At 29.0% G+C, this 60,948-nt stretch overlaps 5 protein-coding genes across 9 annotated transcripts in view; all 5 read right to left on the bottom strand.

The window, feature by feature from the left end:
• Positions 1–15,010: 15,010 nt before the first annotated feature.
• On the bottom strand, positions 15,011–19,319 carry LOC126845603 (uncharacterized). Of its 2 annotated transcripts, XM_050584351.1 has the most exons (10): positions 19,063–19,319; positions 18,822–18,965; positions 18,553–18,579; positions 17,527–17,556; positions 17,186–17,251; positions 16,314–16,386; positions 16,065–16,254; positions 15,857–15,994; positions 15,431–15,727; positions 15,011–15,361 (listed from the first exon to the last, which is right to left on the bottom strand). In XM_050584351.1, exons 2-10 carry the CDS (start codon positions 18,889–18,891, stop codon positions 15,185–15,187), a joined length of 1,068 nt encoding a protein of 355 aa, XP_050440308.1. In that variant the 5' UTR covers positions 18,892–18,965; positions 19,063–19,319; the 3' UTR covers positions 15,011–15,184. The 2 variants fall into 2 exon arrangements, with proteins under 2 accessions (XP_050440308.1, XP_050440309.1); XM_050584352.1 differs by lacking the exon at positions 17,527–17,556.
• A 4,544-nt stretch (positions 19,320–23,863) lies between these two features.
• LOC126845601 (uncharacterized) lies at positions 23,864–28,564 on the bottom strand. 2 transcript variants are annotated; one of them, XM_050584350.1, is made up of 11 exons: positions 28,379–28,564; positions 28,165–28,191; positions 27,004–27,033; positions 26,706–26,771; positions 26,126–26,155; positions 25,396–25,468; positions 25,147–25,336; positions 24,942–25,079; positions 24,651–24,786; positions 24,496–24,560; positions 23,864–24,419 (listed from the first exon to the last, which is right to left on the bottom strand). In XM_050584350.1, the coding sequence occupies exons 1-11, from the start codon at positions 28,446–28,448 to the stop codon at positions 24,243–24,245; spliced, it is 1,002 nt and encodes a 333-aa protein (XP_050440307.1). In that variant the 5' UTR covers positions 28,449–28,564; the 3' UTR covers positions 23,864–24,242. The 2 variants fall into 2 exon arrangements, with proteins under 2 accessions (XP_050440307.1, XP_050440306.1); XM_050584349.1 differs by having other exon boundaries at positions 24,496–24,786.
• Positions 28,565–33,553: 4,989 nt separating this feature from the next.
• LOC126845604 (uncharacterized) lies at positions 33,554–36,705 on the bottom strand. The gene is made up of 9 exons (XM_050584353.1): positions 36,656–36,705; positions 36,024–36,143; positions 35,798–35,824; positions 35,649–35,681; positions 34,828–34,900; positions 34,579–34,768; positions 34,374–34,511; positions 33,924–34,217; positions 33,554–33,860 (listed from the first exon to the last, which is right to left on the bottom strand). Exons 2-9 carry the CDS (start codon positions 36,091–36,093, stop codon positions 33,720–33,722), a joined length of 966 nt encoding a protein of 321 aa, XP_050440310.1. The 5' UTR covers positions 36,094–36,143; positions 36,656–36,705; the 3' UTR covers positions 33,554–33,719.
• Positions 36,706–38,892: 2,187 nt separating this feature from the next.
• On the bottom strand, positions 38,893–42,259 carry LOC126845606 (uncharacterized). 2 transcript variants are annotated; one of them, XR_007686802.1, is made up of 5 exons: positions 42,095–42,259; positions 41,597–41,744; positions 40,023–40,090; positions 39,257–39,340; positions 38,893–38,976 (listed from the first exon to the last, which is right to left on the bottom strand). XR_007686802.1 is itself a non-coding variant. In XM_050584359.1 (5 exons), the coding sequence occupies exons 1-5, from the start codon at positions 42,179–42,181 to the stop codon at positions 38,903–38,905; spliced, it is 525 nt and encodes a 174-aa protein (XP_050440316.1). In that variant the 5' UTR covers positions 42,182–42,259; the 3' UTR covers positions 38,893–38,902. The 2 variants fall into 2 exon arrangements, 1 of the variants encoding a protein (XP_050440316.1); XM_050584359.1 differs by having other exon boundaries at positions 39,257–39,404.
• An 18,441-nt stretch (positions 42,260–60,700) lies between these two features.
• Positions 60,701–60,948, bottom strand: part of LOC126845607 (uncharacterized) — a 3,096-nt gene continuing 2,848 nt past the window's right edge. For both annotated transcript variants that reach the window (XM_050584360.1, XM_050584361.1), the window contains exon 5: positions 60,701–60,858. In XM_050584360.1, the coding sequence (XP_050440317.1) occupies positions 60,791–60,858 (68 nt within the window). In that variant the 3' untranslated portion in view covers positions 60,701–60,790. The remainder of the gene's footprint in view (positions 60,859–60,948) is intronic.

Below are 60,948 nucleotides of genomic sequence, written 5' to 3'. Positions count from 1 at the left end.
ATAACAGCGTTGGTCAATTGGAAATCAACAAAAAAGCTTATGAGGATAACAAATTTAAGATACATCATGATTTTTTTAACTTGTAAATAATTTGACGTGACACTTGTACAATGTTTTTCCGAAGTTTTCAACTTTAATAAAAGATGGAATGGTAATACAAATTGAAAATAATATAATTTTAATAATTATAAATATTGTCACTTGGCTCGCCTTGTCTGCTGATAACTGTTTAGTTTTAATGATCGAACTTAGGAACTATTAAGTATGGAAATATAAAGTATGAAAATATTAAGCATGAGTCGTACACTAGACCATAGACTTGTGTCTGAAAACAGATCATTTGGCGTGTAAACAAAAATCTACTCAAAATGAATTTAGTGTGACCGCACATTCAAGCATACAATTTCATTGACATATCATAGATTAGATAAATAAAAATTAGCTAATCTATTATAATATAATCAGTTATCATTTAAATCTTAAAATTTACGACTGTAATGTCAATCAGAATATAAAACCGAATGAAAAGTGTTTTACTTTTTTTAATGTAATATTGGTTTTGTAATACCAAATATAATATAGTATTATACAGGGTGTTCCAGCATGAAAGGTAAGTAATAGGTAAATGAACATCTGGAGAGCCCCCATATAAGCCTCCCGTTTTTATTTTTTCGATAAGTCAAAAATTGAAGATTTCAACAGTTAAGTAAGAAAATAATGACTTAAAAAAAAAAAAAATTATTCCATGTTATTCAGTGCAAAAAGCTCACCTTAAAAGAGGGGTCACATCATTTTCAGTCTTTTTCAGCCCCTAACTCTTCTCTTATCACTAATATCTTATCATTTTTCTTATCACTAATATCTTATCATTTTTCTTATCTCTTGTTTCTAATTATTTATCTCTAATCTCTTATCATTTATCTCTAATCTCTCATAATTTATCTCTTACCAATTATCTCTATTCTTTTATCTCTTATCAATTATGTCTTAGCATTTATCATTTATTACTTATCATTTATTTCTGGTTTCTTATCATTTTTCTCATATCATTTTTTGAGTTAACGGCCGAAAGGGACTGAAAATGATGTGACCCCTCTTTTAAGGTGAGCTTTTTGCACTGAATAACATGGAATAATTTTTTTTTTTTTTTAAGTCATTATTTTCTTACTTAACTGTTGAAATCTTCAATTTTTGACTTATCGAAAAAATAAAAACGGGAGGCTTATATGGGGGGTCCCCCAGATGTCTAATCACCTATTACTTACCTTTCATGCTGGAACACCCTGTATAATTTTCTAACAAATTTGTAGTCTAACTTTTTGACCGCAACCTATTGTGTTGGCTCTTTTTATTTATTTTTTAGAAAGATTTACCACTTTCTACAGTCTACGCGGATCTTCGTTTTTTTTTTTTAATATAAAATCATTCCTATTTGAGTCATCAGGTCGAACAATATTTTTTAAGTTAAAAACTACACCAGGCAAACACATTAAATAAAGTCTGAACTCTAGACCTACATGTCATAGTCACATCATGCGATGCAAACATTTATTTGAATAAACTGTTGTTTACAGTGAATGTACGTTAATGTTTAAGAACTATTGACAAGGTAATAGCTTGCACTATGTACAACTTGGTAAAAAAAACATCCAACGCGACTACTGACAACTGTAATACATGTACAATATTTATATATTTTTTGTAAAAAACAACTAGAGCAAAACTACATGTCTTGGAATGTTTCTATCAATTCAGCAGTGTTCGTGTTTTACTGTTATTTTTTTTTCCGTGCTTCTAAAATGTATTCAATCATTTATATATCAAGTGTTTTTATTATTTTGTGCTCGTCAAAGTACGGAGCTTGAAATCAATGACATCACAGAGTTTGATCTAAATACGGTAAAAATTATTGTAAATAGTACTGGTAGTGATCACTCGGTTGATATTCTTAAACAAAACGTGAAACTCATTGATGAGGGTTAAACGCTGATCTAAATGATGACAAACCTTGTAATCGTTTTTCGTATATATTCTGTTTTGTTCGGGACTCGTGTGGGCGGCAATAATACAAAAACAAGTTATACCTATTCAATATCAACTGTACATCCAATTTTCAAATGTTCAGAGTTATTTTTTATTTCATATTCCCTAATGACCGTTGACCATATAAACGACGTTGCGTGCATCTTGGAGGAGATATTGAAAACAGTCGTTGACGAAATAGCAAGTAAATGTGTCGATCATAAAGGGAGTATATAAGGAATAGTAATATAAATATAATAAGGGAATATATATTTCATATATACTTCAATATTATATATTTTGTTTAGGGTGGAAACAACAGGAAATTATTAAGCTGTCATTGAGAATAGTAGTCGATTTTTGGAAAATTAATATTATAAATGTTTGGTATAAGTTTTTCTTGTGTTATGTGTGACAATGCAACTAAATCAGTTTTAAAATTACATTACAATTATTTTTGTTATTATTATATATTATTATTTATTAATCATGTATTATTAATATACTATTAGGTATAATCATTTTTGAAAATATAAGCAATTGTTAAAGTATCAAGATATAATAATGGTATAGACTATAATGTAAACTGCATATGTGTAATAAATCAATAAATTCAAGTACCCTTAAATAGTTGTGTTATAAATAAAATAGTGTTGCCAATTTTATTTATTTACGTACAACATAGATAATTAGAAAAATCAGATTTTATTTGAAAAGCAATCTTGTTTTTTTTTTAAAATAATATTATTTTATTCCAAATGTATTGTAACTTATATGCAACTTATAGTGAAGAAAATAATTTATTTATTTCTAATACTGATTAACACACCTGACATGCACGTGTTGTGTGGTATGAAGTATTTTGTATCTATAATCTAGTCCATATATTTTTTTTTACGTAGTAGCGATAAAGGTAAACATTTTCCAAGTATTGAAAAATATAGAAAAATATGTACTTAAAAGTACAAGAAAAAACAATTTTCACAAAAAAGCAATATGCTACTATATTAACCCTTTCGTTACTGACATCCTCGTATGAGGATTCGACTTTAAAAACTTTAAAAAATCACGTTTGTAGTATATCTAAGGTTTAAAATTGGGGAGTTGTCTAAAAATTGTAACTGAAAATATTTCAATAATGATCACGTTTAAAGATTATGTTAGTATTGTTATATTACTATTTTGCATAAACATCATTTTCAACATAATTTTAAATAATTTGTTTAATACAAAAGTAACATATTCTTAAAATAGCTAACTAGTTAACTTCTAGTAAGTCGACTTGCATTGGCAAACTAGTGTCTACGACATTGTCCACAACGTTATTTCCATAACCCATAATCGTTAAAAATCTTTCTTCTAGGATATGTGTATCTGGAAATCATTAGAAAAGTATTCACATTAAAATGTACGGACGTTATAATATGTTGCAACACATTAAAATTGACTATTGAAATTATTATTTAGTTTTTATATACAATATTTGGCCATTGTATTATTAAACTCTAAACAGCAATTGTTCACTGATTCAGTTTTTCATTAATTTAAGTTGAAAGTAAATTTATCTAAAAAAAATGTAAAGAATATAGTTGTAAAATGCATATTCCAATGTGAATACAAATTAGTCCAAACATTATAAAGGATATTATAACAAAATAAGTTTTTGTGAAAATTACAGAAAGAAGGTTTACATTTCGTAATTTATTCTTTCTAACACAGACAACTATACTATAACAGTAAAGTGTACTATATAGAACCGAAATGTTTTAAGAAATACATTATCAATGGTAATATTTTTCGTCAAACATCGGATGAAAATTAATAATTTCATATAGGTATTTTATAATAACTATTGAATCATTATTGTCCAACTTGCCTGGCAAACCGCTTATAATTGCACCGAGTTCTTCTAAGGTTAGTTTGTATACTTTCAGTTTTGTCTTTAAGTAACTTTCTACTCTGCTACGGGTAACATCTTCCCCTTGTCCGCCAAATTTATGAGTCCATTGTATTAAGCTATATGTACTTAAGAGTTGCTATAATCACGTCATATTTATTTTGAATACATATGATTATTAACATTATATAATTTCAATATTATAATGTAGATATTGTCACACAAAGTATTAAACGTATAATATTTACTACAGCTAATAGTTAGTAACTATAATTGTAATTGTTGAGCTGTAAAGTTTTTTAAACGAAAGCTAATAGATTTAATTAAAAAAAAATTATAACATATTTTCTAGGTTATTCTATGAATTTTTGAAGTTACTTTGTGAACCTACAATTTTTTTTGAAATATAATTTTTAACTTAAACATAACGTAAAAATGTCTCTCACTTTTTTGTATAAAGATTTACAGACTATATAGCACGTCATTGTAATCATTAAACTCATAATTACCTTTTCAGATAACTTGGGAGGAACGGCGTTTGCTATTGGAAAATAGACAAAAAAGCAAAGACAGATAACACATGTTTTAAGATACATTATAATTTTTTTCCCCGTATACACAACTTAACACTCGAAAAATATTTTGCAGAATGTTTCAATTTCTCAATGATTTTTCCTAGTAGCTGCGTTTAGGAGCGAGAATTTTAGTAAAATCTAAATAAACACACATACAAATATTGTGTTTGTTGTATCGGCTGATAATTTATATTGGCAGTAAAACTAACAATATGGCCTGTGAATCAGCGTCGTTGTTTTGCTAGAATATGGTTCAAACATAACACCAAACAGAAATTCAATAATGTACTGGTGTAATAATATAAAAGAAACATCATAAAAATAATAGACCACAAAATTTGTTGTTTTTTTCTTTGAATGTTATTCAAATTTAACTATACGAGTAAAAAAAAAAAATGTATCTGATGACCTATAATACCTACAAGTTGTTCAATCGTCCAAACGTCAATCTAAATTTTTGTCGACGAATATACCTGACCACAGCTTACATAATATATATATTTAAAAAAATAACTATACATTAAAAATACTGTTTTTAGTTTAATTTATTAAATGTATACACTATTTAGCGTTTTTGTCATTTGCCTATAAATCAGCTATACTGTTAACTAGATTACACAATTATAGAAACGTCAATTGTATATTAAGTTATCTATCAGCTACGATTTTTATGAAAGTATTTTGTCGTTACTACTATTATCATTTAAACACAATAAAAAAACATTTTGACTCACATCGCCACAATAACTTAAGACTTAATGCACGAAGTGTATTTACCGGACGAATGAAATATTATAGTTTTGACTATTTTCGTGTTTTCTTCTTATTCGATCAGCTTTTTGCTAACCAAGAAAATTCCTTTCATATGTATAGATTAGTTTATATTTTAGGTAACTGTCACTGGGTTAGGCGATTTTGGTGGTAGAATAAATTTGTATATTCTTAAGAGGACGCCACACCGGCCATTTCTAAGGAATAAAGTATAGGCAATTTTTCGAAAAATTTTAATTTAGAATTTGAACTATAATGTATACTTATTCGTACAGTAATGAGGATACATTGTTGATTACCATTTTTTTTTTGTTAGACTATCACATTCATGTTTATAGGATAAATTACAATTTTTTTCCCATCAAAACTGCTTTGCGTGGATTAATTGACAATGTTGTTGTCAGTATTATGTAAAAATTTGGTTTCTTAGTTTTGATTATAGCCTTTGTAAAATTAATCCGCACAAGGCGGTTTTTTTTTAAGAAAATAACGGGTGTGTGACGTCCTCTTAAGTCAGTGTCAAACTTTTTGCCCCAATCCCACTGTTCTGGCTTTTAGCTTCGATGCGTTCACCCGTTCCCGTTCAAAATCGAGAAATGTACACATTTTTCAGCATATTAGTCATATTAGTTCCAAGTTAGGAATATTCCTTAGATATTATAGCTTACTATCCAAGTTGAAAAACCCAGCAAGTCGATCGGATAAGTGGTTCCTGAACCAACCGGGTACGAAGATTTTATTTTCATACTTTTTATATACACGGATCAATCACAGTGCAATGTGTAATTTTTAAATTTTATTTCGGTAACTCGAAAATTAGCCCCCCTCCAAAATCAAAGTTTCTATTATAATATTATACCAAAAGATTATATTTTCACATCATCATTGTCAATGACGAATGATTATTTTGGGGGTACCCTAGTTTCGTAATAGATTCGGTATCTACAGACTGATAATAATAATAATATTTAGATATTGGTTTTGAGGTCGCCTAATTTTACATTATCTTAAAGTAACCGTTTTTTGAAAAATATGTTTATCGTAGGTATTGTTTTTTTGTACCTATTCAAAGGTTTGAACTATTTTATGTCAGAACCGTAGAACTCTGATATTTCAATAATTATAGCGAATAACTATTTTGTACATTAAGATACAATGCCATTCTATTCAAGTGTCCTAATGGAAACGTTTATTATTACTATACTTAATATTACATTTAATTTGATTGCATAGAAAATGTACAACAATAATATTTTCTTAACCGCGACTAATGAAGACGAATTAAATTAATATTTCGGAAAATATGAACACAATAATAAAAAACGTGTTCACTAAAATACAAGACACGTGTAGGTGGAAAAAAAACATTTGTTTAAGTGTTATTATTGGTCTTTATACAAAATACGTATTTGCTATAATATTTGTAATAATATGGTTCGCACCTTGCACGCAAATTCAAACGTTAAAAAAAAAAAAAAAAAATAACAGTAAAACGCTGTCCTATCGTAAAAACTTAAAAATGTGCAATGCTAACAGTTATTAATTGTCTTTTATTTACATCATCAAACGATACAAAAATTATACCTGAGGCACTCCATGGATATGCCAAATCACTTGATGTGTGTGCGAGTGGATTGTCTAAATGCCTGAAAATTATATATCCTATGCAAATAGTTCCACAAAAGAGAAGAAAACATTTTTTAATTTTTTATTACAAATTTCAGAGGTTTTGGTTTAAGCCCTAAGAAGTTATAGGCTCTTCAATATAGCACTTTTCAGTAAAATTCCAAACATTGAAGTTACTTATAAATAATAAATAAAAAAAATTTTAGTAAAGTTTGATGTATCAAAATAAAATACAAATTATTCGAAATATTGACCTTGAGACTTATTTTTACTAAGAGCTGTACAGAAATGATTTTTTCAAATTTTGTTTGCTACATTGATGAGCCTACAACTTCTTAGGGCTTAAACCAAAACTCTGAAATTTCTATATCACCATTACTTATATGTATATACTATATAAAACATCTGGTATAAGCTTTATAACGGACACTTATTTTTATTTTTACTTGGAGTTGTAAGAACTTGAATAAAACGATGTTATGCGTAGTTCTATAATACGAAATTTGAAAAATTCAAGTTCTTACAACTTCTCGTAAAAATAAGTCCCCATTACCATACTTTTACCAGATTTCCTATTTAAATATAAGTGCTGTACAAATTTCAGAATTTTTAGTTCAGACCCTAAAAAGTTGTAGGCTCTTAAATATTGTACTTTTTAATAAAATACTCAAACTTTGAAGTTATTTATACATCATAAAAAAAAAGGTGTATCGAATCAAAAGAGTGTAATTAGATGTGTAAGAACAATTCATTTTTTTTTGTTGAAATTTTGGCCTTGAGTCGACATAAAATTGTAATAAAATGTATACAATTTTGAATTTTTTGTTTTACGATTTTTAGTTACTTAAAAATTTCAAATTTTTTTTTTAAGGATATTATGAAAAAGAACACATAAATTACAATTGTAATATCTTATATATTTATATTGTATAGATAGAATCACTTTCAATTAATAAATACTGATGTGTATCTGTAGATATAAATATATATAAAATCATTGGCAATAATGTGCTTAAACTTGTATATTTTGTAGTATAAGGGTGGTACAATTAGAGCCAGAGCCATTATTTTTTTTTTTTTGGTTTTTCCAAAAACATCATAAATACCATTTTTTGCAAAAGAAAATTACCAAACAACATGTTGTATATTGCATGTAATATTCACATATTTAAGTATACATTTATACTTAAAATATTAGGGCTGGGGAGCTCACGGGTCTACATGAATTACTGAAAGTGATAAAATCACATTAAAATAAACGCATTATGGTAGATATATTATAAGTTTTGTCAACGTTTTGCTGGATTGTATATTTTACACTTTCAATTAGCACATAACCGCATTAAACAACTACTCTTGGATAAATAGTGTGTGTACCAAAATATTAAAAAAAATAAATAAATGGTAGTCAATACTTTTTTTTATGAAAAACTATGTAAACCAAATGAATAATAATACAAAAACCATAATTTTTGTTTTCATAACAATGAATTTTATCTTTATCCTAATGCTGCATTTTTTCTTGGGGATCCTAAACATTTCTACATCCATTTAAAACCTTTTGACAATATTATAGATTTTTATGATAAAAACCTATAATATTGTAAAATTTTTATCACGGCGTTTATTGTTTTAAATTATTGTATATGTATTGTTTCATACACGGTAACGTATTGGAAATACGTTTTAGGTTGTGTTATTTATTTAAAATAAGAAGAAAATATGGTGTAATGTGCTTTTATGTATGCTTGTTCAAATAGTTACCCGTTACTCATACACCAACGCACTAAATAAGAAATATATCCAAAACAAAAACCACATCTTTTACAATGACCTAGTTATATTATTTGAAGTCTCCAAAGTTAAAACGGTTTTCATTATTATTATATTTTGGGGCCATTTATTTTTTTCTCGAGCAATTGTAATTGTAAGAAAATTGCCAGTATTCCGAATTTAGTTGTACATATGTAATTTATAACATCTTGGACCAATATTAACAAACCCTTTCCTCTAGAAGGGGTAGACAATTTTTTTTTATTTATCATTTTTGAGCAAAGTTTCAGGTCTTTAGGTCTGAAGGTAGATCTAGTGAGGCGCTATAACGTGTACAATTTTCTGTAGTCAATCGTACCCACTCTAATACTTAAAATTAATTTAAAGCACAATATTGACAATACTTTTATATATCACACCATCGGTGCAAGACCTGCACAGCTCAAAAATTGGATATTTTTAGTTAAACCTACAGTATAGACCCGTAGTGTACTGCTATAATTTTGATTTACAAAATGGATTACCGCCACAAGTTACTTTGTGAACCTACAATTTTTTTTGAAATATAATTTTTAACTTAAACATAACGTAAAAATGTCTCTCACTTTTTTGTATAAAGATTTACAGACTATATAGCACGTCATTGTAATCATTAAACTCATAATTACCTTTTCAGATAACTTGGGAGGAACGGCGTTTGCTATTGGAAAATAGACAAAAAAGCAAAGACAGATAACACATGTTTTAAGATACATTATAATTTTTTTCCCCGTATACACAACTTAACACTCGAAAAATATTTTGCAGAATGTTTCAATTTCTCAATGATTTTTCCTAGTAGCTGCGTTTAGGAGCGAGAATTTTAGTAAAATCTAAATAAACACACATACAAATATTGTGTTTGTTGTATCGGCTGATAATTTATATTGGCAGTAAAACTAACAATATGGCCTGTGAATCAGCGTCGTTGTTTTGCTAGAATATGGTTCAAACATAACACCAAACAGAAATTCAATAATGTACTGGTGTAATAATATAAAAGAAACATCATAAAAATAATAGACCACAAAATTTGTTGTTTTTTTCTTTGAATGTTATTCAAATTTAACTATACGAGTAAAAAAAAAAAATGTATCTGATGACCTATAATACCTACAAGTTGTTCAATCGTCCAAACGTCAATCTAAATTTTTGTCGACGAATATACCTGACCACAGCTTACATAATATATATATTTAAAAAAATAACTATACATTAAAAATACTGTTTTTAGTTTAATTTATTAAATGTATACACTATTTAGCGTTTTTGTCATTTGCCTATAAATCAGCTATACTGTTAACTAGATTACACAATTATAGAAACGTCAATTGTATATTAAGTTATCTATCAGCTACGATTTTTATGAAAGTATTTTGTCGTTACTACTATTATCATTTAAACACAATAAAAAAACATTTTGACTCACATCGCCACAATAACTTAAGACTTAATGCACGAAGTGTATTTACCGGACGAATGAAATATTATAGTTTTGACTATTTTCGTGTTTTCTTCTTATTCGATCAGCTTTTTGCTAACCAAGAAAATTCCTTTCATATGTATAGATTAGTTTATATTTTAGGTAACTGTCACTGGGTTAGGCGATTTTGGTGGTAGAATAAATTTGTATATTCTTAAGAGGACGCCACACCGGCCATTTCTAAGGAATAAAGTATAGGCAATTTTTCGAAAAATTTTAATTTAGAATTTGAACTATAATGTATACTTATTCGTACAGTAATGAGGATACATTGTTGATTACCATTTTTTTTTTGTTAGACTATCACATTCATGTTTATAGGATAAATTACAATTTTTTTCCCATCAAAACTGCTTTGCGTGGATTAATTGACAATGTTGTTGTCAGTATTATGTAAAAATTTGGTTTCTTAGTTTTGATTATAGCCTTTGTAAAATTAATCCGCACAAGGCGGTTTTTTTTTAAGAAAATAACGGGTGTGTGACGTCCTCTTAAGTCAGTGTCAAACTTTTTGCCCCAATCCCACTGTTCTGGCTTTTAGCTTCGATGCGTTCACCCGTTCCCGTTCAAAATCGAGAAATGTACACATTTTTCAGCATATTAGTCATATTAGTTCCAAGTTAGGAATATTCCTTAGATATTATAGCTTACTATCCAAGTTGAAAAACCCAGCAAGTCGATCGGATAAGTGGTTCCTGAACCAACCGGGTACGAAGATTTTATTTTCATACTTTTTATATACACGGATCAATCACAGTGCAATGTGTAATTTTTAAATTTTATTTCGGTAACTCGAAAATTAGCCCCCCTCCAAAATCAAAGTTTCTATTATAATATTATACCAAAAGATTATATTTTCACATCATCATTGTCAATGACGAATGATTATTTTGGGGGTACCCTAGTTTCGTAATAGATTCGGTATCTACAGACTGATAATAATAATAATATTTAGATATTGGTTTTGAGGTCGCCTAATTTTACATTATCTTAAAGTAACCGTTTTTTGAAAAATATGTTTATCGTAGGTATTGTTTTTTTGTACCTATTCAAAGGTTTGAACTATTTTATGTCAGAACCGTAGAACTCTGATATTTCAATAATTATAGCGAATAACTATTTTGTACATTAAGATACAATGCCATTCTATTCAAGTGTCCTAATGGAAACGTTTATTATTACTATACTTAATATTACATTTAATTTGATTGCATAGAAAATGTACAACAATAATATTTTCTTAACCGCGACTAATGAAGACGAATTAAATTAATATTTCGGAAAATATGAACACAATAATAAAAAACGTGTTCACTAAAATACAAGACACGTGTAGGTGGAAAAAAAACATTTGTTTAAGTGTTATTATTGGTCTTTATACAAAATACGTATTTGCTATAATATTTGTAATAATATGGTTCGCACCTTGCACGCAAATTCAAACGTTAAAAAAAAAAAAAAAAATAACAGTAAAACGCTGTCCTATCGTAAAAACTTAAAAATGTGCAATGCTAACAGTTATTAATTGTCTTTTATTTACATCATCAAACGATACAAAAATTATACCTGAGGCACTCCATGGATATGCCAAATCACTTGATGTGTGTGCGAGTGGATTGTCTAAATGCCTGAAAATTATATATCCTATGCAAATAGTTCCACAAAAGAGAAGAAAACATTTTTTAATTTTTTATTACAAATTTCAGAGGTTTTGGTTTAAGCCCTAAGAAGTTATAGGCTCTTCAATATAGCACTTTTCAGTAAAATTCCAAACATTGAAGTTACTTATAAATAATAAATAAAAAAAATTTTAGTAAAGTTTGATGTATCAAAATAAAATACAAATTATTCGAAATATTGACCTTGAGACTTATTTTTACTAAGAGCTGTACAGAAATGATTTTTTCAAATTTTGTTTGCTACATTGATGAGCCTACAACTTCTTAGGGCTTAAACCAAAACTCTGAAATTTCTATATCACCATTACTTATATGTATATACTATATAAAACATCTGGTATAAGCTTTATAACGGACACTTATTTTTATTTTTACTTGGAGTTGTAAGAACTTGAATAAAACGATGTTATGCGTAGTTCTATAATACGAAATTTGAAAAATTCAAGTTCTTACAACTTCTCGTAAAAATAAGTCCCCATTACCATACTTTTACCAGATTTCCTATTTAAATATAAGTGCTGTACAAATTTCAGAATTTTTAGTTCAGACCCTAAAAAGTTGTAGGCTCTTAAATATTGTACTTTTTAATAAAATACTCAAACTTTGAAGTTATTTATACATCATAAAAAAAAAGGTGTATCGAATCAAAAGAGTGTAATTAGATGTGTAAGAACAATTCATTTTTTTTTGTTGAAATTTTGGCCTTGAGTCGACATAAAATTGTAATAAAATGTATACAATTTTGAATTTTTTGTTTTACGATTTTTAGTTACTTAAAAATTTCAAATTTTTTTTTTAAGGATATTATGAAAAAGAACACATAAATTACAATTGTAATATCTTATATATTTATATTGTATAGATAGAATCACTTTCAATTAATAAATACTGATGTGTATCTGTAGATATAAATATATATAAAATCATTGGCAATAATGTGCTTAAACTTGTATATTTTGTAGTATAAGGGTGGTACAATTAGAGCCAGAGCCATTATTTTTTTTTTTTTGGTTTTTCCAAAAACATCATAAATACCATTTTTTGCAAAAGAAAATTACCAAACAACATGTTGTATATTGCATGTAATATTCACATATTTAAGTATACATTTATACTTAAAATATTAGGGCTGGGGAGCTCACGGGTCTACATGAATTACTGAAAGTGATAAAATCACATTAAAATAAACGCATTATGGTAGATATATTATAAGTTTTGTCAACGTTTTGCTGGATTGTATATTTTACACTTTCAATTAGCACATAACCGCATTAAACAACTACTCTTGGATAAATAGTGTGTGTACCAAAATATTAAAAAAAATAAATAAATGGTAGTCAATACTTTTTTTTATGAAAAACTATGTAAACCAAATGAATAATAATACAAAAACCATAATTTTTGTTTTCATAACAATGAATTTTATCTTTATCCTAATGCTGCATTTTTTCTTGGGGATCCTAAACATTTCTACATCCATTTAAAACCTTTTGACAATATTATAGATTTTTATGATAAAAACCTATAATATTGTAAAATTTTTATCACGGCGTTTATTGTTTTAAATTATTGTATATGTATTGTTTCATACACGGTAACGTATTGGAAATACGTTTTAGGTTGTGTTATTTATTTAAAATAAGAAGAAAATATGGTGTAATGTGCTTTTATGTATGCTTGTTCAAATAGTTACCCGTTACTCATACACCAACGCACTAAATAAGAAATATATCCAAAACAAAAACCACATCTTTTACAATGACCTAGTTATATTATTTGAAGTCTCCAAAGTTAAAACGGTTTTCATTATTATTATATTTTGGGGCCATTTATTTTTTTCTCGAGCAATTGTAATTGTAAGAAAATTGCCAGTATTCCGAATTTAGTTGTACATATGTAATTTATAACATCTTGGACCAATATTAACAAACCCTTTCCTCTAGAAGGGGTAGACAATTTTTTTTTATTTATCATTTTTGAGCAAATTTTCAGGTCTTTAGGTCTGAAGGTAGATCTAGTGAGGCGCTATAACGTGTACAATTTTCTGTAGTCAATCGTACCCACTCTAATACTTAAAATTAATTTAAAGCACAATATTGACAATACTTTTATATATCACACCATCGGTGCAAGACCTGCACAGCTCAAAAATTGGATATTTTTAGTTAAACCTACAGTATAGACCCGTAGTGTACTGCTATAATTTTGATTTACAAAATGGATTACCGCCACAAGTCTTAACCCAACCAACGCCTCTATTATACATTTGTGTCGGTATTGACTTTGTTCATTTTTGCAGTTAAAAACAATAATACATAAAAATGTAGCACATGTTTAGATACTGCTTAAGATGTTTTTATAGTTAAGCATAATAAATCAAGGCTGCCTTATTTTTATTTGAGGCGTTTTAATGCAATAATTATTAATCGGGTGAAACCTTTTGCTAAATCGCCATCACCTCAATTCTCGGTGTCTAGTTGAGAATCCTTTATGTAGCTTAAAATTAAAATAACAAGCATCGGATTACAATAACAGTTGCAAAGTATTAAAATTAAAGTTTTAGAACTAATCTTTTGGAAGCAGTTTCAGTCTTAAAATTGAATTTCCTTAAAACTATATTTTTTTCGACTTGTGGAAATATTTTTAGTATGTTTTTCAGATCTTAATTCCATGAATAAGACTTGTCACTTCTCCGATCATAATATTAAGTTCCATCCCAATAATACCCAGACTCCACTCTGTTGGTTTATTTAAAATTTTGAATTCAATTAATAATAATAATAATAATAATAATAAAAAAAAAATGGAATATTAGGTATTATAAAGATTTGCAATTGTTGCGTTAAATTATCACAACCATTTGTGAACAAGCCTAATTTGTTTTTATCAAGCTATGAATACTACCTTACTAATCACACAAGTAAAAATTGGAAAAATATTTTTACTAAACCAACTAGTTCCGTGGTAGCAGTGTTATCAATATTTTAATGGAATATAACAAATGTAAATTTCCTAAGAGTGACTTTACTTTTTAAAATATTTTTTTTTGAGATTTCTTATTATAGAGTATTATGTATATAAATAATATTTATAGAACATTGATTTTTGATATTAATAAAATTATTTTATTTTTATTTTACTCGCAACACAAGAGACATAATTGATTTTATCTATACAAATTGACAGCAAATAGTAATTTTATTTGAAAGTTAGATTACTTTATAGATTGGTACCTAGATAGTATTTACAAGTATTAATTCTGTGGAAACTTATTTTTAGGTATGGCCAGGACTATTTGCGATTCACCTTATGATAGTCATTAACCATCACTTAAGTTCTCGACACTGTCTTCTCGCAGCTCTCGCTTGTCGCAATGTCTTGCCACCCATTTCAGCATATTCAACACAGAATCGATGTCCGGTAAACGGTGTTCAGCTGAGGTTTCAACTATATTAGACGCATCTACGCGGAATGTAACAGCCGTGCCTTTCAACGCCTAGTATGTATAAACAAACACACATTGATAATTAGTTATTTTGAAATGGGTTTGAAAATTCTAATTTACCTTCATGGCGTCTTCGTCCACCACATCATCTCCAACAAAGATTATACGAATGTGTTTTTTTCTCCAATCCCGACCGAAGGCCTTGTCTAAAATGTGCAAAGCTGCTTTCCCTTTGTTCCAATCTACGTAAGGTTTTGCTTCGAGTGCACAATGAGCTTCCATCACTTTTAACCCAGCTACTTCAATGAAACGCTGAGCTTCTGACACAAGTTTGGCACGGAGGTCTTCTGGTACTTTACGATAATGGAAAGTCAGTATAGTGCCTTTGTTTTCTACCCAAGCACCGTGTTTGCAAACCTACAAAATAATTTTAAAAAAACGGCGACAGTCATAAAAAAAATCACACAACTTTCAATGCTTTCTTAGCTAAACATTGTGAACTATGAAATGCAGTGTTTGTTGTAATGAACGGCAAGTATTACATACCCGATCTTGGAGACATTTTAACAATTCTGTGACTTTTTCTCTATACTCATTGGGCAGTGGATGTACATAATTGGTACCGTTGGGAAAGAGAATTTCAAGACCACTGTTACCAGCATATGTTAAACCGTCGATACCGACCTAAAATTATTTAAATTATCTGTATTACATCACATTATCTAACGCAAAGTACACAATTTCATTAACGAACCTTGTTTTTAACATCATCTAAGCCTCGTCCCGAAATTATTGCTATGTACACATTTGGCATTTTGGCCAATGTTTGTAAAACATTTTTAGTCTCAACGGGTAATGTAGCCAAGTCAGGATGTGAAACGATTGGAGTTAATGTTCCGTCGTAGTCCAGTAATAATGCGAGATTTGTTGAGTTTCCAATGTACCTAATAATTCAAATTTCAATAAAAACATATTGTAATAGTTAAGATGAACAAGTATTTACTCTGATAAGTAAGCATCGAAGTCTTGTAAAGAAACTGATTGCATGATAGTTTGTACACCGTCTCCATTTTTAGCTATGTGTAAATTAATAATTTGCTTTACTTACAATATTATATATTTAAAACATACGGGTTTATATGTAAACATTTTATACATTATATAGTATTAGAGCTGGATCTAATATTATTTCTTTATATTGTCTTTATATTAACAATATATAAAGTATAGAAGAATACATTAAAAACCAAAATATAGCAAGCAAAATATTGTGACAAAAAATAAAAGAGCAACTGAAAAGGATTTATCCAAAAAATTGAAAAACAATGATTTAATTCAGAATTGTTTTTCAAATTCACGTTCGATTAAGTAGGGTTTAGTAGTAAACTACTAAGGGTTAAAACCCTTTTTTGTGCTATGGACATAATTAAGTTAAAACTAGCTTTAGATACAGTGATGCGCTGTAGTCACTTGTCCTTTTTAACTAGCACTCGAGAAAGGAGTCGGATCAATACGTAAAGACATGGTTATTTAGTCTAATTGCTTACACAGGACTAGAATTAGTGACAAGAACAGTTGACATTTAAAGTAACCATTGGGCTTGGGAGTGAGTAACAAATAAAGTATTTAGCCATGCGTAGAAAAAAAATTAACAATTAAAAACTTAAAAGATAATAAAAAATGTATGACAATGTGAAAGATTGCTCAATAATACCAGGAAAGTGACTTTATGTAGTAATTATTTAATTTTATTAAATGATAGTTGAATTCTTAACTTAAGAAACCAAAGTAAAAGTTAACTACTACAGTACAAAGAATTATAAACCATGCAGTAAGAAGTTTACAAGTGATAATCAGTGATAATTGTGTACTTACGCGATGGTGGTACAGTTGTATCGTTATCGCTAATACAACTATCAACTAATCGTGGTTTTTTTTGAGCTAAAATAAAAGAGGGAAGTGATTAAAAGAGTAGTCATATTTAAAAAAAATACAATTTCCTATATATTTGTTAAATACTTTATAAGATAAGAAATTTATGCTTTACTTTATTACAGATCCTATTTAAAGTGTAGAAAAATATTTCTTAAATGAGAAGCTTAATAACACAGTTTCTGTATCTTTCACAATAATTGTATTAAATTATTAAAAACACAAATAATTTTAATAATAATAAATATATTCAATCTCAAACAAATTAAAAACATAAATCATACCTGGCTGATTTGCAATATCGGTATCTTGATCTTTGAATAAAAATTGAGTAAATTATTAACAAAAAAAAACCCTCTACACATTATAAGTAATAAGAACAATACATAGATAACTGGTAAAAAACACTGCAATTTAGTTTTCCTTAATAACCAAAATTTCTAGGTTTTTGCTACTATTCTAATTATATAAGATAGGTAACACTGTATTTTATACGATTTAAATATAATATAAAAAAAAAAAAATGCACAGTAAGAATTAAGTTAAAAATTATTTAGTGACTAAATATGATTTAAAATAAAAAAGCTAGGATAGTGGGAACGGGGAAGTCACAAGTCTACAGGAATTATTTTAACTGAAATGATACAATCACTCTCATATAATTGCGTTGTGTGTTTATAAGTGTGTCAACTTTAATCAAATGGAAAAAAAAAATTCCACGAGGATGTACTAAGAGTTGAGCCAGGGATTTGAAATCTTGGGGATTTCTTTGATTAAAATGGGTACTAATAATTAAGGAGAGGTGGAAGGTCTTCTAAGAAAATATTTTTTTTTTTGGAAACAATTTTTTTAGGTACATTGTAGATAGTTGTGTTTGGCCAAAATAGATATTAATTATTTGTGTATCGAGTTGGCCTGGAATACTAGATGAAAGAGATTATATGATAAGACCATTAGATAAGTTATTTATTTTTAAAGAATATATTTTCTTAAAAATGTCTAATTTTTAATAAAAAAATTAAATAAAGAGCAACATTAATTATATAACATAATTTGGTGTGTAAAAAATGTAATAACTTTGTATAAAGATTATAAGCAATATCTAAAGAATTTGGATTGTAGTTTAAACTGTAATGTCATACAGTATTATTTAACGTATTTTATGTACAAACAATTTTCTTTAAGAAGTATTACTAAGTAGCAACCACCAAGAAGTAGTTATATTTATGTATATATTATATACATATATTATATAATAATAATGTTCCATACTTATTATACGATTACAATGTATAATACTATGTGTTCACCTGCTTTACGTTTACTGCCATTAACAACTAAACAAAAAAAAAAAAATAAACAATTTTTATTATGAAAATATTAACTAGCAAGTCAATATGTTTAAATAACATTGTTTATAAGTATTTCGTTCATTTTTTATTTTAAGTATAAGGGGCTAGGTTTTAGCATATGCATAAAGTTTGAAAAAACAATAACAAGCTAGAAGCTCAAGCTTTCATAATATCATGAAAAGCAAATCACATACAATAACAATGTGAAAGACAAATACAATTATTACCCGATAATGATAGAATGATAATTGCTGCTATTGCAACTGAAAAACAAATAGATTTAAAAAAGGCCATCATATAGTTTGCTTTTTCTGATAAAGTTAGTTTGTGGTGTTAACTGTTCAGTAATCCAACAAGTATAAAAGTGTAAACTTATGGATAGATATTATACTAATATAAATATATAAAATATACGAATACATTACAGACGTATAAAGCACATTAACTGTGTAAAAAACATTTCCATACCTTAAATATTGACACAATTCTGCCTCGAAACGTACAATAACAAGTTGTTTTGTACAAATTAGTTCTTTGTTTAACTAACTATATACCGAATGGTTAAGGAATGATAATTATGAATTACCATTATCGCCGCATCGTCCAATTGGCGATAACACTCTAAGTAGGAATAATTATTAGACCGTAGTACTTTGCTAGGAAGCTAGAAGTCACTATAAATGATTTTGAAAATTGAAATAATGATAGACAAACGGTTTTTATCTTCAGATTTCCCACCTGTTCCAACCATTGACCTATAAAGAAATGGACTGATAGTAGAGAGAGACAGGTCGGAGGGTCAATATCGTTAAAAAAAGATAGAGAGTTTTGTTAGGTATTCCATGGAAGAATAATAATAATATCATGGAAAATTAGTAATATGATACCAGATAACGACATTTTTATATCAAAAATGTTTAATTAATTTCATTAAAAATATGTCGAATTTTAATTTGTTTTCCATAATGGTGTAATAATGCATTATTCGTATACAGGATATAAAACTTAGTAGAGACTGAACTGGCTATTAACTGATGTGGTTAGAGCTTACTACAGAATTACAATTATTATATTATTAATTCAGTTAGTTATAACCTTAATAATTATTGATTACTGTGCTATTCGAAGTTGTAAAGTATTTAAGTAAATACGCTTCATTTTATTGTTGGGTATTGAATACTTTCTAATGATGTATTGTCTTAAATAGATAGGTATAAAAAAAAAAATAATTTTATTGAATTTTATCAATAAACATTCTGTTTTACTTTTTATAAAACGTGTAAGTATGTTTTGCAAAACATTTCTTCTTTACAAATTCAAGAGACAATTTACTGTTGATAAATTATCATTCTAATATATTTTAAATATTATTTTACACATTTTTTTTTTTTTTTATAAATTTAGATGCAGATCTGTGAGGGATTTCCACTCTCAGACATACGTAATAACTTATTGACATTTATATTAAAGTACGTTATTGAATTCTTATTAAATTTAGTATTTAAAAATACATTTTTAATTTTTTATTTAAGTTATACCTACTCAAATTGTTTTTTTAAAAAAAAAAAAAAAACTAAAAGTATGTGTTTTACAATATTACCTAAATTAATATACTAATTTATCAACAGTAAATTATCTCTTGAGTTTATAAAGATCAACTTTTTTTCAAAACATAATCGTTTTATAAAAAGTAAAACAGAATGTTCATTGATAAAATTTTAATAAAATTACCATTTTTCTGTTTAGGTATTTCATACCGATAATTATAACAACGTTGTCAAGTATTAAACGGTTGTATACCACAACATATACAAATATTTTATAGATGAATTGTGATTTCATTGTAGATACTATGATAAACTTGGAAATTGTATACAAAGTGCGAATTTAATTCCCACTCTAGTTTTACTTATCAGCATATTATTCAGACTTTAATTCCAAGAATTAGACTTGTACTAAGTAAAAAAAAAACAGGTCTTTCGACATAAGCCTTACAATATATTATGATATAATATGGAAACTAAGTATAACCATAGATAAGATGAATTTTTTAGTATTGTTATATTATATATACAAATATAAATATTCAATAGAGAGCAAAAGTACAGGATATACACAATATTATGGGAATAAATCAGCAACAATAATATACACATAAAAAAATACAATGTAAGAAAAGAAAAATGAGAAAGAAAGTGAAAAATCCATATTTTACATCGTAGCCTGTACCTCATATTTAAATCAAATACAATCTGTTTATGAAAGCGACAATTAATGTAGACATTAAAATATATTTCCAACACCTATAGTAAATTTAGTTTTTTAAATTAATTAAATTTAATAACAGCCTAGCCACAAAGAGAGGTAATAATATTTTTCACGATATTTCCTTATTTTTTTTTTTACATTAGAGCTTTAGTAAACACTAAATAGTGTACTCTCGTCCATCCATGCGTCTTGGCCCGTATAATTGATTCATTAACTTAGTTTTTGGTAAAGAAGTAGTTGAGTTTAAACAGCTGTTATACAGAAACGTCACAAGTGCAATTATACTCTTGTGTCTATCCAACGGTCTCCATTTCATTAATTTCTTCGTCGATGACCAAGCGAAACCAATCGTCGTCGTCGTCGTCGTCGACAGTCGAGTCCGACATGTAGTCCACTAGATATTCGTCAAAATCGACCATCACAGGATCAGGTCGTCTAAAGAATTGTTTAAATTATTTAAAACAATTTTTTTTATGAGTTCCAATTTAAATTTCATATCACGCAAACTACTAATAATATACATAAAATACTACGCCATATATCAATTAAAATCAAAAACCCCTATTGAAAATCAGACGCTTCCAAACTTATTGGACATCTTATATGTCTGTAAGTACACCGAGTAGATTGAATCAGAGCGGACACTTAATCGTTGGCGCAACTAGTGGAGGGGGGGGAGAGCTAAGGAAGTTCAGACCTTTTAAAAACCCTGGAAGCTCAGAATTTCAGTAAAAATTATAAACCTTACTTGGGGCTGTGCCCGATTGATTTGAATTTCCCTAGCCCCACCCCCTCCCCCTTTAGGTGCGTCAATGCACTTAATGTAAACAATGATTTTCGGGTAGATATCTATGCACAACTAATGTACAAAAACAACATTATACTGATTGATAAACTATAAAATATGGCATCTACGTTTTTGTATGTATGCGTGTGTGTGGTGCTGTGTGTCGGTTGTAGTAATACAATAATAATATTGCGTTATACACATTAAGAAGTCGATCGGTTACCTCCGTCTTCTTATCCGTGGACGTCCTACACCGTCGGAGTCGACATTTGGTCTGTGGTCGTCCGAGTCGATAAATTCGAAATAGCTATAATAATTATTGTAAGTAAACATTTATTTTTTGTTATTAACACCAGACTGGTGATTTGGCTATTGGTCGGCGCCTTACTCGTGTATTGGGATCGGTGGTACAATTATTCTAGCGTTAAAACTACGACGACGTTCCTCGACAGACAGTCGAGCCAGTTGGCAGAGTAGTTGGGCCAACTGCTTCGGGCAAACACTAGACAGGGATAGTGTGTCAAAGTGTTTCCCGCACGACGCCGTAGTCGGCGGTCTCACGTCTCTGGACCGTTGGTTTTGAGTACTCCAGGCTGAAGTTCCAGGTAACGGCTCAATATCCATTTTGAAATCGCTAGAAACGTGTCTCCTAAAACATATGAATTTAAACGGTATGAACATCGATAACCATTGCCCAGCCGGTGAGAAAATAAATGCAAGCAAAGCGTCACATGACGTTACTATAACTCAATACCTAACCTGGACTGTCAACATTACAACTACACAAATATCTCTCGAATTAAAGCATCTCTGTTAACGATAAAATTCTTATATGTCCTGCAATGACGTGCGACATCCAAATTTGGCGATCGACAAACACCTCGAACCTAAATGTATTTCAATCATTTAAACCGATTAATCTCCGTTTATTAACTAACGCTCCACTGGTACTCTCACGCCGGCCTCGACTTATACCCCTTTACCCAAACACCGCAGAAATATCCCAGTCAATACAAGTATAGCTAAATACTTTAATCTCTTGCTCGCTGGTTGTTCGTCATCGTCGTCCTCGGAGTCGGAATTCGGTCTTTTTCTTTTTAGCGGACGCTCTTGTTCTTTGTACATCTCGCTGTCGATCTCTTCGAGTTCCATACCATTTAATTCCGGATCACTAATTATACATAAATTGTTGATTTGAATTTTATTTTATATTAGTAGGTGGGTTACTCGATTCTTTGGGAGTAGTATTCGATAGCTTCCGTTATAATACTATCGCTATCAGAATCGCTCGAGTCCGGACTGCGATCAGCCGGATACGTCCTTTGGACGAACTCAATGTCCATGGAACTTGGGTTTTGTTTGCTGAATGGCGGCATGTTAGTAAGTTCAATAGATTAAGTTTTCACGAAATAATTATTATGAAAAACAACAAAATAATTTTATAAAAAGTAAATAATAACAATTAGTTATATTAAATAAGTCTTTATAACAACAGTTTCAACAAATTATATACACCAAAAAAGAAAGTTAAATAGATATTTTATCGTTTGAAAGGTACACAGAAAAACATAAAAAATAAAATCAAATTTATGTATAGTAAACAATTTTAAATAAGTTGTTTAAATAACAATTATAAACAAAATCTTGGATACGAAAACGTGTATGCATTTTTTAAATTATACACAGCAGCTGATTGTAAAATAGGAGATTATTATTTTGTTATACAGTGAGCTAGGCTAATGTTTTAATTTAAACTACCGAGAATGGTCGTAATAATAACACTATTTCTATTATTTTACTACAATGATGTAATATTGAAACATTGTATCAAAAACGCTTCTGGAGAACTGTGTATAATTTGGTTTTTTAAGTGTCACTAAAATTATAAGACAGCTACTCTTACCGAGATGGGCAAATTAAGTCAGTTCATAACAGACCAATAAATAATAATAAAACAATATTGGAAACAATAGTAAAAAAAACGTAGTAAATAGAATCTATACATTTATGCAACCGGCCATTAGTATTGTTAAAAGCTTTGCGACTTATCAGACCACCGTTATTTAGATCTATCTAGTATCTAAGGGAAGACCTTGTGGTTTCCAGTTCAGAACTTTTGTGATCGTTTATGCCTCGGTACGTTGCTTAACCAGCTAAATCTTTTACTTATAATTTTAATAAAATATAACAAATGTAAATTTTTCAATTGTGATTTTATTTTTTAAAAAATATTTTAAACATTTCCAAATATTTAGGTACTCTTATGGACAGATAGTATTTACAATAATACATTTTGTAGAAACTATTAGGTGAAACGCAAATGGACCTAAAATAGTTTCAGGTGCGCCTAAAATAATTTTAGACGACCATTTCTAGACAAGTCTACAATCTACACATTTTCTACAAACTGGTAATGTAGGTACGTTTATAAAACTTTTAGTGTCATTATATTATGCATTTATAGGTATTTAAGATAACTATAGAATGATAGCGTAATATTATAATTTATTAGTGTAATATTTAAGTATAGATTTTGTCGAAACTGATTTTTAGGTATTCCAAAGTCCATTTTCGTTTTGCCCAATGATAATTATTAATTATTACTTAAGTTTCTATCACTGTCTTCTTGCAGCATTCGCTTGCCAAAATGTCTTTCCACCCATTGCAGCATAGCTAGCACAGAATCAGGGTTCGATAAGTAGTGTTTAGCTACGGAATCAACTTTATTAGACGCATCTACGCGGAATGTAACAGCCATATCTTTCAAAACCTGGTGGTGAAATTCATAAGCAAATACACAATGATAAATTAGTCATTATGAAATTATTCAAATCAATTTTAATTACCTCCATAGCATATTCGTCATTCACATCATCTCCAACATAAATTATAGCAATTTCCCTCCAATTTTCTGGGAAGAATTTGTTTAAAATGTACAAAGCTGCTTGCCCTTTGTCCCAATCTACACAAGGAATTGCTTCAAGAGCGCAATGTGCCTTACCCGCTTTAAACTCAGCATCTAAAATGAGATACCGAGCTCTTTCCATCAGTTCAGCATGTAAAACTTCAGGTGCAGCACGGTAATGGTAGGTCAGCGTAGGTCCTTTGTCTTCTACCCAATCACTATGTTTGCAAAGCTAAAAAATAAAAAATAAATAATTGCATTCCCCTACTAGGAATACCGAAAAGTGGCCACAAAGAAAAAATTATACAACTTTCAATGCTTTCTTAGCTCCATATTGTGAACTATGAAATGCAGTGTTTGTTGTAACGAACGGCATGTCTTACATACCTGGGCTTGGAGAGTTTCTATCAATTTTTTTAATTTTTCTTGATCCTTTTCGGATATTGGATATTTAAATTCGCCACCATCGGGAAAACTAATGTCAAGGCCAGTGTTACCAGCATAAGTCAAACCTTCGACACCGATCTAGAATGATTTTAATTATCTGTATTACATTATATCTAACGCAAAATACACAATTTAATTAACGAACCATATCTTTAAGATCACCTAATCCTCGTCCCGAAATTATTGCGATGTGCACATTTGGCATTCCGGCCAATGTTTGTAAAACATTTTTAGTCTCATCGGGTATTATAGCCAATTCAGGACGTGCAACGATTGGAGTTAATGTTCCGTCGTAGTCCAATAATAATACTATCTTACTCTGGTTTCCAATGTAGCTAACAATTCCAGTTTGAATTAAAACCTATTGCAATAGTTAACATGTACAAGTATTTACCCGGATAAGCAATCATCGAAGTTGTTTACAGCTAATGGTCGCCTTGTAGTTGGCTCATCGTCTTCTTTTTTAACTTTAAATATGCCAATAAGTAGTCTACATTACTTACAATATTATATTATTATATTTTTAAACCTTCCGGGTTTTTATGGACATATATTATATATTATACAGTATTAAAGCTGGATCTAAATTATTTCTTTATATTGTATAGCTGGTTATACAATAGAAGTAGCGACAAGAACAGACGATTTAAAGCAACCTAACCATGGGGCCTATGAGTAAACCGAACAAATAAAATATTTAGCTTTCTATAGAAAAACAAAGGACGTATCAAATATCTAGTTCTACAAAATTATAGCTTTCAGAAAGTGAAAAATTTCAAATTTGGGAGTGAATATAAATCAACAATATAAAATGCATAACACTAAATGAAAATAAATTGATGAAACAAGTGTTATTATGCCTTGGAAAAATTATTGAAGTCAATTTTTTTTAAAAACGCCTGTCATGCGTTTTGATTTGTGTACGCATGTTAAAAAAATGTCGTCTTTGTAATGTTGATAATGTTGTAATGTCTTTGCTACCTTTCTATTTATATAATTTAACGCTGAAATTTGTGTTCTACATTATTACAAATTCTATTTAAAATGTATAAAAATATTTCTTAAATTAAGCTTAATAACATAATTTTTGTATCGCTTACAATTATTATTGTATTAAAACATACCTGACTGGGAGGCATGATCGGTATCTTGATCTTTGAACAAAAAAGAGTAAATTATTAAAAGAAATTACTCTACACACTGCTAGGTTTCACTATTCTAATTATATATGTATTTTCATATGATATAAGTTAAAACTTCTTTAAACGATGAAAGAAACGCCTGTCCTACGTTTAGATTTGGTATACACATGTAAAATATGGTCGGCTACATAAGGACACGAGGAATAAAAATGTCTTGTTTTTAAAGAAGTGTACTAAGACGGATATATGGACCTATTTTTGAAATATTAAGTGTACAGAAGGAAAACAAATACAAATGTGCAACAAATCTACCAACAATTCGGAATAAATGCTTACCTGATAAGTAAACTACCCCAGTGGGAGGTCTTGTCAGGAAGTCAAACGAAACCTTAAATAAAGCCTTGGAAAGTATGATAAATAAGTGAAGATCTAGGGGTTACCCTAAACAGTGATAAGTGGAGAAAATCAAAGATAATTTAAACACATGTACTCAGGGAATAACAATAAAATATAGCGAGGACACAGGACAGCAAGTGATAATTAGTGATAATGGTGTACTTACGCGATGGTGGTACAGTTGTATCGTTATCGCTAATACAACTATCAACTAATCGTGGTTGTTTTTGGGCTAAAAAAAAAGAGGGAAGTGATTAAAAGAATAGTAATATTTTAAAAAAATACGATTTCCTATATAATATTTACAAATCCTATTTAAAATATTTAAAAATATTTCTTAGTTTAGGCTAAATAACATATTTGGGTATCGTTCACAATAAATGTATTAAATAACTAAATATAAAAATAATTTTAATGGTAATGAATATATTAGCCCTGAAGTAAATTAAAAACATAAAACATACCTGACTGGATGGCATGATCGGTACCTTGATCTTTGAACAAAAAATGAGTAAATTATTAAAAGAAATTACTCTACACGCGGCTAGGTTTTACTACTATTCTAATTATATAAGTAAACGATGTATTCTTACATGATAAAAAAATTTGTAACAAATGTAAATAAGTCGATTTCAGTGATTGAATATGGTGTTTTTTTTGTTTGAGCGATTTTAAGCTTGAAAAAACCACTCCAGTACCTCTAAAGTATACATCAATATAAGAGGATTATAAAAAAGTCAAATGTTTTAATGAAATCCTGATTTATGACAGCTGGTCAAAGTTTAAAAATCGCTCCCCTGTAAAATCATTGCAATCAACTTACACACTTATTTACAGTTGTTACAGAAATATAATATAAACAAAATGCACAGTAAGACTTTAGTTAAAAAACATCTAGTTTTTACGGTTTAGTGTTTAAATACGATTTAAAATAAAAAAGCCATTACATTGGGGTCGGGGCGTAGTGGGGACGGTGAAGTCACAAGTCTACAGGTGCTGAAAATTATGTGAAGAATTATTCTCAAATAAAAGCTTGTTGCGTATCTGGTTTATACTGTGCTATTTGTTAGTAATTTTCCGCTTTAATCAAATAAAAAAAAACATTGGTGAGGAAGTACTTATTAGATACGAAATAGGGATTTGAATATTTCGTTGATTTGAGTCGGGTACTAAATACAACAAGTGATTTTTAGTAGAAGAATTTAAGTTATTTATTTTTAAAACTATATTTTCTTAAAACATTTCGATTGCCTAATATGATAAAAAAATAGTGTTCTAAATTATTTTACACTGAGTAAATTTTGTATGTTTGCTAACTTGATATTTAAATAAATTGTAATAACTTTGTAAAAATAATATGAGGAATATCTACAGGATTTAGATTGTAGTTTACACTGTAATGCTCTGCAGTGTTATTTAACGTATGTTTTTATAAAATGTACAAAAATCTTCTCAGGTAGTTAAATATATATATATATATATATATATATATTTTACAGGGTGATCATTTTATCGTAAACCACTCAATATCTCATAGGGTTTAATAAGAAACTATGTATAATAATAAATCTAAAATAATAATAATATATATATTATATATACAATGTATAATATTACGTGCTTACCTTCTTTACGTTTACCGCCATTAACAACTAAAAAAAATAAAATGTTAGTCGCTTATGTCATAAGTCGCTTTGCTAATAAAACATATCTATTTTGTTCAAACACAAAGTTTGATAAAACAATAACAAGCTAGAAGCTCAAGCTTACATAATATTATGAAAAGCAAATCATACACAATAACAATGTGAAAGACAAATAAAATTATACGTTTATTACCCGATAACGATATAATGAAAATCGCTGCTATTGTAACTGAAATGCAAATTGATTTAGAAAATACCATCATATATTTTGCTTATTCCGACCGTCAGTTTGTGGTGTTAACTGTTCAGTTATATAAAAAGTATGAGTGTAAAACTATGGATCGATACACTACAATAAAATATAAAAATATATAAACTATGTGAATACGATACAGTCAAAGCAGTGACACAATTTTGCCTCTCGATGTGCAAAAGCATGTTGTTTTTGCAACCTATTTATTTGTTCAAACAACAAGAAGTATTAATTTTTTTTTTATAGTGATTAAATGAAGAAAAAAGACAGTAATGATTTAGATGTAGAAAATAATTATAAAAAAAAAGCCAGCACAATAGTCGGGGGAATTATGCGGCCGGAGACTATTTAAAAAGCCTAACTATACAGGGTGACCCACAACTGGTGTAGGGCGTTAAAAGAATCACCCGATATATAGTGCCGTCTAGTAATTTATTAACTATTTGAACCTTCATACATTTCATCTATTGAACCTGCATACATTTTCGGATAACATTTTATAATTAATACTCATTTCTAAACCTCTCTGGGCACGTCTCTGTCTCGCCTACGCCTTTTTGAAATCCTTCAATAATCATGTATAGGTTTTCCTTGTTCCCTCTATACCTACTTTACTACAAGCTGACACACACAAAACACTGCGCCGGTTCCATCGTTGATTTACCTGTCGTAAAACCGAACCCGTCTTAAAATACGATTTAAGTATATATTTCATTTGGAGATTGGTGAGTACTTAATTAATCATGATCTGTTTTATTTGTAAATTATTCATATCCATCATTAAGCCCATACCTAAAACAATAACCATTAAATTAATTAATTTGTAGGATGACAATTTTATGCGAAACGGGCTCATAGAGATACAAAAGGCGAATTATTCGAAATAGTTTATAATAGCATATCCTATTGCAAACTAGTGGTTAAGATAAAAAAAAAAAAAAAATACACTGTATAAAATCAAAGATTTAATAATAAAAGGCAAGATTTCAACTTTGGTGAGTTCCACGCCACTTGAATAAATATAATAACATAGTTATAGCTATTTGTTGTTTATAAAGGCGGTAGTACAGCTACGCTGTCTGTCGTGGCGTGTGCCTTACATCGTCTTTTGATTGGCCGTAGCAAACATGGAATCTTTAAGTAACCATGACCTACCGGGTTTTTGCTAGAGTTGGGCCGAGCTCTAGTAGGCTAAAATATAATATCTCTATTATATACAGGGTGATCATCATTTAGTTGTAAACCACTCAATATATCATAGGGTTCAATAAGAAATGGGATTTTTAACAGTTTTTTTTTGTTTCAAAAGTTACACAGTTTGATCATAACGTACAGCATATTTACAAATTTAAAATGTAATAATTATGTTACTACAGACTAAAGATTATATCCTATCAGATATTTAATTATTACGTACAGTTTTCGTGCCAACTACCTAGTAAAAAAAAAAAATTACTCTTGACGACGCGACACGGGTAAAAAAATCCTATGAAACACTCTATAAAGGACTATCAAAATGGTTTATTGGTAATAAGGTCTTCTGTATTTGAAGTAGAACAGTATATCAAGTCATGTTTAAACAGATATAAACCTATGCAACCATTTTTTTTTATATTTATAGGAAGTGTAAATAATTCAAAACAAATAATGGTTTTTTTCGATTGTGTTAAATACAATTTTTTTTAATTGCATCAATCTCAGACACTTGTTTTAAGGTTATTAATTTATTCAATTTGGAATACCCTGTTGCATCAGCGTTGTTTCGGCTGTTTTTAATTTAAAAGTTTAACACTATGTAGTGTTTTAGTAATGTTTTTTTTTTATTTCTTACCAAGCCGGCATGTGACTTAACACCAACATATGGCATGCACCATTTTATTTAAAATAATTCTAATGATACCACTGAATTGAGAATAAAATTCTAACCCAAAATGATGTGTCGCGTGTGTCACTTGCCGGCCACTCGGTGGACGCATATGTGGCCAGATACTAAAAAATCATGTTGCATATCAATTCAACAAGACTTTTTCTCTCGATTTCATATCTGTAATTTTTTTTTTGTAATACCATTTTTTAATAAGATGCAAGTTCTATTTTAAATATTTAAAATTTTTTTAAAAAATGAATATCATTTATTGACTATTGTACCAATAGAGCATCATCAATGTCTCATTTGAAGCTCGGTAGAACTACACATTACAACCTGTATTTATAAGATTAGTGATAATAGATATGGTTTATGCAGGGTCATTCTGACAATAAAGTTAGGAGTATCCACACTTCATGCAGATACATTAAGTTACAGGATATTTAAGGATTAACGATTTATATAAGGATAGTCAAATTAATTTGTTAGGTATGCACTTACTTACTGGTGAACCACGGGAATTTTTTTATGATAAATGTTAATTATTGATAAATGTTGCCAGTAAATCGATAAGGGTCAGATATTATAAAACTACTAAAAAACGTTTTGCCAGATCATATAATTAATACTACACTATGATCATGTATCGCAAGTTAATTTTAGATCGAAAATAATCATATAGTTATATGTCAGAACATATCCATGTATTGATGTGTCTACTTCAAGTGTGGATACTCTTAACTGATTTTTTATTATTTTTAAAAAAGCGATTATGCCAAATTTACACAGAATTGAACCATAAGTACACGTGCCCCAGAGCCTTCGAAACCACAAATCATTGTGCCCACTGCCCAACCATCTAATAAGTAACAAACATATTGAAGTCAATTATTTAAATGTGATTTTGTTAGAACCTATATAAAAGGTAATAAGGAATATTTCGTTTATATCATGCTTGTTCAAACAACATTGTACATATTGCTCATACACCCATACACTAAATAAGAAATACATCCGAAACAAAAAGAACATCTTTAACCAATATTGACCTAGTTATGTTATTTGATGTCTCCAAAGTTAAAACGATTTTGATTATTATTATATTTTGGGGCCATTTATTTTGCAATTGTAAATGAAAGAAAATTGTCAATATTCCTAATTTAGTTGTGTAATTGTTTAGAAAAAAAAAATGATATATTAGAACTTATAGAAAACATTCCATCTCTTATGGAATATTTATAAATTAGTATAAATGTTTCGATAGTAAGACGGTTCATACAAATCGTGTGATATAACACACAAAAAAAACCTCATGAAACAAGTCCTTCGGTCGACTAGTATGTAATTTATAACATATCGGACCAACATTAACAAACCATTTCTTCTAGCAGGGATAGACAGTTTTTCTGTATTTCTCATTTTCGAGCAAAGTTTCAGGTCCTTAGGTCTGAAAATTAGACTGGAGGTAAATTTAGTGTTAAATTTTTTCAAAAATCTGTAGTTAAAATGTTTTTGATTAAGGAACCCCCCCCCCCAAAAAATAAGAATGTTACATTTTGATCGTAGTCAATTTCCAGGTTGCTATGTGTGGTAAAGTTGAGGGTAGGGGTGTAAAAATTCAGATCACATTACATAAAAACGCTATGAGTTATCACTCATACTACACTTATTAACTTATCACGGTAAGTTCACGACAAAGATCATTGATTTATACTATTTGAATGAAGCCTTAATTAATTAATTTATTACATTTTCAACACCAACACGCCCTTCAATATATTTTTCAAATTGAGTTTCTTTTTGTTTTATAATTACCTCTAGAGTACACAGATTAATCGAATATTGATTGTGTTATATCAAAATTATACTTTTTAATTACATTATTTATTGCTCATTTTTATTTATTAACAAGTAAGTATTAAAACAATTAAATTAAATTTCAAAAACATGTATTAGATTGTAGAAGTGATGAGAACCAATAATCATCAAGATAACCTATTATCTTGTATATAAATTACTGCTTCTTATACCTACAACAGGTTACCATATGTAAAATATTTAACCTTGGCTGTGTTAGAGGAAAGTTCTTGAATATAATTAAAAAAAGTTATTTTTTAGTTATCGGTATTAACTATTACATTGACCTAACCTGGTAATCTATTATTATTTGCATTGTAATCTAATGACATAACTGTGTGTGAACCCACTATTTCAGTAATTATCGGTATGATTACGGTTGTTTCATTTGAAATCTGAATTTTAATTTTTTTTTTGTCAACTACTTCAATTATTCCAATTTTAAATGATTATCTTATGAAGCTTTTATCATAATTTAACAGTACTTGGTTTATTGTTTCTCAATATTTGTAAGAGTCCTTTCTGGTAGTTTTTATTTTTTAAACATTTTTATTAAAATATGATGGTAAATTGAGAAAAATACAAGGTAGCCTTTGGATTGAAATTTGTTTTTTTATGTTCATACAATAATCTTACATGAGTAATATTATAGTAGTTTGATTTATTATAATGTCTTCGGGAACAAAGTTCATCTCACATACTTTTAGTTACTTTCCTATCGACTCAAGGAATTTTCGTATTCCGTTAGCTATCATATCCTAAAAATTAATGTTATAATATTTGTGAAAAAACGCAGTAGGAACAAAGTATTTAATTTTAACTATCACACTAAAAATGTTTAGTCACTCGTCAAAATATTTTACTAAAGGATTATTAATTTTTCAATATTAGTATTATATGTTTTATTTATTATGTATTTTTTAAAATGGTTTAAATAAAAATTGTACATTAACAAGTTAATCAATGCTAGAAACCATAACTTGATCAACGAATAAACATATTAAGTAAATTAATCGTTCACATTAAACCTTGAACATATTTTTAGATGGAATATCAACTTAAAATAACCATTTGAGTTACACTATAATGATGTAAAAAATGAGTTATATATTTATTTATCAGTTAAGATGACGTGGCTATTCGGTGTGAGCAAGCATAATTAGTTTTTATCAACCTATGGAAACTGTCTTTGACCACACAAGAAGAATTTAGAAAAAAATAATTATTTACTAATACCGACTAGTTGAGAGGTAAAAATATTATCAATATTTTAATAGAATATAACAAAAATACATTTTTGAATTGTGATTTTATTTTTAAACAATATAAGTAACTTACAATGTGCGTTGTTTAATAGAGATTTTATTTTTATAAAAAAATGTTTTATATATTTCTGGACATTTAGATTTTCTTGAGGATAGATAATATTCACAAGTATCAATTTTATGGAATTATCCAGGTGAACCGTTAATGGGCCAAACATAATTTCAGGTATATCAAGGTCCATTTGGGTTTCGCACAATAATAGTTGTTAAATGTTACTAAGTTTCTAATTTTCTAATTTTTATTTATGAAATGTGTTTTCACCCATTTTAGCATATCTAACACACTCTTAGGGTTCGGTAAACGGTATTGAGCGAAGGTGTCAAAATTATCAGTTTCAGCTACGCGGAATGTAACACCCGTGAATGCCAATGCCTATAAGCGAATACACAATGATGACTTAGTTATTATAAAATTATTTTAAAAATTGTGAATTACCTCCATAGCATATTCGTCATTCACATCATCTCCAACATAAATTATAGCAATTTCCCTCCAATTTTCTGGGAAGAATTTGTTTAAAATGTACAAAGCTGCTTGCCCTTTGTCCCATTCTACATTACTAGGAATTATTTCAATAGCGCAATGGGCATTACCCGCTTTAAACCCAGCGTCTAAAATGAGATGCCGAGCTCTTTCCATCAGTTTAGCATGTAAAACTTCAGGTGCAGCACGGTAATGGTAGGTCAGCGTAGGTCCTTTGTCTTCTACCCAATCACTATGTTTGCAAAGCTAAAAAATAAAAAATAAATATTTGCATTGCCCAGCTAGGAATACCGAAAAGTGGCGACAAAGCAAAAAAATATACAACTTTCAATGCTTTCTTAGCTCCATATTGTGAACTATGAAATGCAGTGTTTGTTGTAATGAACGGCATGTCTTACATACCTGGGCTTGGAGAGTTTCTATCAATTTTTTTAATTTTTCTTGATCCTCTTCGGATATTGGATATTTAAATTCGCCACCATCGGGAAAACTAATGTCAAGGCCAGTGTTACCAGCATAAGTCAAACCTTCGACACCGATCTAGAATGATTTAAATTATCTGTATTACATTATATCTAACGCAAAATACACAATTTCATTAACGAACCATATTTTTAAGATCACCTAATCCTCGTCCCGAAATTATTGCTATTTTCACATTTGGCATTCCGGCCAATGTTTGTAAAACATTTTTAGTCTCATCGGGTATTATAGCCATTTCAGGACTTTCAACGATTGGAGTTAATGTTCCGTCGTAGTCCAAAAATAATACTATCTTATTTCGGTCTCCAATGTAGCTAACAATTCCCATTTGAATTAAAACCTATTGTAATAGTTTAGATGTACAAGTATTTACCCGGATAAGCAATCATCGAAGTTGTTTACAGCTGGTGGTCGCCTTGTAGTTGGCTCATCGTCTTCTTTTTTAACTATAAATATGCCAATAAGTACACAGTCTACATTATATAGTCTACATTACTTACAATATTATATTTTTATACTTTTAAACCTTCCGGGTTTTATGGACATATATATTATACAGTATTAAAGCTGGATCTAATATTATTTTTTTATATTGTATAGCTGATTATACAATAGAAGTAGCGACAAGAACCGACGATTTAAAGCAACCTAACCATTGGGCCTGTGAATAAATCGGAACAAATAAAATATTTAGCTTTTTATAAAAAACCAAAGGACGTATCAAATATCTAGTTCTAGAAAATTATAGCTTTCAGAAAGTGAAAAATTTCAAATTTGGGAGTGAATATAAATCAACAATATAATATGCATATCACTAAAAGAAATAACGCCTGCCATAGGATTAAAATTTGTGTGATTCGATAGGTTTATGTAAGTAAATTTAGTATGTTTGCGAACTTGATGTATAAATAAAATGTTATTCCTTTGTATAAATAATATAAGCATGATCTATAGGATTTAGATTGTAGTTTACAATGTAATATCTTACAGTATTCTTTAACGTGTTTTTTGTAAAATGTTCAAAAATGTTCCCTAGTAGTTATATATATATATATTATACAGGGTGATCATTTTATCGTGAATCACTCAATATCTCATAGGGTTTAATAAAATTAATTAGTTAATATTTATCTAAAACAATAATAATGTTCCATACATATTATAACATTACAATGTATATTATTACGTGCTCACCTGCTTTACTTTTACCGCTACCGGCGTTAACAACTAAAAAAAAAAAAAAAAATGTTATCGTTAACCACTCAATGTCACATAGGGTTTAATAAGAAACTATGTATCATAATAATAATATACCATTACAATGTATAATATTACGTGCTCACCTTTTTTACGTTTACCGCCATTAACAACTAAAAGAAATAAAAAGTTATTTAAAAAGTAGGTCACTTATGTCATAAGTCGCTTTGTTGATAAAACATATCTATTTTGTCCAAACACAAAGTTTGATAAAACAATAACAAGCTAGAAGCTCAAGCTTACATAATATTATGAAAAGCAAATCATACACAATAACAATGTGAAAGACAAATAAAATTATACGTTTATTACCCGATAACGATAGAATGAAAATCGCTGCTATTGTAACTGAAATACAAATTGATTTAGAAAATGCCATCATATATTTTGCTTATTCCGACCGTCAGTTTGTGGTGTTAACTGTTCAGTTATCTAACAAGAAGAAGAGTAAAACTATGGACTGATACACTACTATTTATATAAACTACGTGTCTACGATATAGATAAAGCAATGACACAATTTTGCCTCGCAATGTGCAAAAACATGTTGTTTTAACGACCTATTTAATTGTTCACACAACATTAAAGGTTAAAATTTAAGACGGGAGGTGGAGTGCGGTAGAGTAAGCGCGTGGAGATTTTTTATCTGCACGCATTACCGCACTCCACCTCTCATCCAACACTTAAATACTTAAACTTAAATAACTCTTAAAGCTATTATCCAAAATTAGTTACAATAAAATCTTGATTCTTGAAAAATAATTTAAAAAGTAAAACAATTTAGAGCCACTAAAAGTTAAAACCGTGGTGTTTATAACGCAAATGAGTATAAATTAATTAAAAAAAAAATATATTAAAAATATTTTCTAGAACAAAAGTTATTTCATTTGTGAGATACGCTGCATATTTTTGTTTTATATGTACTAAATATTAAAAAATTATACATTTTCGGATATCCTTTCATCATTAATGCTCACTTGTAAACCTCTCCGGGCACTCTGTCTTGTCTTGCCTTTTTGAAATCTTTCAATAACCATACCTAGGTTGTCCTTGTTCCTTCTATACCTACTTTACTACAAGCTGGCTCACACAAAACACTGCACCGGTTCCATCGTTGATTTACCTGTCGTAAAACCAAACCCGTTTTAAAATACGATTTAAATAATTATTTCTTTTTTGGAGACTGGTGAGTACTTAATTAATCATGATCTGTTTTATTTGTTAATTATTTATATCCATTATTTAGCCCATATCTAAAACAATAACTATTTAATTTATTGATTTTTTAGGGTGTCTATTTCATGCAAAACGCGCCCATAGAGCTTCGCCGTCTGTCGTGGAGTGTCCCTTATATCGTCTTCTGATTGACCGTTGTAATCATGGAATCATTAAGTAACCATGACCTAGAGTTGGACCGAGCTCTGATAGGCTCTCTGATAATATCTCTATTATTTACAAGGTTATCATTTTGAATCACTCAATATATCATAGGGTTTAATAAGAAATTGAATTTGATTTTTTTTCCATAAGGTTGTCGTCTTGTACAATGTGATCTCACTTTTTACCAATTTTGTTGTTTTTACCAACCACCCAACTTAGTTTTTTTGATAAAAACTTTTGAAACTTTAATGTTAACGCATACATTTTATTGACTTTTAAATTGAGAATAATGTACTAAACATTTTGACTGTTGTTAACCGGTTTTGGATAACTATTTTTGAAGTTATCAGAGTTTAGGGCAGGAGGAAAGGTGGAGTGTAGTATTATTTTTATTTGAGCGTACTTAACCCCCCCCCCCCGGCTCCCACCCTAACTTCTAAACTCTTATAACTTCAAAAATGGTTGTTCAAAACTCATTATCGACCAGTAAAAATGTTCAGAAAATTATTTTTAATTTAAAAAAGTTAATGAAGTATATACGTTACCATTTAAGTTTCAAAAGTTACAACATTTTTATCTTAACTTACAACATATTTACAAATTGAAAATGTAATTATTATGTTACTAGAGACTAAAGATTATGTCCTATTAGGTATATAATTATTACATGCAGTTTTCGTGCCAACTAGTAAAAATCCAGTACAGTGGGGTAAGGGAGGTCACAGGTTAACAGGGTTATTACATCTGAAAGTGATAAAATCAAAATAAGCATCAAAGCGTTAATTTGAAAGTGATTTTATCCAAGAGGACTAGTACAGTAGAGTATCGGCTTAATGGAATCAAAGCATAGAGGGGACGGAGAGGTCACAGGTCTACAGGAAGCTTTTATCGATAATATAAAAAAAATAGTTATGTTCAAAATTTGTAGGCAAACATTGAAACTAGGTGGTTGTAGGTGTTCAGGCACCATCCTAACAGAGAACGAATTTGTTTGATTATGTTTTCAAACTAACAAAATTCAAAAGTTTCAACTTTACATTATTGATTCACTCAAACAGAGCAACCTAGAAATTAACTACGGTCAAAGTGTGATTTTCATGTGAAAGGAATATCACGAGAGTGAAATATGTGTATTACATAGCCCCGTTATCGTAGATCTTTCTGCAGTCTAAATTCTAGTCCTTAAAATCAAAACCTAAATATAAATATAGAAAAAGTCGCCAACTCTTCTGGTGGAATAGCTTTTTGATATTTTTTTGGTTTGTTCATGTTTATTGTTAGTACTTTATCTTTATAACAGTCCATACAAATTTAGAACTAATTCGATTATTTTTGTTGAAGAATTATGGGTTATAAACACCAAAAAGTCTCAAAAATTTTAAAATTCATATGAGATATCCTGTATGTATTGGTTTATAATGAATACACAATAATACTAACGTTAATGAAATATATTGTAGCCTAGAAAAGTGCTAATGGTAATATTTTAGTTTTTATACGAGTTTGAGAACGCATTGGTCATACGATGAATGATGATGTGTTTTTCTTCTGATCTAAAGTCTAAACACAACATTTTAAAAAGTAAACTATTAAAATAGTTTACACCTCATTTCAAAAACGGATTTAATTTAGGAATAGATTATTTTTATTTTTTTTAATGTAAATGTTGTTATAACTTCAATATTATCCAGTTGAGTTATAGGAAGTAATAAAATAAATACTAACGAAATGTAAGAGCAAAATGATTTATTAATCAATCAAGACTACATTTTTGTATGTGTCATACTATATAGTACACACACGCATTAATTTTATAAATTAAAATGTAATTGTTGACTAATGTTGCGAATCATATCATCTTTTGTCCAAAAAAGAAACGTGAGTCCTAAAAGTACAAAGTATTATACATTTTTTAATCAAACGAATCAGGCCAATTCAACGACAAATATATTGAGAAAAAATATGTTTTCCATTTACAGAAGATTATTTGTTCAAATTTTCGTAATTGAAGAATAATAATGTAATATTACATGATACATTTCATTTTGATAAAAAAGTATATAATTTATAGTTGTGCAATTAATGATAGACTATATTATTAAAATGTCTAGTTTTTAAAAAAATTTCTCAACATATTTATTAAATATTTTTCTATTGTGTATTACTTATCATTTGCGCTATCAATATTTGAAGTGTACGAGGGGATGTATCCCTATACCTAGCTTGTGCTGCTGCTTGAACGAGAAAACCTAGTTGAACAAACTTTATTTGAGACCCATATTGAGTGGAATCGTATAAATGTCTTACATACCCCTATTGTTATTAGAATAAAAATAGACATTAAAATGTGCATTACAATTTACAAATAAAACATTTTAAGCAAAAAAATAGGAACGTTAAAAATATAGGATTCATTTTCTAAAACAATAATTTACATTTTGCATATATAACAACAATAATCTAAGAAATGTATTTATCATACATTTTATACACTTATTATACGTATAAGAATAAATAAAACCAATTTTGCATAGAATAATTGAAAGTTTGAATTAGTGCCTGTAATTTTAAACGTGTAATTTAAATACACGTGTACATGAACCCCGTGTAATTAACATACACGTGTAATTATAAATACATGTGTATTTAAAAAAAAATTATTTTGTTAAAAATTTTAGTTTGAGTTAACGTATTTATACAATTATACTTGTGTTCGAGTTCGTATAATTAAATAGACGTGATATTAAACGTGAAACTAAAATTAATAACAAAAATAATTTTTTTTGAATACATGTGTATTTATAATTACACGTGTACATACACGTGTAATCGAATACACGTGTAATAGGAACCTCTAGTTTGAATACTTCAAATAAACCTAATCTAACCAACCTTTAAACTGTAATATAGTAATTTTAGTTTTATATTTACCGCCGATTCATCGTCACCTAGAAACATTTGGGTGTAAATTACACATTCTTCTTTCGTAAAATAACTGTCTGAAAGAATACAAAATTGTATATATTAAAAAAAAAATGACATACGGCAAATTTAACAGCAAAGGATTTGAGTGTAATATTGTGTTACAATATTTTATTTTTAATATTATAGCAACTCTGTAAATTAAAAATGTTATCTAGTTAGTACTTGGGGAAGGGGGTAGTAAATTGAAAAAGTTAACTTCTACTGAAACATTTTAAATTAAAAAAAACAAACCGTACGAGTTTTAATGTTTGTACAAGTCCTCTAGGATAAAACCACTTTCAAAAAAACGCATTGATGCTAATTTATAAATATCGCACCTCACATCAATTAGTTCTTACTAATAAGTAATATATAAAAGTATAATTTATTGTTTTTTTCCAATTCATTTTATGATTTACTTTTAATTTCAATGTTTGATACTAAATTTTTCTTTAGAACAATACAAGAAATAAATATACAATTTGAGGATCTCTGTAAAGGTTTGGTTTCGTTTTGTACATTGTCAAGCTAGTAAAATAGAAGTATATTAGAGCTATGAAATAGTTTAATCTATGAAGTATAAAGAGTTAGTGTGCGATTACTCTAATGAAAGCACATAATACATAAATATTATTTTTATTGAGAATAAGCGATTATAATTTAAGTTATGGAGTACAAACGGTTGAAACATGAATCACCTACCATTCCAAAAAAATTTAACAAGGGTTTAATTATGTGTTATTTGGGCCACAATGATTTTGACGGGAAGTCACAGGCTTACAGGAATTATTACAACTAAAAGTATTAAAATCACTTTCAAATAAACACTTCGATGCGAATCAGTAGTTAGTATCTTTAAATCAGTAAAGTCTAAACCAAGCACAGTATAAACAAGCATAGTAAAAAAGAGTTAAAATGAACTGTAGTGTTTATAAATTAGCATCAAAGCGTTTGTTTGAAAGTAATTTAATCCGAGAGGACTAGTACAGTAGCGTCGAGGAATAATGTAATCAAAGCATAGCGGGGACGGAGAGGTCACGGGTCTACAGGAAGCTTTATTGATAAACGTCATAAAATCACTTTCAAATAAACACTTTGATGCTATTTGTAAGCACTGCGCCTCACTTAAATATTTTTTTACTATGCTTGGTTTGAATTTTACTGGTTTGAAAATTCTATCCACTGATTCGGATCGAAGCATTTATTCGAAAGTAATTTTACCATATTCAGTTGTAATAATTCCTCTAAACCTGTGTCCTCCTCGGCTCCACTATGTCCGGGTCGGAGCATAGTGGGGCCGAGTACAGTGGGGTCGCATTGTACTGTCTTTTTTTAAAATCTGATTATGTATCTCATGTTTTGCTAATATTTTTGTATGCACCAAAAATTGTTTCGTCATTGACAGTTATTTAATGTGTTCGTAATTTATGACTACAATGTACAGTTTTACAAATGATAGACTTGATTATTAAAATGTCTTTTTAATAGATATGTACATTTTTTTCAACATATTTATTGAATATTATCATATTATTCTTTACCTATTATTCTCGCTTCTACAGCATCACGGTTGAAGTAATTTCCAATTGCGCGTGTCTCCCTTTTTACTTGGGCAACTACTTGTAATAGCCCATCGTAACTCAGGCCAGCCCTCATGTTATGCGCATTGACTATTCTTGTTATTGTGTTCTGTTGTTATAAGAATACAAATTACTCATTTAATTGTATAATACAATTTGCAAGTTTAACTAATCCTTCTTTAACGAAAAAAACAATGCGTAACTACCAGACATATTAAATGGCTTGCAAATTTGTTCAGCATAATAACATAAATTTCATATTAGTTAACGTTTTTTTGTTATTGTTATCAAAAATTGGTTATAAGTGAAAATATTACTTAAAAAACTCTTCGGTGCGAAAATGGAGGTTGTTTAAACATTAAAGTATTTTTCTAAACTATACATTACATTTTGTACACTGTTAAGCAACAATCTTAGGTATTTTATTATTAATAATTAATCAGTACTCGTTATTCTTACAAGTTGATTTTGATTAGGACGAGCATCTGAACATTTCGAAAAATACAATGCCACGCAAAAAAACAGTATCATGGTTTTTGAAAACATTTTAAATATTCGAACAATAAACTTGGATTTAGAATATTTAACTAAGTTTGTAACTATTGAACCGTGAACTTCGCTTTAAGCAACAGATACTTAAGAACGTTGTTATTTGCGTTGTATGGCATTTATAGTAAACGCAATCCCTAACTGTTATTTTTTATGTACTTACCACATTTTAAAACTGTTTAGTTATGTGTAAAATATATGCATATATTTTCAACGATTATCGGTAGTGCCGCATCTAAAGAACATATTTAGAATAATCTAGAATGGAACAATAGTCAATAACAAGAACAAACAATTTTCTTAAAAATCTGTTGCTAACCTTTTGTTTAAGAAAAACTGTGAAAAATAAACCTAATACCTAAAAAGAGGGGTCACATTTTATCCCCTTTGGATCGATTTACTCGAGTATCATCTCTACATATCCGAAATAGTTTGTGATTATTGGTACTTTGGTGTACCATAAAAAGAAAAATCGACTTCTTCGCCCCCAAAAACTAACATCGTCGAAAATAAATTGCCGGATTTTAAACTTCGAACTTTAACTCACTAGATCTTAGTGAAAAACGGTCGGATCGAAGCGCAATTTTTATAGAACATTTATAAGGCATGTCTCTATCCCCAAATAGCCACAAATCAAACTTCGATAGCCCTGCATTCTAACCCCCTCCCCCCAAAGGTTGAATCTTTTTTTGGTTTAAAACTAAAGAGCTGAAAATTAGTCTGAAGATAGGTCTATATATATCTGTAACTTGTAAAAAAAGATATAATACAAAATCATAATTTTTTTTAAACATGTCTATGTAAGATATACAAATGTTAAATGGATTAACCTGTGCCAATAAAAAATACGAAAAGTAAACATATACATATACTTTTGCAAATGACAATAAAATATTATAATTCCCAGATTCAATATTTCATAGGGTTTAATAAGAAATTAACAATTTTTTTCCATATTGCTTTCATACAATCTGATCAAAATTGTTCACAAATTATTTAATTTTTACTCTCCCCTTCAACTCAGTTTTTATTTTATATCAACTTTTAAAACTTATTACAAATGTTGATTGGTCGATAACTAGTTTCAGAGAACTATTTTTAAAGTTATAAGGGTTTTAAAACTAGGATGGGAGGATAAGTGCGCAGATAAAAATAATACTCCACTCCACCTTCCTCTTGCCCTAAACTTGAAACTTAAATAACTTCAAAAATAGTTATCCAAAACTGGTTATCGACCAGTCCAAGTTTTTAGTACATTATTCTCAGCTTAAAAAGTTAATAAAATATATACGTTACCATTTAAGTTTCTAAAGTTGTTATCAAAAAAACTAAGTTGGGAGGGGGGTAGAAACAAAAAAAATTGTGAAAATTGAGATCACATTATATAAAAACAATATTAAAAAAAAATTTGTAATTTGTTTGTAAGCCCTATAAGATGTTGAGTGGCTCGTGATAAAAAAATCACTCTGTACTATAATGCAATGGAGATCAGGCTGTAATGTCAAAACACGAGTAAAAACGTCGAGTAATTTTCTGTTTAAGAGACATGGTGTAGTGCAGTGGACACCTCAGCTGCCACGAAGAACCTGAGGTTAAGCTGTGTCCAAAAACACAAATCAACCAACAGCATATTGTGTTGCCTATAAATTAAGGTGATTAAGCGACTATACCAAAAAAACAAAGTTGGTCCAACCAAAACTATGGTTAATTTAATGGCATAATACATTTCTAGTTGGACTGACTTACTAAAAACTTGATCCTACTTAAATACGCATACTATAGTGGCACAATACATTTCTAGTTAAATAACTAAATAACAAGTTGTTCTACCAAAATATTTAATTAGGCCAACTAAAAATAATCGTGTCCCTACATTAACCATAGTTTAAGTTAGACCAACTATATTATATTTTTTCTGTGTAGGAGGATGGTATGCAAATCAATTATAAAGATATATCGAATACTAGCCAAATTACCCGGCGTTTTCCGGAGAAATATTGTGATTAGATAACCATCATCACACGAAGCCAAATGAATTTATGTTGTTTTACGCACCCTCCACCACCGTTACGTCGTCGTGCTGATGGGTATGTCGAACCCCTCCCTCCCGTCTAATCTTAAGGAAATATATAAAGGCAACCAGTGCGGCGTAATTCACAGTGTCTATAGTATATTTGTTGTCCTACTATGTTTCGCAACACTCTTTTTGGGTGTAACTCACTGTAAAAGCAATGTCTTTTAAAGTGTAAATCAACCAAAATAACGTTTGTAATAGAGCCTTAAACATATATAACGTCCAACATATAAAACCATTGAAAAATATAAATAAAAAATATCTATCTCTGTATTCAAATTTTGTCTCCAAACCCTTACAGGTCTGTTGTTTTTCTTAAAACGTAATAAGACTGAATTAAAATTAATAGTATAAAAATAATAATTGATATGAAAGCTTATAAACAATGAATAATATAAGTTTATCACAAAAATCATATGTTTAACATATCATAAATATTATAATCATGATAAAGATATAAATAACTTGCACTCTCTTGAATTTGAATGGATAATTTGATGGAATCATGTGTATACGAGGAATAAAAACTGATTTGCCATTTGCAAAACCAGTGCAATTATTAGCTTCTATAAGATTATTCTGAAGAGCAATTACACGAAGGCGTGTACCATTGAATAACTTAGGCAGGCAAACATTTCTTAGAATCATTATAGGAGTACCAACTTTTAAAGTTAGCAAATGTCGCGGGAGTCCAGGAGAATTATCTACTGAATAATTAACTGCATTATCTACTTCTAATACTGAATTTACAGATGTGTATTCATGGTTTCTGTATTACATGGTTCACAGGCATAATTGCAGAGTTGGCAAATTTAGTAATTGTAAATGTTTTTAAAAAGGAAAACTAAAAATTAGAATTATTTTAGAAAAAAAGTGTGTTATCCTTAATGTATAATGTGTATTCCACATAAAACATTTATTTGGTATATCTATACCATTGATTTGTAAACCGTCTTCCTAGAGAGAAAAAAATATATAGTTGATCCGACTTCAACTATAGTTAAATTTGCAAATTAAGTAATTGTAAAAGTTTTTAAAAAAGGAAAACTAAAAACTAGAATTATTTTCAAGAAAAAAGTGTTTTATACTTAATGTATTTTGGGTATATAACATAAGACATATTTTTAAATCTATACCATTGCTATGTTTACTACCCTCTTCCACAGAAAAAGTATATTATTGGTCCAATTTAAACTATATTAAGACAAGATTAGCTTTTATAAGGCCGAAATAAATGTTTTGTTAATTAGTTATTTGAACTAGAAATGAATTCGGCCCCTATACTATTTGTACTTTTAGTGGGGTCAAATTTTTAAAAACTCAGTACAACTATAAATGTATTGTGTTCTCAAACTAACCATCATTTTGGTTGGACCGACATTGTTTTTTTTCAGAACGTAACTTATTCACCTTAATGTATATGTTAAATTATTTATTTAAACATCTTGACTCATTTTTTCGAAAAATATTATGAATATTTAAAATATTCTACAATTATTTCATGCAACGATAACCAAAATTGTTTACTGCCAATGATATAATTTATCCGACTTAAGTGTTTTTAGAAACATGGTAGTATGTGCTGTTATTTTCTAAATATTATTGCCATTTGCGTCATACTTTAAAAAATCTGTTTCTATATAGTTTGAATAACATTTGTTAAATAATGTATATTATATTCAATTGAATATTTTTTTGACACATAAGTTTGCAAATTTAGTAATTGTAAATGTTTTTTAAATAGGAAAATTAAAAATTAGTATTATTTAAAAAAAAAAAGTGTTTTATCCTTAATGTATTATGTGTATTCCACATAAAACATTTATTTGATATATCTATACCATTGATTTGAATACCGTCCTCCTAGAGAAAAAATATATATAGTTGATCCCACTTAAAATATGGTTCATGTAGGGACATGATTAATTTATAGTTGGCCCAATTAAATATTTTATTAGAACAACTTGTTATTTAGTTATATAAACTAAAATAGTATTAAGCCCCTATAATATGCGTATTTTTAGTGGGATCATATTTTTAATAACTCAGTACAACTAGAAATGTATTGTGCCCTCAAGTTAACCATAAATTTGGTTGGACCGACATTGTTTTTTGTAGAACGTAACTTATTCACCTTATTTTATAGGTTAAATTATATTTCAACATTTTGAAATAATAATTGTGTTCGAAAAACTTGGAATATTTAATAATTTTAACAATATTTTCATGCATAGCTAACCAAAATTGTTTACTGTCAAAGATATAATTCATCCGGCTCAAGTGTTTTTAGAAACATGGTATTATGTGCTGTTATTTTCCAAATATTATTGCCATTTGCGTCATACTTTAAAAATCTGTTTCTATATAGTTTGAATAACATTTGTTAAATAATGTATATTATATTCAATTGAATATTTTTTTGACACATAAGTTTGCAAATTTAGTAATTGTAAATGTTTTTTAAAAGGGAAAATTAAAAATTAGTAATTTTTTAGAAAAAAAAAGTGTTTTATCCTTAATGTATTATGTGTATTCAACATAAAACATATATTTTGATATATCTACACCATTGATTTGTATACCGTCCTCCTAGAGAGAAAATATATATAGTTGGTCCCACTTAAAATATGGTTTATGTAGGGACACGATTAATTTATAGTTGGCCCAATTAAATATTTTATTAGAACAACTTGTTATTTAGTTATATAAACTAAAATAGTATTAAGCCCCTATAATATGCGTATTTTTAGTGGGATCATATTTTTAATAACTCAGTACAACTAGAAATGTATTGTGCTTTCATATTAACCATAAATTTGGTTGGACCGACATTGTTTTTTGTAGAACGTAACTTATTTACCTTATTTTATAGGTTAAATTACATTTCAACATTTTGAAATAATAATTGTGGTCGAAAAACTTGGAATATTTAATATTTTTAACAATATTTTCATGCACAGCTAACCAAAATTGTTTACTGTCAAAGATATAATTCATCCGGATCAAGTGTTTTTAGAAACATCGTATTATGTGCTGTTATTTTCCAAATATTATTGCCATTTGCGTCATACTTTAATAAATCTGTTTCTATATAGTTTGAATAACATTTGTTAAATAATGTATATTATGTTCAATTGAATATTTTTTTGACACATAAGTTTGCAAATTTAGTAATTGTAAATGTTTTTTAAAAGGGAAAATTAAAAATTAGTAATTTTTTAGAAAAAAAATGTCATATCCTTAATGTATTATGTGTATTCAACATAAAACATATATTTTTATATATCTACACCATTGATTTGTATACTACCCTCCTCTACAGAAAAAGTATATAATTGGACCAATTTAAACTGTATAAATGTAGAGACTCCAAAAAATCATTAACAACAACAATTACACATCCATATCGCCAAATGGTCCTACCTACTGGCCCCAACACGAAAATAGACACCCTGATATATTAGATTTCTTTCTTTCAACACTACCTAGAACTATGAAATTCTCTATTAATAACCTAAATGACCTACAGTTGACACTGCAATACTCTCCCCAGGAAATGATCCAGAAGTTACTTCCAATTTCCTTCAAACTCACTTAAATCTAATTGATTTCTGGTCATCTAGTTGGAGAATTAAAATTAATCCAGATAAATCTGTGTACGTTCCCTTTACACTAAAAAAATCTGTTCCACCCCCTCCCCAATTCCAAGGAATACTTGTTCCAATATCCTCGGAAGTCAAATATCTTGGTGTCACACTCGACAAACGATTAACTTGGGGCTCCCACATTAAATCCAAAAGAAAAATTCTCAACAGCAGACTCCATTTACTACGTCCAATCCTTAAATCAAAATTACCTTTCCACACTAAAATTATTATATACAAATCCCTATTAAGGCCTATTTGGGCATATGCAATCCTAATTTGGGGATGTGCAAAACCATCCCAACTTCGTACCTTACAAGCTTTCCAATCTATCACTCTACGTATTATCTCTTCCGCCCCATGGTATGTATCAAACTGCACACATCAAAATGACTTTAAAATAGAACCAATAAACCATTTAGCCATAAAACACTACAAAAAATTTCATTCCAAATTACACACTCATTCTAACCCTTTAATATCTCAACTTGCTTCTAATTCACTCCCCGGAAATCCACTTTGCCGACTCCGAAGACTTTGGTGTCGAAATCTGTTAATACAATAATTTAAATTAATCTAATTAAAAATAATTAGAACAAAAATCAAGTTGGGTTCTATCACTGGATAGCCTCCCTCCTCATACCAAATCACCGTTTCTATTTGTTTATTTTTTTTCCCTCTCTCTGTATACATAACAATGTAACTATTTGCTTATTATGCCTTGCAGCATAGATTGTAAATACTCTTTAAAAAAAAAAAAAAAAAAAAATGTAGAGACAAGATTAATTTTTAGTAATTCAGTCCAACTATAAATGTATTACGCCCTCATATGAACCATAGTTTTAATTGGACTAACTTTGTTTTTTGTAAAGAGTAACTTATTCACCTTAATTTATAGGTTAAAATTTTTACCTATCATTTGGACTTTTTGGGATCGAAAAATATTGAATATTTGATATTTTTAACAACATTTTCATGCCTAGCTATCCAAAATTGTTTACGGCTAACGAAATAATTTATCCGGCTCAAGTGTTTTTTAAAAACATGGTATTATGTATTGTTATTTAGCAAATAATATTGCCATTTGCGTCATACTTTAAAAAATCTGTTTCTATATAGTTTGAATAATAACATTTGTTAAATAACGTATATTATAATTATATGAGTATTTTTGTAACACATGAGTTTGCAAATTTAGTAATTTTGTCAATTTTTCTAAAAATAAAAACTAAAAATTAAAATTATTTTAGAAAAAAAATTTTGTTATCCTTAATGTATTTTGTGCATTCTACATAAATCATATATTAAATATATCTATACCATTGATGATTTACCGTCTTCGTAGAGAAAAAAATGTATAGATTGTCCAATTTTAACTATATTAATGAAGAGACAAGATTAAGTTTTAAATGGCCCAATTAAATGTTTTGTTAGAACAACTTGTTATTTAGTTATTTGAACAAGAAATTTGATGAGCCCCTATTATGTGCTTACTTTTAGTGGGATCAAATTTTAAATAAGTCAGTCCAACTAGAATCGTATCGTGCCCTCATGTAACCATGGTTTTAGTTGGACCAACTAAATATTTTGAAGAGGGTAGCTTAATCACCCTTATTTATAGGTTAAATAATATATTTAAACATTTTGACTTATTTTTTTCAAAAAATATCAGGAATATTTAAAATATTCCACAATTATTTCATGCAACGATAACCAAAATTGTTTATTGCTAATGTAATGTTATTTCAGGCTTCCGTGTTTTGTAAAAACATGGTATTATGTGCTGTTATTTTCCAAATAATAATGTCTTTGGCGTCATATTTTAAAAAATATGTTTCTATTGTATAGTTTGAATAACATTTGTTAAATAATTTATTTATTTATTTATTTATTTATTTAACGCCAATCGGCAATTCAAAGAGATACAATACCAAGTTGAGCACAAAAAAAAAAAAATTACAATAATAATAGTGATTAAGGTGATCTTACAGAAAAATTATAAACATGAAATGCTATTGCACAATACTACTAAAAACTAAATAGCTTATGTTAATATAAATAATTCAGAATAACATGTACGGATCTAGGAGTTATTGAGTAGACGGAGCATTCTATGCAAAGGATGGTTATGAGAGTAGTTGGTACTGTGAGAGGGGACTTGGTAAAGAGAGTGATTTCTAGTATAATGCACGGGAACGCGGAAAGAGATAGAAGAGAGAAGGTCAGGGGCATTTACTGAGCCATTAAGAAGAGAGGTGATAAATGAAAGGTCGACATCTACACGGCGAGAAGTAAGACTAGGGATATTTAAGGAAGATCTAATGGACGAATAGTCATGGGGCGGGTGATCAATCTTAAGCAGAAAAGCAACGTAGGACAGGAATCGGTTTTGTACTCGCTCCAAACGTAGTTGGTCTTTAGCCAAATACGGGTGCCATATAACTGTTCCATATTCCAGGATAGAGCGGACAAGAGAGAAATAGAGGGAACGTAGACAAGTGAGGGATGTAAAAAAGGTAGTGTTGCGCTTTATGAAACCTAGAACTTTTAGGGCTCTACCAACTGCAATATTAATATGCTGTTCGAAAGAGAGAGAAGGAACTAGATGGATTCCAAGGTCTTTGACACAAGAAACACGATCAAGAGGAGAGCCATTGAGGGTATAAAAGAAGTTGATAGGAGTTCGCTTTCTATGGAATGTCATACTATGGCACTTGTTAAGATTGAGTGTAAGGCCAATACGCTGAGTCCAGAGACAAAAAGAGTCGAGATCTGACTGAAGTTGACGGCAGTCGGAGATGGAAGTAACTTTAGAATAAATTTTAATGTCATCAGCAAATAGAAGGACTTTGGAGAATGAAAGGTAACTGTTAATTGAGTTGATGAAAATGATGAATAGAAGAGGACTAAGATGTCCTCCTTGGGGGACTCCAGAGGGAGTTATATACAAGTCAGAAGTAGCACCATGAATTCTCACAAATTGCATTCTTGGACTAAGATAAGATTGGAGCCAGGATAGTAAAGGATTCCCAATACCGAGTGATTCTAATTCAGAGATAAGACGGCTATGAATAACCGAGTCAAAAGCTTTACTAAAGTCCGTGAACACGGCATCAACTTGACAATCGGATTCAAAGCTTTCAAGAATATAGGATGTGAAAGCTAGGGTACAAGTGGTAGTGGATTTACCAGGACGAAACCCATGCTGGTCAACCCCTAATATATGGTTAAGACTTCTTTTGATATTAGCATATATAATGGATTCGAACAGTTTAGATATGTGGGGGAGGATGGAAATAGGTCTGTAGTTCGAAACAAGAGAGGAATCACCAGATTTAAAAACAGGGGTAACAGAACTGGTCTTCCATACAACAGGAAAATAATGTATATTATATTGATTTGTGTACTTCCCTCTTACACAGAAAAAATACATAGTTGGTCCAATTGAACTATATTAATGCAGAGACACGATTATTTTATAGTTTACCCAATTAAATGTTTTGTTAGAAAAACTTGTTATTTAGATATTAAATACATTTTCAAGAAATAATCTTAGGGCCTAAAACCGATGAGAAATTGCAGAAATTTTTTAGTGTCAAAATTTTGATTTTTATTCCAACCAATAAAATGTTATAACTACAGCTGATATTAGTTGTATATTTCTTTAAGTTATACTATTAACAATTGTATATGTAATTAATAGTAATTATCAATTACAACTAAAATATTATGTCGAAATCAGAACAGATACATAATATGTATTCGCTATAACTTGTGTAATGTAGAGTTCTACATTTCATATTTTTTTTAAATCATATAAAGACAATCAACAAAAAATAAAAATTGTTTCAAAAAACAACTTGATGTATGACAAAATATAAAAACAGTGAAAAAAATCTTTCAATTGCACCAACGACTTATATGCTATGAGGCATGTGTTATTTGAATTTCGTTTAGATGCTCATCGAAAGTCGAAAAATAATGTTCAATTCAAATTTTAATTATTTTCATAGATACTTTATTGCTATTGACCCTATTATTATTACAATAAAGTTCTACAATATATTTAAACGTTTTAAAACACAAGCAACAAAACAAAATGTGTTATAAGATACAGCTTGATACTTTACGACAATCATAACAGAAAACAATTTTCTTTCAAAAAAATATCACTATAAAATTATATATTTTTTTTAGATATGTTAAAACATAAAAACTTAATAAACAGTTCTTGTTAGCAAATAGTCTATTTAATGCTTTACAATTTGGTTCTATTTTTACTTTGTTTTTTTAGTCCAAATTATGTCTTAAATTGTTACATTGCAACAGTCGTTGTAAAAACGACATGTTAACTTTGCTAACAACATATTTCAATGTTAAAATATAATCGTGCAATATAAAACCATATAAATTGTAGAAAAATATTGCGTAAGTCTTAAAAAAAGTATTGATAGCATTGTTGCCAAAAAAAAAATATTTAATCTAAAATTTCCTTTTAAATGCAATACATATAATAAGAATAATTAGACATATCAGGATATTTGCTAATATTATTGAAACATCGAGATTCTACCGTGCAAGAAATAAAATAGGCCAAACATTTAAATACAGAAACAACTGCATAACAAAATATGTTAAGAAAAACACTTCGTTTTTGATAAAAAAAAAAATAATAATAAAACCATACAAATCGTTTTTGTAAAATACGAAGTTTCTTATAATATTCAATGTTTGTGATACCTATTGAAACTTACCATTTGTTTAACTTTGTTATGGTGCAGTGGGGGGGGGGGGGGGAGGATCACACTCACGACTGTCCGCCTTCTAAGGCTTAATTAAGGGACAGCCTTCGCTACACAATATTTAGATACGCGGTCAGTGGAGGCTAAAATGTATCTATTACCCCTAGAATTTGGCAAAGGCCCCACATAATCTAGATAGATTCCCTGCTTCACTTCCCCTTTATCTAACGAGTAGTGGTCTATCTTTGGGGGTTTTGGCTGTTTATAGGGCTTTCGCCTCTGGCACGCGGCGCAGGATAAAACATATTTTTTAATGTCTTTGCGCATAAGCAATAGGATGTAGTTCATTATTTCAATTTTTCTGCCGTTAAATTACACCTAATCCGGATTTTGACCCATCGGTATACACAATGGTTTCCGCGTTATCGTCAAAGTAAGCAAGAACCGGCTTATTGTTAATTTAGATTTTAACTCCTCAAAAGCATGTTGCGCTTCGTTATACCTTACAACAGTCGTTGTGAAATACAACTTGGTTTAATTAAAAAAAAAACAATAATACACTATTGAATTACAATTTATACGATAAATTATTTTACAAAAACTCCTTGTAATAAGTTATAATTATAAAACATTTCCGAATTAGGAAAACGTTATATATTATATGTATGTACTCGCCACACTTATTATAACAACAACGTACTGCAGTGCATTCAAACACAACCTTCGAAAATAAATGTATTACAAAAAAAAACTACTATAAAACTGTACACATTATTTTGTAAAAACTGACATTTCTTATTAAGTTAAAACGTAAAGGATTATAATACAAACCAAGTAAACAAATATTATAATAAACGTATCTCTAGACTTTGTACGGTGAATATAAATGAAGATTTAATATAAATTTATAATTTACAATTTGTATTTAATACTAATTATAATTAATTAACATAATACTACCACTATTTCTTAGACATCTTGAAATAATAAACAAAGAATTACAAACAAAATCTTTACAGATTTCAGAAATATGTATGTCCTCAAACAGTGATTTAAAATTAGTAGAACTTGGTTATTCTATTCTGTGCTGTAGTCACAAATCACTGTAATGTGGTCCATAAAAACCAAAGCAACAAATCTAAGATATAGCAACTCTCAGTTGTATTTTAAAACAATTATGATTTATATTTTGTCCATTATTGGTTATAACTATATAAGTGATGAGAACTGTTGGAATATCAATAACTATTAATTCAAAAACAGTAGAGTGGGGTCGGGGCAAAGTGGGGATGGAGCAAAGTTGGATCGGGGCACAGTGGGTGCGGGGATGTCACAGGTTTACGGGAATTTTTAAATCTGAAAGTGATAAAATAACTTTCGAAAAAACGATTCGATGCAAATCGGTAGTTAGTATTTTCAAGCCAGTACAGTCCAAACCAAGCACAGTATAAACCAGCAAAGTTAGAAAGTATTAAATTGAGGATTAAAGTGATTTTATTCAATTTTATCACTTTTATTTATAATAATTCCTATCGACCTGTGACCTCTCCGTCCCCTCGTTGATTTGATTCCTTTATGCCTATACTCTACTGTACTAGTCTTTTGGGATAAAATCACTTTTAAATTAACGCTTGGTTTGGACTGTACTGGCTTGAAAATACTAACTACCGATTTGCATCGAAGCGTTTATTCGAAAGCGATTTTATCACTTTCAGATATTAAAATTCCTGTAAACCTGTGACCTCCCCGTACCCACTATGCCTCGACCCAACTTGCTCCGTTTCCACTATGCCACGCCCTCACTGTACTGGTTTTTTTTTTTTTTTGCAAAAACATAGTGGACCAATTACTACACATACTATGTCTTGTTAAATTTAGATGGAATGTTCGGCGATTCATGTTTTAATCGTTTGTACTCCATAGTTTAAATTATAATCGCTTATTTTCAATAAAATTAACATTTATGTATTATATACTTCCATTGGAGCAATCTCACACTAACTATTTATACTTCATAGATTATATTCTTTCAAAGCTCTATCATACTTCTATTTTACTAGATTGACAATGTACAAAACAAAATGTAACTAAAAAAACCTTTTCATAGATCCTTAAATTGTAAATGGTAGGGCAGTGAAACGGGCGATTTTTCCATTTAAATAAATTGGAAAATCACCCGTTTTACTGATCCACCCTGTATTTTAATTTCTTGTTGTGTTCTAAAGAAAAATTGAGTTGCTAACATTTAAATTAAAAAGTCAAATTTCGACCGTAAAGGAGTAAACTTTTTTAACATTTACCCACCCCATCCAAAGCACCAACTAGATGAAAATTGTGATTTATAGAGTTGCTACTCGAAGGAATTGGTCCAGTTTTAAAAAAGTTACAGTGTATACAGATTAAAAAAAAACACACATCAGAGTAAAACCAAACCTTTGCCACTGTGCATCGAAGCTAAATATAAAATACTTATGATTAGACATAAAAGGGGTTTGCATGTATATGTATATGAACTAGTATAGTGACTTTTAATTCAACTTCTCAAAATAGTAATATAATTATATTTAATTATTTTATTGTTGTAACTTGTAGTATTTAATAAGATTGCAGTAGTGAATACAAACACATAAAACTACTAACTATAAGTAACTATTGACTGTGTTTAGTTATAATATATATGTATTTTGTTTATTACTGGATATCTTTGATTCTAATTCACATTTCTTCAAAAGGCGTTCACACTTTTAGATTCCACTAACAGCATAATTAGCATAACAACCTAACCTCCACTTTTTTCATTATTTATATTTCTAGTGATGACTAAAGAAAAAAAAATTATGAGTCATTTTTTTGAAACCACTTTACTTTTAGTTTATAAGTCTGACAACCTAATTCATTGGAGGTAGCTTCAGCTTTAATTTTTAAATTTAATAAGTGTACATGTAATCTCTGTTATTATAATTATCGGATAGGGACTTGAAAAAAAAACGATTATTGATTACTGAACTGTATAGATTCCTAATGTTTTAATGCTGTTAATTTTTCATAAACTGATAATATTTTTATAAACAAAATTCAATTAACTGTAGATAAAAAAAATGTCTTATAAATTATAAAATAAGTTGACATTTGTATGAAACATGAAAATATGAGTCATAGCTAATGTACACATAATATGTTCTTCTTCTACATCGTCTCAGCGTGGATAAGTAATTTTATTAGATTTTTGTAATATTACAATTAGTTTTATATTATAAGTGAAAAATTATAATATTTTGTGGGAGGGTGTAAAAATTTAAGTATCAAAAAAACTTGCATTTAAAGACTATTTGAACAATGCAACTTAATGTATTTTAACTTTATTGAATATTTATGAATTTTTTTTAGAAACTTACTATAATACACAGGTTTTTCTATTCGCATAGAGATCATAGCGATAACGTATCCTAAATTTTTGTTTATCATAGTATATTTTTAACAACAACAATTCGCATAAACAGCACCGTCGTGACCTAAATTTTTATTTTTTTGGCTATCAAAACGAATTTGCGACCGCATATTTTTGTGCTTAAATACACATTTGGAAACAATAATATGTTTTCAACGAGCTTTTTTTTTTTGTTGAAAAATCACATTTTTCGTAGTGTTACAAATTAATAAAAGAAGTTGCTCTCTTAAATTATGTTCGGTATTAATCTAACAAAATCTAGGCACAGTGTATTTTTATTTTCTGTGTCCTATATTTCCCTGTCTGCAATATTATAATTTGTGTTAAACAAAGGTCTAAAAAGAAACATACTACATTTATTTAATTTATACATTTTTCGTATTTTCTTGTTTGAACATTTGAATTTTATTGCATGGCAATATACCATATTGTTACAGATATTGTAGCAAAGAATGATTTTGTATAACCACCAATATCAATACTTATAAAACATTCACCTACGTATGTCTTATATTCTAGATAATACATTTTTTTATCATTGTGTTCATATTTTCCGATCTCTGAATATAATATTTTAATTCATCTTCATTATTTAATTTGATTCAATTAAAAAAATAGTATCACTATAGGTACATGTTCTTTACAATCAAATAAAATGTATTAACTATAAATGCTTACATTGGAACAATTTGAACAATAATTATGTATCTTAACGTACAAAATAGTTATTCGTCATTGTTAATGTAACATAGTTCACACATTTGAATAAACAAACGACTAGCCAAAATTTGTTTAAGTAAAACAACTTATTTTCGATAAACGACAAACCATAATGTAATATCGTATGGTATTTGCAATTTTTGGGTCATAGAATAAAATAATAAAGCTATACAAAAATTGTGGAAAAAAACTTTATAAAATTTAAAAAAAAACGAATTGATTCGTTATGTGTAAGAAAGAGATTTACTGATTATAAATAATATTAGCAATCAATGATTTCAACTAAAATTGAAATGCAAGTTTAAAAATAAAATATTAATGATTAGACATATAAGGGTTTTGCATGTATATGTTTATGAATTAGTATAGTGACTTTTAATTCAACTTCCCAAAATAGCGATATAATTATATTTAAATATTTTATTGTTGTAACTTGTAGTATTTGACAAGATTGCAGTAGTTAATACAAACACATAAAACTACTAACTATATGTAACTATTGACTGTGTCTAGTTATAATATATATGTATTTTGTTTATTACTGGATATCTTTGATTCTAATTCACATTTCTTCAAAAGGCGTTCACACTTTTAGATTCCACTAACAGCATAATTAGCATAACAACCTAACCTCCACTTTTTTCATTATTTATATTTCTAGTGATGACTAAAGAAAAACAAATTATGAGTCATTTTTATGAAACCACTTTAATTTTAGTTTATAAGTCTGACAACATAATTCAATGGAGGGAGCTTCAGCTTCAATTTTTAAATTTACTAAGTGTACATGAAATCTCTTTTATGATAATTATCGGATAGGAACTTGAAAAAAATAAACGATCAATGATTAATGAATTTTATAGATTCCTAATGTTGTAATGCTGTTAATGTGTCATTAACTGATAATGTTTTTATACACAAAATTCAGTTTACTGTAGGAAAAAAAATCATTTTTGGTAAAAAAACAAAAAATTCGCATAAACAGCACCGTCGTGACCTAAATTTTTATTTTTTGGCTATCAAAACGAACATGCGACCTTATATGTTGTGCCTAAATACACATTTGGAAACGAAAATATGTTTCCAGCAATTATTTTTTTTTTTTGTTGAAAAAATACATTTTTCGCAATATTACAAATTAATACTATTAAGTTACATTCTTGGAAATCGTAAATGGTTTACAAATAAAAACTAAAACAAGGAGTCACTTTCTGAAGTGTCTACCGAACCGAATAATTGTTTGTAGGTTTTATAGTTTAATATAGTTTCTATGAAAAGGCTATTATTTGTGTGTATAAGTAATGAACGAACCCCTATAAGTAGGTACTAGCCAGACACCAGGCGTGGATCGAAGAAGACGCCTCACCAACCCCATCCCTAAAAAAACCAGTACAGTGGGGTCGGTGCATAGTGGGGACGGAGCATAGTTGGGTCGGGGCATATTGGGGCCGAGGAGGACAGAGGTTTAGAGGAATTATTACAACTGAATATGATAAAATTACTTTCGAATAAATGCTTCAATGCGAATCAGTAGTTAGTATTTTCAAACCAGTAAAATTCAAACCAAGCATAGTATAAACCAGCATAGTAAAAAAAAAGTGAGGTGTTGTGGTTACAAATAGCATCAAAGTGATAAAATTGAATAAAATTGCTTTCAAATAAACGCTTTGATGCTCATTTGTAAATACAGAACCTTCATTTAAAACTTTCTAACTTTGCTGGTTTATACTGTGCTTGGTTTGGACTGTACTGGCTTGAAAATACTAACTACCGATTTGCATCGAAGCGTTTTTTCGAAAGTGATTTTATCACTTTCAGATTTAAAAATTCCTGTAAACCTGTGACCTCCCCATCCCCACAATGCCCCGACCCAACTATGCTCCGTCCCCACTATGCACCGACCCCACTGTACTGGTTTTTTTTTTTTTGCAAAAACTTAGTGGACCAAATAACACATATACAATGTCTTGTTATATTTTGTTGGAATGGTCGACGATTCATGTTCCAATCGTTTGTACTCCATAGTTTAAATTATAATCGCTTATTCTCAATAAAATTAATATTTATGTATTATATACTTCCATTAAAGCAATCTCACACAAACTATTTATACTTCATAGATTATATTATTTCAAAGCTATATTATACTTCTATTTTACTAGATTGACAAGGCACAAAATAAAATGCAACTAAAAAAACCTTTTCATAGATCCTTAAAATGTGGGTGGGATAGTGAAACGGGCAAATTTTCAACCCAAAAGTTTTAAAATTACCGCTAAAAACCCGGAAAAACAAAATAAATTGTACCCCCCCTAGGGGGGTGGGAAATGGGTATAGTTTAAGTTTGACACAACTGACGTGTGCGGGCATACCAAATAATTATTTCTTATACATTTCAACTTGATCCGACTCTTTTTCTCGAAATTATAGCCAGTAAAAGTTCTAACTTAAAAACTCGTACGGTTTTTTTTTTGTTTTTTCAACTTTCGTCTGTGAAGAATTAAACTTTTACCCCCCCAAAGTACCAACTAGATGAAATTTGCAATTTATAGAGTTGCTACTCGAAGGAATTGGTCCAGTATTAAAAAAGTTACAGTGTATACAGATAAAAAAAAAACACACATCAGAGTAAAACCAATACCTTCTCGCTTTGCATCGAAGCTAAAAGCCAGTACAGTCAAGGCTTAGTGAGAACGGAGAATGGTGGTGTCGGGGCATAGTGAGGACGGTGAGGTCACAGGTTTAAAGGAATTATTACATCAGAAAGTGATAAAATCAATTTCGAATAAACGCTTTGACGCGGATCAGTATTTAGTATTTTCAAGCCAGTACAGTCCAAACAAAGCACAGTGTAAACCAGCAAAGTTAGAAAGTATTACACTGATGTGCTGTATTTACAAATAAGCACCCAAGCGTTTATTTGAAAGTGGTTTTATCTATTTTATTTATAGTAATTCCTGAAGAACTGTGACCCCTCCGTCCCCTCTATGCTTTGATTCCATTACGCCAATGCTCTACAGTAGTAGTCCTCTCGGATAAAATCAATTTCATATTTTTGCAATTGACTCATTTCATTTGACACAACGCGTGTACAACAAATTACAGCAATCCATTCTAGTATTAAAATCAACGTTTGCGAATGCATCACCATAGTGACTAAATGACAAAAATTGACCGTGGTTAACACGGTAACACGTCACCGTGTTAACCGTTATCGGTTTGTTCACTTAACGTTGTCAACTCTAGTGTTCTGATAATTCTGTTGGCTAACTCTGACGTGGTCGTATCGTGACTCCGGAATGTGCCGAGTGGTAATTACGGTCGCCACCGCCGGATAGATCCTCGATCGTCTAATGGGTGACGCTTACATACTTACATATAATATATTTTGAAGTAATATGTATTTGAAGGCCTATATTATCGATAATATAAAAAAATAGTAATGTTCAACAAATGTAGGCAAACATTGAAACTGGGTGGTTGTAGGTGTTAAGGAACCATCCTAACAGAGAACGAATTTATTTAATTATGTTTTCAAACTAACAAAATTCAAAAGTTTTAATTTTAAATTATTGATAGCCCCGTTATCGTAGATCTTTCTACAGTCTAACTTCTAGTTCTTAAAATCAAAACCTTCGCACGAAAAATATAAATATAGAAAAAGTCGCCAACTCTTCTGGTGGAATAGCTTATTGATAATTTTTTGGTTTGTTCATGTTTATCGTTAGTACTTTATCTTTATAACAGTCCATACAAATTTAGAACTAATTCGACTATTTTTGTTGAAGAATCTTGGGTTTTAGACACCAAAAAGTCTATAACTTCAATATTATCCAGTTGAGTTAAAGGAAGTAATAAAATAAATACTAACAAAATGTAGGAGCAAAATGGTTTATTAATCAATCAAGACTACATTTTTGTATGTGACATACTACATAGTACACACATGCATTAATTTAATTATAGTTAATAATATAATTAAAAAGATAAATGTTCACTAATCTGGCGAATCATATAATCTTTTGTCCAAAAAACAAACATGAGTCCTGAAAGTACAAAGTATTATACATTTTTTAATCAAACGAACCAGGCCAATTCAACGACAAATATATTGAGAAAAATATGTTTTCCACTAA

The sequence above is a fragment of the Adelges cooleyi genome, unplaced genomic scaffold (assembly GCF_023614345.1).
Source record: "Adelges cooleyi isolate 19-005CV unplaced genomic scaffold, UGA_ACOO_1.1 ACOO_flye_CR_arks_rails_tigmint_CR_PRNA_8, whole genome shotgun sequence".
Classification (NCBI taxonomy): domain Eukaryota; kingdom Metazoa; phylum Arthropoda; class Insecta; order Hemiptera; family Adelgidae; genus Adelges; species Adelges cooleyi.
The sequence above is the reverse complement of the archived record's forward strand: the minus strand, read 5'-3'. Positions and strand labels throughout refer to the sequence as shown.

Coding starts and splice junctions, on each gene's coding strand:
- LOC126845603 (XM_050584351.1), bottom strand. CDS start 18,891: ATGATGGCCTTTTTTAAATCTATTTGTTTTTCAGTTGCAATAGCAGCA. Junction 16,387..17,185: donor TACAACTGTACCACCATCGC/GTAAGTACACAA, acceptor ATTTACACATAG/CTAAAAATGGAGACGGTGTA. Junction 16,255..16,313: donor TTCGATGCTTACTTATCAGA/GTAAATACTTGT, acceptor TTGAATTATTAG/GTACATTGGAAACTCAACAA.
- LOC126845601 (XM_050584349.1), bottom strand. CDS start 28,448: ATGATGGTATTTTCTAAATCAATTTGCATTTCAGTTACAATAGCAGCG. Junction 28,192..28,378: donor TTTCATTATATCGTTATCGG/GTAATAAACGTA, acceptor TATTTTTTTTAG/TTGTTAATGGCGGTAAACGT. Junction 27,034..28,164: donor TGGCGGTAAACGTAAAGAAG/GTAAGCACGTAA, acceptor TTTTGTTCAAAG/ATCAAGGTACCGATCATGCC.
- LOC126845604 (XM_050584353.1), bottom strand. CDS start 36,093: ATGATGGCATTTTCTAAATCAATTTGTATTTCAGTTACAATAGCAGCG. Junction 35,825..36,023: donor TTTCATTCTATCGTTATCGG/GTAATAAACGTA, acceptor TATTTCTTTTAG/TTGTTAATGGCGGTAAACGT. Junction 34,512..34,578: donor TAGGTGATCTTAAAAATATG/GTTCGTTAATGA, acceptor AAATCATTCTAG/ATCGGTGTCGAAGGTTTGAC.
- LOC126845606 (XM_050584359.1), bottom strand. CDS start 42,181: ATGTTTTCAAAAACCATGATACTGTTTTTTTGCGTGGCATTGTATTTT. Junction 41,745..42,094: donor GTCCTAATCAAAATCAACTT/GTAAGAATAACG, acceptor TTATAACAACAG/AACACAATAACAAGAATAGT. Junction 38,977..39,256: donor ATTGATAGCGCAAATGATAA/GTAATACACAAT, acceptor TTGTACTTTTAG/GACTCACGTTTCTTTTTTGG.